The 72,089-nt window shown below is 39.7% G+C and overlaps 1 protein-coding gene across 3 annotated transcripts; it reads right to left on the bottom strand.

The window, feature by feature from the left end:
• Nucleotides 1-38,779: 38,779 nt before the first annotated feature.
• Nucleotides 38,780-71,712, bottom strand: TRAM1 (translocation associated membrane protein 1). 3 transcript variants are annotated; one of them, XM_030795055.1, is made up of 11 exons: nt 71,392-71,712; nt 63,339-63,402; nt 61,458-61,579; nt 61,219-61,335; nt 59,586-59,644; nt 57,820-57,904; nt 50,400-50,470; nt 50,189-50,293; nt 49,036-49,179; nt 48,550-48,710; nt 38,780-40,340 (listed from the first exon to the last, which is right to left on the bottom strand). In XM_030795055.1, the coding sequence occupies exons 1-11, from the start codon at nt 71,512-71,514 to the stop codon at nt 40,267-40,269; spliced, it is 1,125 nt and encodes a 374-aa protein (XP_030650915.1). In that variant the 5' UTR covers nt 71,515-71,712; the 3' UTR covers nt 38,780-40,266. The 3 variants fall into 3 exon arrangements, with proteins under 3 accessions (XP_030650915.1, XP_030650916.1, XP_030650917.1); XM_030795056.1 differs by having other exon boundaries at nt 61,458-61,576; nt 71,392-71,709; XM_030795057.1 differs by lacking the exon at nt 71,392-71,712 and adding an exon at nt 70,189-70,982.
• Nucleotides 71,713-72,089: the final 377 nt, after the last annotated feature.

The raw sequence follows: 72,089 nt of genomic DNA, 5'->3' as shown, positions 1-72,089 counted from the left end.
ATGTCCCTACAAAGGACATGAACTCATCATTTTTTATGGCTGCATAGTATTCCATGGTGTATATGTGCCACATTTTCTTAATCCAGTCTATCGTTGTTGGACATTTGGGTTGGTTCCAACTCTTTGCTATTGTGAATAGTGCCGCAATAAACACACGTGTGCATGTGTCTTTATAGCAGCATGATTTATAGTCCTTTGGGTATATACCCAGTAATGTGATGGCTGGGTCAAATGGTATTTCTAGTTCTAGATCCCTGAGGAATCGCCACACTGACTTCCACAATGTCTGTCTTTATTGATTAATACAAGTTCTTTATATGATAAATATATTGCAAATAATTTCCTTTATTCTGTCACTTGCCCTCTTATTCTCGTCATTTTGATGAAAAGAAGTTCGCAATTTTGATGAAATCCAGTTTATCAATCTTTTCCTCTGTGGTTAACGTTGTTGTTAAAATCTCACATTTATTTAAGAAAATATATTTAAATATAAATTTGTATGTTACAATATATGTTTTATATTTTATATAAATATATTACATTTAAAAATATATTTCTATATATATTTAAGAAATCTTTTCCTACTTTGAGGTTCTGAGGATAGTCAAAATTATCTTCTCGGTTTATTTTGTGGACTTTCACATTTATATCTATACATATTTTGGAATCTGTTTTTCTTTTTGGTGTGAGGTACTAATCAAGTTTGTTAATTTTTATTGTATTTGGAAATTTCCCCAGCTCTATTTATTGAAGAGATCATCCTTTTCCCATTTCTCTGTGTGTCACCTTTGTCATAAATCAAGAGTCCTTTATTGTCTGTTTCTGTGCTCGATTTTATAAAATTTATTGTTATAAGAATTTGTCCATTCCATCCAAATGTTCAAATGCATTGGCATAAAATAGTCCATAATATCCTTCTCTTGTCTTTTCAATGTCTGAATGATCTGTAGTGATGTTCTCTTTCTCATTCTTAACACTGGTAATCTGTGCCTCTTCTCTCTTTCAAAAATTATTCTCACTAGGGAGATACAAGTATTTTCAGAGAACCAGTTTTTGGCCTTTTCCATCTTTTTACTTTATGTTTTTGTATTTTTATGTTGTAAACACAGAAAGTTGAGCATGGGCTTATGTGCGTGTATCTATCTTTACCTAATAATGTAGCATCAAATTATACAGAGAAAAAATATGCTTGTCTATCCAGTCTGACAATCTTTGCCTTTAATTATAGCATTTTGCCCATTTACGTTTCATTAATTAGTGATATTTGGGGGTGTAAATATACCTTCTTATTAAATGCACTGTCTTTTTTCTGCCTGCTCCATGTTATATTCTTTTCTTGCCCTTTTTCGGATTGATAAGATTTTTTACTATTTCATTTCCCCCTGTCCATTCGCTTGGAAATTGTATGCCTTTTAATTATTCTTTAGGTGGTACCCTAGGTCTCTAGGTAATTACCCTAATGAGTATAGACTGCCTTTTTGACGTTACAAAGTCTAATAAGAATTGGTGTCTTTGCCTCTTTCCAGGGAGTGCAAACACCTTAGAATATTTCTATTAATCTTCACTAACATTTATGCCATTGTTGTCAGGTATTTTCTCCCTGTATTTTAAATACCAACGTTACTATCTTTGTTTGCACAAATGCAGAAGATGCTAGCAACTGGAACTTTTTTTTTTTCCCCAGATGGAGTCTTGCTCTGTTACCCAGACTGGAGTGCAGTGGTGCTATCGCAGCTCACTGCAACCTCCACCTCCCAGGTTCAAGCAATTTTAAAAAGGCCTTTGTTTCACCTTTATTCTTGAAGGATATTTTTGCTGGATATGAAATTCTAGGTTGAGGGCCGGGCGCGGTGGCTCACGCTTGTAATCCCAGCACTTTGGCAGGCTGAGGCGGGCGGATCACCAGGTCAGGAGATCAAGACCACGGTGAAACCCCGTCTCTACTAAAAATACAAAAGATTAGCCGGGCATGGTGGCGGGCGCCTGTAGTCCCAGCTACTCGGAGAGGCTGAGGCAGGAGAATGGCATGAACCCGGGAGGCGGAGCTTGCAGTGATCTGAGATTGCACCACTGCACTCCAGCCTGGGCGACAGAGCGAGACTCCGTCTCAAAAAAAAAAAAAAAAAAAATTCTAGGTTGAAATGGTTAGTTTGTTGATTGGTGTTTTTAGAATCTTAAAGATGTTATTCCAGTATATTTTGACTTCCATGACTTCTGCTAGAAATCAACTGTCAGTTTAATGTAGCTCCTTTGAATTTAAATTGTCTTTCTGGGGGGTTTATTTTAAGACAATCTCTCTTTTCTTCTAAGTTTTATTTATCTTGTTTTTCACTGTGATATGCCTAAACATAGATCTCATTCTGTCTGTCTTCTTTCCTCCCTCCCTCCCTCCCTTCCTTCCTTCCTTCCTTCTTTTCTTTTTTTCTATTCTGTTTGGAACTTTTAGAGGTCCTTAAATGTGTAATTCATGTGTATTAAATGATTTCTAACGAAATTATATATAGAAATATTGTTTGTCTCCCTTCTCCCTATTCTCTCCTTTTGGGACTCTACACTTAAGCTAGTCCTTACTGAATTCTCTATGTCTCTTACCTTCTTATCTGTGTTTTCCATCTTCTTGTCTCTTTGTACCTCATTCCAGAAATTTCTTGTAGTCTATCTTCCAGGACACTAATTTCTCTTCAGTTGTTTTAATCTTCTGTTAAACTCAATCCATTGACTCCTTAATTTCAGTTATTGAGTTTTTCAGTTCTAAATTCTGTTTTTTAAAATCTCTGCCAAAATTCTCAACCTTTTATCTCTCTGAAGAGAGTACACATGGTTATTTTAAAGTCCGTGTCTAGAAACTCTAATATTTAAAGACCTCATGTGTCTGTCTATATTTTTCTTTTTCTTTTTTTTTTTTTTGAGACAGAGTCTCACTCTGTCACTCAGGTTGGAGTGCAGTGGCATGATCTCACTGCAACCTCCACCTCCCAGGTTCAAGCAATTCCTGTGCCTCAGCCTTCTGAGTAGCTGAAATTACAGGTGTGTGCCACCACGCCTGGCTAATTTCTGTTTTTTTAGTAGAGAAGGGGTTTCACCATGTTGGCCAGGCTGTTCTTGAACTCTTGACCTCAAGCCATCCACCCACCATGGCCTCCCAAAGTGCCGGGATTACAGGCGTGAGCTGCTGCACCTGGAGATGTTTGCATTTTCCTTTGTCTGTGCTGTGTTGTATTCCTATTGTCTTACCTCCTCATGTACATGGCTATTTTCTAATATGTGCCATACATACTTGCAAAATTGTTTTAGAAATAATTGAGAGAACTTGGGTAACAATTTCTTCCTTCTGAGAGGATTTACATTTGTAGTGCCTGGGGTCACATGCACCAAACCGAGGAGCTAAGATGATTAGAAATTAAACTGTAGTTCCCACCTATGCCCCACGTATTTCAGTTTATTAATTCTCCTTGAGTTCAGACACAATGGCTCACACTTGTAATCCTAGCACTAAAGGAGGCTGAGGTGGGAGGATCACTTGAGGATAGGAGTTCAAGTCTGCAGTGAGCTGCAGTGAGCTATGGTTGTGCCACTGAACTCCAGCCTCAACAACAGAGCAAGACCCTGTCTCTCTCTAAAAAAAAAAAAAAAAAAAAACCTTAGAAGAAGCTCTTTAGAATCTCAACCCAAAGTGAGTGGCTTTACTGGAGTTCCCTTTAGTGCACCTTAAATTCCTTTCCCTGTTTTCTCTGCCCCAAGAGACTGTGAAAGCACAGATCAGCCTCCTAGTCCCTCAACAGTCCCTTTGGAATGACCAACACCATCCTGGTTTACCTCCCTGGGCCACTGTACTTCCCTGGATCGTGGCCCAATAATTCTTCACTTTCTTGTTAGCTGTCCTCTACCTTAGAGCAGAGGATCATTATATTTTGTTTAGTTTGTCTAGTTGCCTTCAGGAGAGTGTTTATCTGAGACACTTACTCTGCATTATCCTCTCTTACCGGAAGTAGAAGTCTCTGATATGTTTAGTTGCTGGTTGTCTCTTTCCTCATTACTCCTAGTTTTCTAATTTTTTAAAAAATAGTCTTCATTATTTATACTTCAAGATAAATGTTTAGTTACTTTATCAATTTAAAAATTTTAATTAGCAATGTGACTAGACTTATATGAAATCCAGAAATTAACTTGGGACAAACTGATCATTTTACAGCTTTTACATTCAGAAGCATGATGCATCTCTCGATGTATTCACATTTTTTAAACAATCCTATTAACTGAGTATTCACATTTTTAATGTCCTCATATAATTTTATAATTCCTTTGTATTGTTCCTGCACATTTTTAAGTATGTATGGTTCTATTTTTATTGTCTTACTACTATAAATGGGATCTTTTCTCCATTTTACTTTTAACAGTTTAATAGTGATTTAAAGGAAAATTATTAATGTTTACATCTTACTTATTTAAATAGTGACTTTATTAGTTTATCTTCTCTTCTTGATCATAAAAGCATTTAAGGCCAGAAGTTCACCTCTAAGTATAGCTTTATGGAATTTTATTTTTAGGATAAGAAAGGATTACTTTTTTTTCCAAATGTGAATTTTTATTAGTGTTTAATACAGTTTGGATTTGTGTCCCCGCCCATCTCATGTCAAATTGTAATCACTAATGTTGGAGGATTGGATCATGGGGGCAGACTTCTCCCTTGCTGTTCTCATGATAGTGAGTGAGTTGTCATGAGGTCTGGTTATTTAAAAGTGTGTAGCACTTCCCCCTTCACTCTAGTCCTCCTTCTCTGACCATGTAAGATGTGCCTGCTTCCCCTTAGCCTTCTGCCATGATTGTAAGTTTCCTGAGGCCTCCCTAGCCATGCTTCCTGTGCAGCTTATGGAACTGTGAGTCAATTAAACCTCTTTTCTTTATAAATTACCCAGTCCTAGGTAGTTCTTTATAGCAATGTGAGAGATGACAGAAACAGAAAATTGGTATAGGGAAGTGGGGCATTGCTATAAAGATACCTGAAAATGTGGAAGCAGCTTTGGAACTGGGTAATGGACAGAGGTTGAAAAGGTTTGGAGAGCTCAGAAGAATATAGGAAAATAAGGGAAAATTTGGAGCTTCTTAGAGACTTGTTTGTTACATTGTTGTGACCAAAATGCTGGTAGTGATATAGACAGTGAAGTCCAGCCTGAGGAGGTCTCAGATGGAGATGAGAAACTTATTGAGAACTGGAACCAAGCTCACTTTTGTTATGTGTGAACAAAGAGATAATCTGAAACTGAAACTTATATTTAAAAAGGAAGCAGAGCATAACAGTTTGGAAAATTTGCAGCCTGACCACGTGGTAGCAAAACAAAAACCCATTTTCTGTGGAGGAATTCAAGCTGCCTGCAGAAATTTGCATACGTAAAGAAGAGTGGAATGTTAGTAGCCAAGACATTGGGGAAAATGCCTTGAAGACACTTCAGAAAACTTCATGGCATCTCCTTTCATCACAGGCCTAGAAGCCTAGGAGGGAACAATGGTTTTGTAGGCCAGGCCCAGGGCCCTGCTGCCCTGCGCAACCTGAGGACACTGCTCCCTGTGTCCCAGCTGCTCCTGCTCCAGCTCCAGCTGTGGCTAACAGGGCTCCAGGTATGTCTCAGGCAGCTGCTCCAGAGGGTACAAGCCATAAGCCTTGGTGGCTTCCATGTGATGTTAAGCCTGAGGGTGTGCAGAGTGCAGGAGTTGAGGCTTGGGAGCCTCCACCTAGATTTCAGAGGATGTATGGAGATACATGGATATCCAGGCAGAAGTCTGCTGCAGAAGCAGAGCCCTCATGGAGACCCTCTACTAGGGCAGTTCAGAGGGGAAATGTGGGGTTGGAGCCCCCACACAGAGTCCCCACTGAAGCACTGCCTAGTGGAGCTGTGAGAAGGGGGGAAACCATCCTCCAGACCCCAGAATGGTAGATCCACCGACAGCTTGCACCATGCGCTAGGAAAAGCTGCAGGCACTCAATGCCAGCCCATGAAAGCAGGCAAGGGGACTGTGCATTGCAGAGACACAGGGATGGAGAAGCTCAAGGTCTTGGGAGCTCACCCCTTGCATCAGTGTTGCCTGGGTATGAGACATGGAGTCAAAGGAGATTATTTTGGAGCTTTAAGATTTAATGATTGCCGTGCTGGGTTTTGGACTTGCATGGGGCCTGTAGTCTCTTTGTTTAGGCTGATTTCTCCATTTTGGAGTGGTCATATTTAGCCAGTGCCTGTATCCCCACTATATCTTGGAAGTAACTAACTGGTTTTGATTTTACGGGCTCATGGGTGGAAGAGGCATACCTTATCTCAGATGATACATTTCAGTTAATGCTGAGATGAGTTAAGTCTTGGGGAACTGTTAGGAAGGGATGATTGTATTTTGAAAAAATGTGAGAAGGACATGAAATTTGGGAGGTCCCAGGGGTGAAATAATATGTTTTGGATATGTGTCCTCAGCCAAATCTCTTGTTGAATTGTAATACCCAGTGTTGGAGGAGGGGCCTGGTGGGAGGTGATTGGATCATGGGGGCAGACTTTTCCCTTGCTGTTCTTGTGATAGTGAATGAATTCTCATGAAGTCTGGTTGTTTAAAAGTGTGTAGCACTTCCCCCTTCACTCTAGTCCCCCTTCTCTGGCCATGTAAGATGTGCCTGCTTTTCCTTGGCCTTCTGCCATGATTGTAAGTTTCCTGAGGCCTCCCCAGCCATGCTTCCTGTAGAGCCTATGGAACTGTGAGTCAAATAAACCTTTTTCTTTTTTAAATAAATTACCCACCCTCCAGTAGTGCTGTATAGCAATGTGAGAATGAAAACAGGCTAGAACAGTTGTTGTAAATTAAATGTGTTTTATGAATTTTTAATTTTATTCTCTTTAATCAGATAATGTGGCCTTTTCAATTACTGCTGTTTTGATTTATTTCTTTTAGATTTTCTTTGCTCTAATAACTGATTATTTTTCAAAAAGATGTTCTTTGGACACATGTAAAGAAAGTATATGGTTCAAATTTCCTTACCTTCCTTATTTTTGTCTAGTTGATTTTGTACAGAGCTTGTGAAGGGGCTGTTACTATGTTACATGTCAATTGCATTTCTACAAATCCTTATTTTTATCTCCAAAGTTATTGCTTTATATATCTTTGGTACTGTATCATTTGATGAATAAATGCTTAATACTATTATAAATTCTCTATTGATTATTAGAAATATAAATAATTTGTACCTCATTGTATAAAGCAAATTATTGGAAAAGTAAACAAAATAATATAAGAAAAACACCTGGGGCTGGGTGTGGTGGCTCATGCCTATAATGCCAGCACTTTGGGAGGCTGAGGTGGGCAGGATGCTTGAGCCCAGGAGTTCGAGACCAGTGTGCGCAATGTGGTGAAGCCCCATCTCTACAAAAAATACAAAAATTATCCAGGCGTGGTCATGCACACCTGTTGTCTCAGCTACTTGGGAGGCTGAGGTAGGAGGATCACCTGCGCCCAGGAGGTCAAGGTTACAGTAAGCCATGATTTTGCCACTGCACTCCAGCCTGAGTGACAAAGTGAGACTTTGTCTCAAAAAATAAAAAAGCCAATATATTTTCTAATTCTTTTAGTTTTTTTCATTTTGTGCAAGTTGTGTTCTCTTGTACACAGAAAGCCACTGAATGTTGTTTTTAAAATGTATTTTTATTAAAAAAATATACATCCAGGAAAGTACAGACGTAAGTGTACAGTTGAATGATTTTTCACAAAGTTAACAAAGCTGTGAGCCAGCATTCGAATCAAGAATATCCTGGAAACTCTTCTCTTACTTCCTTCTAGTCACTAGCCTTTACAAGGGTAGCCACTTGTAAGAGCACAGATTAATTGTAAATGATTTTTAATTTTAGATGGATGGATTCATTCTTGTACCTTGGTGTCTATGTTCTTTCATGCAACATTATTTTTGGGAGATTCATCCACATAGGTGGATGTAGCTGTAGTTTGCTCATTCTTATTGCTGAATAATATTCTACTCATTATTGATGCTCTTTTGGGTATTGTCTAATTTGGGGCTATCTCAAATGGGGCTGCCATGAACACTCATTGCATGCATTTTGGCTAGCTTATATATGCATTTTTGTTCAGAACATACCTTGGGATGGAATTGCTAGGTCACAGAATATGCATATTTTTAGTTTTAGAAGACACTGTTAAACAACTTTACGAAGTGATTGTACCAATTTGCATTCCCACAAATCTTGCCTTTTAATAAGAGTTTTAAACTGTCATAATTGTTTTGACCACTGTCATGTGATTTTGTGGTTTTTGTTTTGGTTCCTTTGCTGTTTTTAAAATTCAGTTCTCTTTTCAGTATAAACAGAACTTTGTTTTCACTTGCCTTTTGCAATAATTTGGAGGGTAGAAAATCTGGCTTTAGTTTTGCTAATGGTTACTGTAAAGTAATTTGCAACCATTTTCATAAGTCTGTTTAATTATCAAAATCACAGTAAAAACAATTACTTTAACTAACTTTTCATGAAAGGCAAAGATTGCAGTACTTTTACTTTTGCACCCTTCCCTGATTCCTGTCTTCATAAAATTAATGTTGTGTTATAAATCCATCACTCAAAATTTAGCCTATCAGAGAGGGGGTAACATGTAGGTGTTGACACTGACTCATACTAAATTGATTAAATGGGATGATGCCATTGACTTTCAATGTTATTGTAAGAAAAGCTAAATGAAATATTGGTTGTGATTACTATGAGGATCTTGTTCATTGCATTACCAAGTCCTCCCAATAAGACATTGTTCGCAGATCTCAGAATTAGAAATCATGCTTTTCATGAGCATGTGGTTTGTTTTTATCTCATGAGCATGGATCACTTCCCCTTTTATCACATTAACTCCTAGGAAATTTACAATATATTTTTTCTATGTTGTTAATATCTTTGAAAACAGTTTTAGGCTGGGCGCAGTGGCTCACGCCTGTAATCCCAGCACTTTGGGAGGCCAAAGCAGGCAGATCACGAGGTCAGGAGATCGAGACCATCCTGGCTAACACGGAGATACCCCATCTTTACTAAAAATACAAAAAATTAGCTGGGTGTGGTGGTGTGCACCTGTAGTCCCAGCTACTCGGGAGGCTGAGGCAGGAGAATGGCAATGGCATGAACCCGGGAGGCAGAGCTTGCAGTGAGGCAAGATGGTGCCACTGCACTCCTGCCTGGGTGGCAGAGCAAGACTCCATCTCAAAAAAAAAAAAAAAAAAAAAAAAGAAAAAGGAAAAAAAAAAAGTCTTAAACCCTTTTGGAAAATAAGATAAAGTATGAATCCATGTGATAAGGCAAAAATGTCTTCCATACCAATAGAGGTTATCTCCTGGGAAAAAAGAGAAATAGACTAGGAAGAGTAAACAGTGAAAATAAAACACATTAAGTGTATATTTAAAAGAAAGAAAATAAAGAACAACATAGTCAGGAGGCAAGATAGATCTTCCTAAGACACACATAAGACCTGGGAACTATAAAGAAATGATTGACAGATCTGACTCACAAATTTAAAACCTTTTCCTCAACAAAAGAAAAATGTACGGAACATATTTTATACGAAGCACAAAAACCAGCAACAGACTGGGAGACATTATTTATTACAAATATTATAGACAAAAATGAATAACTCTAAAATATAACTAGCTCTAACAGATTAATAAGAAAAATACAATAAAAATGAGCAAGGGATATAAATGAACAATTCACTAAGAAGAAATTCAAGGGACCTTGTCTTAGTTCAGTTTGCTATAACAAATTACCGTAGACTTGGAAGCTTAAACAATATTTATTTCTCACAGTTCTAGAGGCTGGGAAGTCCAAGATTGAGGACCCAGCAAATCTGGTGTCTGGTGCAGGTCTACTGCTTGGTTTGCAGATGGCACCTTCTCATTACATCCTTAGATGGTGGAGAGCAGAGAAAGAAATAGCAAGCTCGTTTGTGTCTTTTTATAAGGTCACTAATCCCATTCATGAGAGCTCCACCCTCATTACCTAATTATCTTCCAAAGACCCCACCTCCAAATACCATCACATTGGGGTTTAGGATTTCAGTATATGAATTGGTGGTGGAAGTGGGAGGTGGGAGGAATACAAAATTCAGTTCGTAACAGATCTATAAACATATATTACTTAAGCTAGTAATTTAATAAATGCAAATGAAAAAGAGTTAAATTTTTCATCTGTTGGCATACATTCAAAAGATACATATGTCTGACTGATGCAGGTGAGGGAGAAAAGGGCAAGTATTTGTTATTAAAATAATACAGCAATTTGGAAAGATAAATGCATACTATATGAACCAGCAGTCCCATTTCTTGGGCTCTCTTCAAATATATAAAAATGTATGAATATATACATATATAGACACACATACCTATTGCAGCATTATTTGTAAGAATACAAATAATAGAAATGATTTAAATGATGATTTTGGTGGAATATCCATTAATGGAAAACCAAGCATCTAATAAGAAAAAATGGTAGCTCTCTCTATACTGACCTGAAAAGATGTCCACAATTTATTATTAAGTGAAAAAAGCAAGTTGTAGATATGATCGAAGTTTTGGTAACAACCCCAACCCCCTGCGCACACTCCCACTCCCCCCCCCAGCAAAAAAAATCTGCGTATAGTATGGATGTGTCTCTACAAGCAGAGAATAGCTTTGGGAAGGAAACAGAATGGGGAACAGTGGTTTTCCATGTGAGGGGGACTGGAGGGGCAGAGTGGGAATGTTCTCTTTTCATTCCTTTATCATTCCATATCATTTCTTTGTCAAATGTGAGCATCTGCTCAGTCAGCTGTTACTTTCTTCGATGTGTTTTTCAGTAACCCTCAACCCTCACTGGCCTCACAATCATTAAAGTAGACAGAGGATTACTTTTTAGTGTTGGCAACCTCTTCCATTTTGGATCTGCTTCCAAGTCTCCAACTGTGAGTGAGGTGGAGCACAAGTCCTTGGCCAGGAAGACGTTAGAGAGCTGTGGCCTTTTCCTAGAAAGAAGACAGATGTTTGCTCTTGAAATTAAGGGCAAGGTTTAATGCTAGGGTGCAATCTAGACCAATCATGATCTATATTGTTGGGCAGCCTTCATTCTTCACTTCTTGCTGCAAATGGTCAGATAGCTAAGAGGGAGGGGTTGTTCTGGGAGGCGAATTAAGAAAGTTTCTGAAAGACTTGGGAAAGCATCATGTATGTCGCCTAGACATTCACTGCACCCTCACATACACCTATTAATGAGAAGCGTGATATTGTGCAAGCAACTGGGCCCCACCTTAGCAGAAATTAGAGTTGGGTGTTCATTTTTTTCTAGCTTTCTTTCTCTTGGTCTTTCTATCACTTTCTGTTTCTTGGTTAAAAAAAAAATCATAATCCTTTCTCTGATTACTAAGAGAAAATCCTATATAACCTATGTCATTCCACAACAGGTAATTAAGTTCTGATTTCAAGATGAATTGTTGAATCAAATTCTGTGCACTAATGAAGGACGTATTCTACAAGCTTCTGCTGATAGCAAATATACTATAATTGTGCTACAAAACACATTTCTCAGAAAACCAAACAAAGGCAATAGGAAGGAATAGGCAAAGTTCATTTCTTCTTCATTTTTTTTTCCCTATTGCCCAGTTCTCAGTTGTCATAAGGCCATTTGAGAAAGGGCACAATTCTGGAGATTTGTGCTCTGCTTATTTGGACTCTCTTTTATGGTTCCCTTTCCTCACTTTACCTTTTCTGTTATGGCTTGTGCTCACTCATGATACGAACAGTAATGCTGCCAACCAGCATTGCGAGAGCGTCACCAAATATGTAAGTTACCCTTTCTGGAACAAGTTATAACAAGATTCTAAAACACAACTGTAATTCTCAAAGGATTTAGTTAGTGCAGGTTCAATCTTACCAGGTGAGATACTTTGGATATTTGTCCCCTCCAAATCTCATGTTGAAATTTGATCCCCAGTGTTGAGGAGGGGCCTGGAGGGAGGTGTTTGGGTCATAGGGGAACAATCCCTCATGAAAGCCTTGGTGCCTTTCTCGTGGGACTGAGTGACTTCTCACTCTTAGTTTCCGAAAGGGCTGGTTGTTAAGAAGAACGTGGCACCTCCTCGTTTTTCTCTCTCGCCCCCTCTCATGCCATGTGACATACCGGTTCCCCTTGCCTTCTGACAGGAGTAAAAGCTTCTGGAGGCCCTCACCAGAAGCTGAGCATATACCAGCACCATGCTTCCTGTACAGCCTGCAGAAAATTTTAAGTTTTCTTTAAAAATTTCCCCATCTCAGGTGTTTTTTTATGGCAACACAAAACAGACTAATACACCTGGGAAGACTGAGACGCTGCATTTGAAGAGTTCTGGGTCTTTCTCCAAGGAACTGTTGGACTCCACTTGCTAAGTTTGTAGGGATACTAACAGCAGCAATGGGGTAAAATTGCCGCTGTTAGTATTGCTAAAAATGGGACCCTAAATTCAGAACCTAACCTAACAAACCCTCAATAGAACAAGTTTCCTTCTTTTCTCTATGAGAAAGGAAGTGAGTTTGGCTAAGCAAAGATCAGGGTGGGATGGGTGGAGGCAGGAGAGAAGGAGACAAAGGGATGATGAGTGGATGGAATGAAATTTCTATGCCCTCAGAACTGCGAGGTCTCCGTGAAATGGAGCTGTGTCTGCAGTGGTGGTTGCAGTTTGCTCCCACAGTTTGTGCTTTTCTCTCTTCTACTCTCTCTCCCTTGGCCTGGTCATCCCCCTCTTTTTCCCTCCAGATTCATAGCTGGGGAGAAGGGGTTGCTCATGAAATATTGTGGCTGAGTTTTGCTGCTACAAGTAAGAACACATTTAGTTTCCAACTGAGACTTTCTGGATATTTTTCAAGAAATTCAAGGAAAAAAGGAAAGAAAGAAAAGAGAATGTAAAAGAACAAGTGCTTCAGGTCTTAGTTTCTTAATTCCCCATAAAGAAATCTAGTCAGCTGAGGCTTCCTCAAGTGGCTGGGTAGCTTGGATTTTGCCTGAGCTAATTACGTATTGACATGTATGTGCCAAGATCTATGGGTGGGCATAATACCAGAACACAGGAGATTCAAATTAACTATATTTTGTATTATTTTTCTGTGCTTTTTAATATCTAAAAGTTTAAATCAAATTCATGGATCCTTGAACAAAAGAGTAAACCAGCAAGGAAAATAAATGTACTTCTAAAGTGCAAAATAAAAAGGAACATGCTGTTTGCTTTACATCATTTTATTAATTTGAGTTAGTTAACATTTACTGAAAACCCACTGGGTACAGGATGTAATAGACATGTAGAAAAATAAGAAAAGATACAGGAAGTATTTTTTTCTGACTGCAAAAATCCAACTAATTTAGTCTAAGGAAGACACCAACTAAAGACATGAGAACAGCTGAGAATACAAATAATGGAAACATGACAATGTCCACTAAGGACACGTTAGTTTCTATTTATTTATTTATTTATTTATTTATTTTTGAGACAGAGTCTTGCTCTATCACCCAGGCTGGAGTGCAGTGGCGCGATCTCGGCTCACTGCAAACTCCGCCTCCTGGGTTCACGCCATTCTCCTGCCTCAGCCTCCCAAGTAGCTGGGACTACAGGCGTCTGCCACTACGCCCGGCTAATTTTTTGTATTTTTAGTAGAGACGGAGTTTCACCATGTTAGCCAGGATGGTCTCGATCTTCTGACCTCGGGACATGTTAGTTTCAATCACCTGTGAGTGTGGAAGGGCGGGCTCACTGAGTGTGCCCTCGGACCTTGGGAAGCCTGTGTGTTGCAATGAAGCATTCTACCTGGGGATCAGGAAAAATCAGGCCAACAGCAGACCTCCCATCTCTTAGTCACTGTAGGAATATCCAAGCAGGTCAATGTGGTGACTTTGGAGGGTTGGTTCCTTACCAAAAAATACCTGCTTTTATGTTATTTTATTTTTGAAACAGGGTCTCACTCTGTTGCCAGGCTGGAGTGCAGTGGTATAATCACAGCTCATGGCAGCCTGGACCTCCCAGGCTCAAGTGATCCTGCTGCCTCAGCCTCGAGTAGCTGGGATACAGGGGTGTCCCACTATGCCTGGCTGATTTTTAAATTTTTCTGTAGGATGGGGTCTCGCTGTGTGCCCAGGCTTGTCTTAAACTCCTGGGCTCAAGTAATCCTCCTGCCCTGGCCTCCCAAAATGCTGGGATTACAGGTGTGAGCCACTGCACCCGCCCCTGATTTTATTTAATCAGAGATGGCCATTTGGGGATTTATGCCACATGATTTGTATCTATATAAGCTCAGGATTCTTGATCTGCCTGAAAGTTAGAAGAAGCAGGCATGGCACATGGCTATGAAGACATCATAGGTAGCACTCAGGCCGTCTGTTTGGCCAGCTTACCACTTTGTGGATTTCATGTGAAAGCAAGTCTCCACTCTGGAACAAGGATTTGTTGCCTGACTTTCCAGGGGAGTGTACTCTACTTTCCACAGCCTACTTTTCTGTGCTTCCTGCTCACAGAAATTGAGAGCACTGCTCAGGAATCTGCTCAAGAACTCTGTGTCTCTGGCCAGGCACAGCGGCTCACGCCTGTAATCCCAGCACTTTGGGAGACCGAGATGGGCTGATCACTTGAGCTCATGAGTTCAAAACCATCCAGGGCAACATGGTAAAACCTCGTCTCTACCGAAAAAAAAAATTAGCCAGGTGGGGTGGCATGTTCCTGTAGTCCCAGCTACTTGGGAGGCTGAGGTGGGAGGTTGGCTTGAGCCCAGGAGGCGAGGTTGCAGTGCCACTGCACTTCAGCCTGGGCGACAGAGACAGAGAACTCTGTGTTTTGCACGAGCAACGCTGCTGGGTGGCGCCAAGCTCCCTTCTGTCTTGTTGCGAGTATTCCTAGGCTCCTCAGGAAACTGTCGGGTTTACCCACTGTGTTTGTGAGTGATGTGCCTTCAAAGCCCACTTATGGCTCAGAACAGTGCATCCCAGACCACCTGTGGGGAGGGACTATTTTGTCTTCAATCCATCATGGATCAATATTTTTAAAAATACAATAAAATAACTAAAAAATGAAATAAAAAGTAATGGCATATACATCACAAGCTCAATTCTTTTTACTAGATTCAAGAGACAAAAACTTACTCTGTCCAATTGCCATAAAAGTTGTAATTGCTTATTTTGTTCTGTACTTATCTCATTGCAGAATTTCTACAGTTCATAGAATGGAGCAGGAACTGGTCCCCTGACTATAGTTTAAGCACTAGCCTAAAAGATGATGGGCTTTGCATTAGTTTCAAAGTGGAAGCCCATCACCCAGATTGTTGGAAGTTCGAGGAGCAGAAACCCTTTCATTGATTCCATGTCGTCATTTGTTCTGACTCAAGTCAGAGCTAGAAAACTTGCAGTCAGTATTTGTCCCTGGAAGCCAGTTGCCATTCCTTTTTGCCTCCCAGCTGAGATACGAGTTCCTCCTGCCCACTCCTATAGAACTATTTATGTATCCTCTTATCTCTTTTGCCAAGCTTCAAGGTCTCAATACTGCTCAATACACGTGGGGAGGAGGAATGAAGGAACACTAGTTACGTGTGCTGAAAAATAAGCAGACACTTTACCCACTAGACTTATAAGCATTGCTGGGAATGTCTGAAGGAATTTTGGTTTCACCATTGTCTTCCCAGGAGAAAGACCTGCTGAAAAAATAAGAGAGAGGAAAATATAAATATACTTGTATTAGTTCGTTTTCACACTGCTGATAAAGACATACCTGAGATTGGGTAATTTGTAAAGAAAAAGAGGGTTAATGGACTCACAGTTCCACGTGGCTGGGGAGGCCTCACTATCATGGCAGAAGGCGAGGAGAAGCAATGGCACGTCTTACATGGCAGCAGGTAAGAGGTGTGTGCAGGGAAACTGCCCTTTATAAAACCATCAGATCTCGTGAGACTTATTCACCACCATGAGAACAGTATGGAGGAAACATCCCCCATGATTCAATTTTCTCCCACTTCGTCCCTCCCACAACATGTGGGAACTGTGGGAGCTACAATTCAAGATGAGATTTGGGTTGGGATTCAGCCAAACCATCTCAATACTTTTTCACTAGATCCAGCACAGTAAAAGCCTGTAGGGCATGCTCATGATGGAAAGAAACTGTGAGATGAGGAGGATCTGGAGATGCCCTTCCATCAGGGAAAGGGCGCCAACTGGAGTCCCAGGCCTGGCTCTGAGCTTTGTCCTGCAGATCTGGTCTGCCTGCTTACCCTGCCTAATCACACTTTTATCATGGGTGGATGCCTCCCTTCTTCACCTGTCCAAGTTCTGCCTACCCAGGCCTTCTCTGTTTACATGCCACTTTCCCAGAGTGGCCTGCCGTCCCGTTCATCCTGCTCTCTCTTAAGCACTCTGCCTTTTCCTGCGATGGCACTTATAAGTTGTCATAATATTTTTATGCATAGCCACTTTTCTTTTATGCCATAGTTTAAGCTTCGTGAGAGCAGGGATTGTGCCTGTCTTATTCATTCCTATATATTCCATGCCCTGGCACAGTGTCTGGAATAAAGGCATTACATAGCTGTATTGGTGACAGTACTTGCCGTCATCTTTTGTTTTGCTTTTTTCTTCTTCCAATTCTTGCTTGTAACTTTTGTATTGAGTGAATTGGGTTTGACAGTGTGGGATCAAAGCCACTTTAGTTTCATTGTCCCTCCCAACCTACTCTATGGGCTACATCTTTTCCTTCCTGAGGATATAATCTCAGGCAGGTCCTATAGCTTGCAAGGACAGTTGTAGGCCATAAAAGGTCACTTTCAATGGCAAGAACTGACTTACATTAGTAACTAAGGCATGGCCAGTGAAATGATCAAAACTCCTGGGTCGGGGGCACAGGCTGTGGCAGTCTCCAGATGCAGCAGCTGCTGCACTCTGCATGGGTCTGCCCTTCCAGGCAGTAGGAGGGAAGGGCACCCTCTCTGGGGTCCTCTTTTCTCAGGTGCCCTGCTGCGGGCATTCCCAAGCTGTAGGCCTTTGTGAGCTCATCTGGCCATTGGGGATTCATCACCCCCTCTCCTGTGCGGCAGATTTGCGTGAAACTCTGTCCTCAAAACTCACGCCTGCAGCGATGCCTGAAAGGTCCTGGCTCAGCTCCCAGTGAGGAGGAAGCAGTCCCTCCCCATCCCAGTGAGGGAAGGGCTGGGCATGTCCCAGTACCCCAGCGACCCTCCCCACACTTTTCCCATCCAGGTCTTCTACAGGCCAGAGTTGGTGTTTGTCAGTGCCAGGAAAACACTCACAGTCTCTTCCCATGTGCTCGGAGGAGTCCAGCATCTGCTGCCCACGGGGGACCAGACCAAAGATCCACCCCAGCCCCCAATCCTCTTGACCTTAGGTGCATGAGAAAAATGCGTGAAAGTGAGGCAGAGGGAACCCCTTGGTGACACCTGTTGCTCTTTTTTACTGAGGGCACCCACGGCTTTCTAGGAAACAGATTTGATGAACTTTTCTTAGGCGTTGTATTTTTTCTTCTTTGCAACTTTTGGCACTGCCAACCATTCATTCCCTGAAGTCCTCTTGCTTAGTTTCTGTGACTTCTATCTTTTTTTTTTAATGATTTGAGATGGAGTCTCACTCTTGTTGCCCAGGCTGGAGTGCAGTGGCGTGATCCCAGCTCACTGCAACCTCCACCTCCCGGGTTCAAGCGTTTCTCCTGCCTCAGCCTCCTAAGTAGCTGAGATTACAGGCACCTGCCATCACACCTGGCTAATTTTTGTAGTTTTAGTGGAGACGGGGTTTCGCCATGTGGGCCAGGCTGGTCTCAAACTCCTGACCTCAGGTGATCCTCCCGCCTCGGCCTCCCAAAGTGCTAAGATTACAGGTGCGAGCCACCATGCCCAGCCACTTCTATCATTTCTTCACTGTCCTCACCCCCATCTCTTCCCACTCCCCTGTCAGGCCCCTCAAAGCCCTGTCTTCTAACTGCTCCTTATGTCAGCATCCTAACTTGTGGGCTCAGTCTCTTTCACTCCGTAATTAATAATTTCTTTCATGCATTGACTGATTCACTCATTTGTTCATCATCTCGCTGTGTACATGAAGCCCTGAAGCAAATTCTTTGAATTCAAACCTCAGCTTCGAGGTCATTTCCTAACGGGAGCCTTCTCTCAGCTCCAGAGTCTGGCTCAGTTTAGCCTTATCCCTGCGGTCACTAATACTCGGCGATCCTGGGACTTATCACCACCCTGGAACTTTCCCCACTGTTGTGGTTATTTTCTGAGACTCCTATACTAGACTCTGAGCCCTGGGAGACAGGGACTCTGTTCTAGCAATTTTTGTAGCCCCATAATACGCAGAAACATAGTCTATTGGTATTTATTGGATAAATTAAAATACTTTGGCCAGGCATGGTGGCTCACGCCTGTAATCCCAGCACTTTGGGAGGCTGAGCTAGGAGGATCACTTGATGCCAGGAGTTCAAGACCAGCCTGGGCAACATAGTAAGACTCTGGCTCTACAAAAGAAAAAAGAAAAAGAAAATGAAATACTTTGTAAGCTATTTTACTGAGCATGATTAATATTCTATAATTATATATAACCTTATCTCTAAATTGCAAAACTGCTTGGAAGAAAAAACACCGAAGATCAAATAACTGCTCCTCTCCTAAGGACAGGCTTGCATGGATGGAGAGGAGGGTCCCTTTCCTTTGTGCATCTTCTTTTTTTTTTCTTTTGAGATGGAGTCTCGCTTTGTCGCCCAGGCAGGAGTGGAGTGGCACGATCTCAGCTCACTGCAACTTCTATCTCCCAGGTTCAAGAGAGTCTCCTGTCTCCCGAGTAGCTGGGATTACAGATGCCCACCACAATGCCTGGCTAAATTTGCATTTTTTTAGTAGAGACAGGGTTTCGCCATGTTGGCCAGGCTGGTCTCAAATTCCTCATCTCAGGTTATCCATCTTGGGATTACAGGCATGAGCCACCATGTTCGGCCTCTTTGTGCATCTTCTTTTTTTTTTGAGATGGAGTCTCGCTTTGTCACCCAGGCTGGAGTGCAGTGGCACAATCTCGGCTCACTGCAAGTTCCACTGCCCAGGATCAAGTGATTCTCCTGTCTCAGCCTCCCGAGTAGCTGGGATTACAGTCACCCACTACCATGCCTGGCTAATTTTTGTATGTTTAGTAGAGATAGGGTTTCACCATGTTGGCCAGACTGGTCTTGAACTTCTGACCTCAGGTGATCTGCCCACTTTGGCCTCCCAGAGTGCTGGGATTACAGGCGTGAGCCACCAGGCCTGGCTTTTTTTTTTTTTTTTTTTTGAGACAGAGTCTTGCTCTGTTGCCCAGGCTGGAGTGCAGTGGCATAATCTTGGCTCACTGCAACTTCTGCCTCCCGGGTTCAAGCAATTCTCCTGTCTCAGCCTCCTGAGTAGCTGGGATTACAGGCACCCACTACCACACCTGGCTAATTTTTGTATTTTTAGTAGAGACAGGGTTTCACCATGTTGGCCAGGCTGTTCTTGAACTCTGGACCTAGTGATCCACCTGCCGTGACCTCCCAAAGTGCTGAGATTACAGGTGTGAGCCACAACGCCTGGCCTTTGTATATCTTCTAAGCAGCCTTGTCCTTGTTTTGCCAGACTGTGTGGTAGGACACAGTGAAGAACAGAGGCTCCACCACAGACGTGTGCAAAACTTGGCTTTGCCACTTACTAAGTCACTTGACCCCTCTGAGATTCAATTTCTATAAAAGTGTTAATAGAATGATCCCCAACTATTCAAGGTATCCTTGTGGAGTTTATAAATGATGGGGGTAAAGCACATAAAATACCAACTGGGACTCATCCATCGATAAATATTAGCAGTTTATACTGAATTTCATACAATCTAAGAATTCATCAGTGTCTTAGTCAACTTTGTGAAGCTATAACAATACCATAGGCTGGATAATTTATAATAGACAGAAATGTATTGGCTTATGGTTCTGGAGGCTGTAAAGTCCAAAATTGAAGGTCCAGCATCTGGCAGGGGCATTCTTGCTGTATAACTCCATGGCGTAAAGGCAAAGAGAGGGAGAGAGAGAGAGACAGAGAGAGGGAGAGAAAAATAGAGGTGTTCAATTTGTCTATTTATTATTTATTTATTTATTTATTTATTTATTTATTTATTTTGAGACAGGGTCTCACTCTGTCACCCAGGCTGGAGTGCAGTGGCACAACCGTGGCTCACCGAAGCCTCAACTTCCTGGGCTCAAGTCATCCTCCTGCCTCAGCCTCCTGAGTAGCTGGGACCACAAGCATGTGCCACCATGCCCTATTAATGTTTTTAATCTGTTGTAGAGATGGGCTTTCACCATGTTGCCCAGGCTAGTCTTGAACTCTGGGGCTCAAGCAGTCCTCCCACCTTGGCCTCCCAAAGTGCTGGGATTACAGGCATGAGCCACCATGCCTGACCTAACTTGTCCTTTCATCAGAAACCCACTCCCATATTAACATTAATCTATTTATATGGGCAGAGTCTTCATGGCCTAATCACCTCTTAAAGATCCCATCTCTTAATACTACTACAAAGGAAATTAAATTCCTACATGAGTTTAGGAAGAGACAAACATTTAAACCCTAACAATCAGGTTAAAAAAAAAAAGTCTTTATGCTGTAGGCCACTGAGAGAAATTTGCTACTGAAAGACCCATTTTTATTTCAGAAATGCTAAAGTATGAAGAGAGCACATTAAGAAAAAAGAAAATACAGTATCCTTGTAGCGATGGTCTGAATGTTTGTATCACCATGCCCCCCAAATATATATGTTGAAATCCTACCCCCACAAGGTGATGATGGTGTTAGGAGTGGGACCTTTGAGAGGTGATTAGGTCATGAAGGCTCTGATCTCATGATTGGGATTAGTGTTTTTATAAGAGAGGTCCAGAGAGCTGCCTTGTCCTTTCTGCCATGTCCTCGCTGTCACAGCAAGAAAGCACCATTTATAGCCAGGCGTAGTGATGTGTGCCTGTAGGTCCAGCTCCTCAGGAGGCTGAGGTGGGAGGATCGCTTGAACCCGGGAGGTGGAGGTTGCAGTAAGCCTTGATCACACCACTGCACCCCTGCCTGGGGACAGAGTGAGATCCTGCCTCAAAATAAATAAATAAGATTGTGGAGGATAAAGACTGGGCTGTGGGAGGCTATTGTGGGGACTCTGAGGTAGGAGAGGTCCTGTGCTATATATAATACTAGGATGTATGAAAGGCAAGCATCCTTTCCCCATTTCGTTCATTTCAGAAGCAAGGTGCTGAACCCTGCTGCATGCAGGGGAAGATGAAGAGACACTGTAATTAATGTGAACCATCCTCTCAGGAACAGACATTTGCAGAACTAAAGGGGAGTCAGAGCATTTCTGGGTAGGAACTCATTAAAACTAAGCTTCTCTGAAATGAGAATCACTAAGTACAAAACATCCTATGCAACTGATAACTTGTTTTTTAGACAATTAAAAATATCAAGAAGAAATTAATTTCTAATACTTTTATTAATCCAATACTTTTAAGATCAAACTTTCATATAAATAAGCAAAGTTCTGGACCCACTTTTAACTTGTTCCCCCACTTTGGCCATTCCATCAGAGCAAACCATAGCAGTGTGCAGGTCTCCTCTTTGGAACTGGAAATTGTGATATGTAAGAACACAGTTTTAGATGGAAGGGCAAATCCTGCATAAGGATCAGCTGACATAAAGATCAGCTGAAGTAACCAACTGAAAAAAAAAATCACAGGGCAAAAGTGTTTCTTTTAGTAGAGAAATGGGGACATTAGGCAAAAAAAAAAAAAAAAAAAAAAAAAAGGAACAAATAAGGGCAGCTGGGTTGATGAGTATAGCGAATACAGCTGCTTTTACCTTTGGAGACTAAAGTGCTGACGTGGATGGAGCGTGAGTGGAAAATTAGGCTGGTGATTGCAGTAGCCCCTACTGAGTATTTACTCCACAGCAATATATAATGGGGTATGATTGGCATTGCCTGTTAAGAGATGCTGGACTGTAATCATAATGTTGATACTCATCAAAATACAGTAAAACAAGGACAGCAGTGATTGCTTAAACCTGAAGTTACATTCTACAAGATGGCATTGCTTTTTAAAGTTATTTATTCTGGCCTGGCGCAGGGGCTCAAATCTGTTATCCCAGCACTTTGGGAGGCAGAGGCAGGAGGATCACTTGAGTCCAGAAGTTCGAGACTAGCCTGGGCAACATAGGGACATCTACAAATTATTTGTATCTCTACAAATAGTTAAAAAATCAGCCAGGTGTGGTGGTGTGCACCTGTGGTCACAGCTACTTGGGAGGCTAAGGCAAGAGGATCACCTAAGCCCAGGAGGTTGAGACTGCAGTAAGCTGTGATCACACCACTGCACTCCAGCCTGGGAAACAAAGCGAGACCTGGTCTCACAACAAACAAACAAACAAACAAAAATTCCTTATTCTGTTTGATCCTTCATAAAAACAAAAAAAAAAACCCACCACCACAGGTCATGCAAAATTAAGTTGCTATATAATAGCAGAAAAAGGTGAGCTTACTCTATAAAGGCCAATATTTAGAGATGTTTCGTAAATTTCAATGAAAATCACTGCAGAATATTATCTCTTCAGAAAGAGATTTCTTTTTGCTAACAATTATCTGCCCTTCTCCATCTCATTCCTTCGAACCAGTGTTTCTGCACTGAGACAGAGTTGACTCACCATATCAACAAAGAAATGACTTCTAGGTTTCAACTAGGGCTTTCTGTTCCCAGAGAATGATTGATGATTCTGCACTTATGGAATTTCTCTTTGAAGATGAAGTTGAACCCAGCCTCACATCTCTTTTGAATTTTTCAAAGCTTCCTACATGTATTAGGGTGTAGGAAAGCCACTGATACAGTTTCGGTATATGTCCCTTCCAAATCTTATGTTGAAATGTGATCTCCAATGTTGAAGATGGGGCCTACTGGGAGGTGTTTGAGTCAAGGGGGTGGATCCCTTGTGAATGACTTTGTGCCCTTCCCAAAGTAATGAGTTCGTGTCAGATGTGGTTGTTACAGAGACTGGAAGTTTCCTCCTTTTTCTCTTGTTCCCCTTCTCACCATGTGACACATCTGCTTCCCCTTCACCTTCAACCAGGAGTAAAAGCTTCCTGAGGCCTTATGAGAAGCTGAGCAAATGATGATGCTATGCTTCTTGTAGAGCCTGCAGAACCATTAGCCAAATAAACCTGTTCTCTTTATAAATTACCCAGCCCCAGGTGTTCCTTTATAGCAATGCAAAACAAATGGATACAACCACCAATCATTGTAACATATTCCTGGTAGTCTTCAAGGCCTTAATTCTACAGAATTGAATTTACTTTTTAAAAACCATACTTAACTTTTCATTTACTTAGTATATACAGTATAGATATTTTCCCTTCAGACCTAAGTGACAAATAACCTGTGTCACATTGTTTGTATGTTGTCATTCCTTTGAAATGGAAAAGGACCACTATAGGTGATCCTGAGGTCACTAGTGACTTAGATGAAGTTGATTAAATTGCATTGATAATTAAATTATAGGCCAGGTGCTGTGACTCACACCTGTAATTCCAGCACTTTGGGAGGCTGAGGCAGGTGTATTGCTTGAGCGCAGGAGTTTGAGACCAGCCTGGGCAACGTGGTGAAACCCCATCTTTATAAAAAATACAAAAATTAGCTGGGTGTGGTGGTGTGCACCTGTAGTCCCAGCTACTCTGGAGGCCGACGTGAAAGGGTTGCTTGAGCCCAGGAGGTGGAGGTTGCAGTGTGCTGAGATGGCGCCACTGCACTCCAGCCTGAGCGACAGAGCTAGGTAAATTATAATTGTTCTCATAAGTAACTTTACTGTGTTTTCTTTCTTTTTTTTTTTTGAGATAGAGTTTCGTTCTTGTTGCCCAGGCTGGAGTGTAATGGCACAATCTCAGCTCACCACAACCTCTCCTCCCGGATTCAAGTGATTCTCCTGCCTCAGCCTCCTGAGTAGCTGGGATTATAGGCATGCACTACCATGCCCAGCTAATATAGTATTTTTGGTAGATACAGGGTTTCTCCATGTTGGTCAGGCTGGTCTCAAACTCCTGAACCCAGGTGATCCACCTGCCTTGGCCTCCCAAAGTGCTGAGATTACAGGCGTGAGCCACCGCGCCTGGCCGTGTTTTCTTATATTTGATATAAGAAGAAAAAAGGATTAGTTCAGAAGACAATCAGCAAGGACACAACAGAGTATGGACCTTAGTCTTCAGATTTCACTCTGTTTCACACATGACCCACACTTACATGTAGATGCCCCATGTACTGTCACATCCAGGCCTTCCAGCCCACTTGGAGAAATGTGAATTCTAGGACATTTTATGATATCAGTTCAAACTTCATGATAAACATTGTGTTGTAACGTTCTCATTTACCCAATGAAGTTTGATTCTTTACACTGAAAGGTTAGGCAACTCCAAGCAGCCAAAAATTCTCTAGAAGTTATTATACATAAGCTAAATGGAAATATGGCCTCATAAACCATAGATATCTGACTTTAAAAAGTCATTCCTTAGAAACCATACCTACAACTTGCTTTTATAATTCTTATATAACAGGTATAAATGATTCAGTACAGACTTGGATGTTTGATTTATGAATGTTTGTGTTGGTGAAGCATGCCTGCACAGTCATCCAATGATTCAGTGTAACTTTGCTGGCTGTAATGTTAGCTTGAACATTTCATGCAACTTTACTGGCCCATCTGCTCCAGAGTCATGGAACACTGTGCTTGCATTGCATGGCATGAATGCTGAACAGTGTTGTGAAACTTCAACATAAAACAGAAAAGTGGTAACAGCAGTGACAATTACTGCTGTGTTTCTCACAACCTTATGAGCTAGCAACTAGCATTTAATAAACATCAGGCATAGGGCTATGCATAGTTCATGTACATATCTTGTGGAATAGGTGTTATTACCACAGAAAACTGTGGTACAGACATTTAATCACACAGAGCTGGTCAGTGGAGGAGTCACAATTTGAACTCTGTTAGCCAGTCTTACCACTGTGTAACTATTCATAATAACTGAAATCAAGAAGGCTATTTATCACTTGAGTTGATTGAAGTTTGGATCTTCAAAATATGACTGTTTTCTTCAGTAAACTTAAATTAGGTCAAAGTTAAGTTACTGATAGTCACAAAAGAGACTATAACATGGAACTAAGCTTCTTAAATTTTTTATTTGCTTGTTTTCAGGATACCCAAAATGTTTGATTTCAGCCTTGAACAACTACATTAATAATCTTTTCACTAAAGGTAATTAATCTAGATTAATTGAATAAATCAGCTTGAATTAAAGCTCATCAATGTGCAACATTTAGATACCTAGTACAATTTTTTTATAAAGCAAATCATGCTTAGATAAACACAGACCTGATTTGTCTTTGTAAATACTGGGTTCTCTGCTATTGGCACAATATGAAACTGAGCCGTGGAGGTGTGTTGCCTGCTGTAAATGGCTAATAGTTTTTAAAAGTGTTCAGTAACGAGATTAACAAAGCACTGTTATTATGAGTTTGTCCTTTTGCCTCTCATTTTATTCTAGTGGATTGGGCTGTGCAATGAGGGCTTTTCTAAAGCACCTAGAAGTTACAACCACATTCACTCTCCCCAGACCCTGGGTTTCTAATCTTAATTATTCCTCCCAACACTTGCTGATATCTATGTTGAAATTTTCTTTCTTTTTTTTTTTTTTTTTGAGACGGAGTCTGGCTCTGTCGCCCAGGCTGGAGTGCAGTGGCGCAATCTCGGCTCACTGCAAGCTCCGCCTCCCTGGTTCACGCCATTCTCCTGGCTCAGCCTCTCCAAGTAGCTGGACTTCAAACCTGTCTTGTGTTGAGGTTTTATAATAAATAATGCTTAACTGAATCACCTTCAACATCTAGGATGATCTTTTGGGGAAAACATCTGTTTCGGCATGATCCCCTAAGATCTTCTCCAGGGTTACTTTTAGAGCCACGTGTTTAAAGATTCAAACACGTGATCAGTGTCACTATTCATATTTGTTAAAAAGAACTTTTATTATTGTTCATATTTAGACAAATAGCAGAACCAATTTTCAATAAAAACATTTGTCAACACCATGGAGACACAGGATGTCACTGAACGATTTTGCTAAACGTATCTATGCAAAAAATTTCTCTCTCCTATTTCCTCACCAACACAAGCTTGGCTTCAGGATTAGTTTTGAACTCAAGGACTTTGCAAGATTGCTTAAGTATAGAAGATTGTCATTAATACCTTTGCTTCAGAATAGTCCACCTAGACCACTCACAATCATATTCTAAAATGCAAGCATCCTGGTAATGATAAAGCAAAAATCATTAGTAGAAATACAAAATGAAAATAGAAAAGGATTCAAAGCATATGACTACAGAAAATGATCAAACCATGAAGGAAGACAGCATGAGAGGAAGAAAGAAATGAAGTATTTCCAAAACAACTAACAAAATGGCAGGAGCAAGTATTTACCTATCAGTAAGTACCGTGAATATAAATTTAAATTCTCCAATAAAAAGACACAGTGACTGAATGGATAAAACAAAATAGAAAAACAAAAACAAAACAAGACCCAACTATATCCTACCTACAAGACACTAACTTTTAAGGAAACAAATAGACTGAAAGTGATGGAATGGGAAGAGATAGTTCATGCAAAGGAAACCCAGTGAGAGTAGGGATACTTTTGTTTTCCAAAAAAAACAAAGAGGAGAAATTAAAAAAAAATTTTTTTTTGGACAGGGTCTCATTGTTGCCTAGGTTGGACTGCAGTGGCAGATCATGACTCACTGCAGCCTGAAACTTTTGGGTTCAAGCAATCCTGCCATCTCAGCCTCAATCAGCCTCCCAAGTAGCTGGGACTTCAGGTGCATGCCACCATGCCTGGCTAAGTTTTTACTGTTTTAGAGACTGGGGTCTTGCTATGTTTCCCAGGCTGGTTTCCATTCCTTGGCCTCAAGTGATCCTTCAGCCTTGGCCTCCCTAAGTGCTGGGATTACAGGCATAAGCCACTGCATGCAGCTGAGGAAGGCTATTTCAAAATAGACCTTAACTCAAAAACTATAAAAATAGACAAGGACATTATCCAATGATAAAAGGTCAATTCATCAAGAGGATATAACAATTGTAGATATATAAGCACCCAACATTAGAGCACCTAAACATATGATACAAATACTAAGGGACCGGAAAGGAGAGTAGATCACAATATAATAATAATAGGGGACTTCCATACCTCATTTCACAATGGATAGATCATCCAGATGGAAAGTTAATAAGGAAATACTGGACTTGAACAAGACTTTAGACCAAATAGATCTAACAGACATATGCAGAACATTCCATATAACAGCAACAGATATACATTCTTCTCAAGTACATGAAACATTCTTCAAGATAAATTGTATTAGGGCACAAATCAAACCTTAGCAAATTTTGAAAGACTGAAATTATATCAAGTATTTTTTCTAACCATAATGGTATGAAACTAGAAATCAATGCCAGGAGTAATTTCAGAAAATTCACAAATGCGTGGAAATTAAATAACATGCTCCAAAATAATCATTAAGTCAATGAAGAAATTAAAAGAGAAATTTATTTTCTTAATCCAGTCTATTGTTGTTGGACATTTGGGTTGATTCCAACTCTTTGCTATTGTGAATAGTGCCGCAATAAACATACGTGTGCATGTGTCTTTATAGCAGCATGATTTATAGTCCTTTGGGTATATACCCAGTAATGGGATGGCTGGGTCAAATGGTATTTCTAGTTCTAGATCCCTGAGGAATCGCCACACCGACTTCCACAATGGTTGAACTAGTTTACAGTCCCACCAACAGTGTAAAAGTGTTCCTATTTCTCCACATCCTCTCCAGCACCTGTTGTTTCCTGATTTTTTAATGATGGCCATTCTAACTGGTGTGAGATGGTATCTCACTGTGGTTTTGATTTGCATTTCTCTGATGGCCAGTGATGATGAGCATTTCTTCATGTGTTTTTTGGCTGCATAAATGTCTTCTTTTGAGAAGTGTCTGTTCATGTCCTTTGCCCACTTTTTGATGGGGTTGTTTGTTTTTTTCTTGTAAATTTGTTTGAGTTCATTGTAGATTCTGGATATTAGCCCTTTGTCAGATGAGTAGGTTGCAAAAATTTTCTCCCATTCTGTAGGGAAAATGTGGCACATATACACCATGCAATACTATGCAGCCATAAAAAATGATGAGTTCATGTCCTTTGTAGGGACATGGATGAAATTGGAAAACATCATTCTCAGTAAACTCTCGCAAGGACAAAAAACCAAACACCACATGTTCTCACTCATAGGTGGGAATTGAACAGTGAGAACACATGGACACAGGAAGGGGAACATCACACTCCGGGGACTGTTGTGGGGTTGGGGGAGGGGGGAGGGATAGCACTGGGAGATATGCCTAGTGCTAAATGACGAGTTAATGGGTGCAGGAAATCAACATGGCACATGGATGCATGTGTGGCAAACCTGCACATTGTGTGCATGTACCCTAAAACCCTAAAGTATAATAATAAAAAATAAATAAATAAAAGAGAAATTAAAAAAAAATCTTGATCTTGAGACAATCAAAAATGGAAACAACATACAGAAACTTCTGTGATACAGCAAAAGCAGGTCTAAGAGTAAAGTTTACAGCAATAAATGCCTACATCAAAAAAGAAGATGGCTGTACACAGTGACTCATGCCTATAATCCCAGCACTTTGAGATGTTGAGGCGGGAGGATCACTTGGGCCTGGGAGTTTAAGATCAGCCTGGGCAACACAGGGAGACCCCATCTCTATAAAAATTTTTAAAAAGTTAGCTGAGTATGATGGCAAACACCTGTGGTCCCGGCTACTCAGGAGGTTGAGGTGGGATATTCACTTGAGCCCAGGAGGTAGAGGCTGCAGTGAGCCATGATTGCACCACTGTACTTCAGCCTGGGTGATAGAGCAAGACCCTGTCTCCTAACAACAACAACAAATGCAAACAACCTAACATTACGCCTGAATGAACTACCTAGAACAGGAAAAAACTGAGCCCAAAGTTAGCAGAAGGAGTGAAATAATAAAGAACAGAAAAAAATAAAATAGATACTAAAAAATACAAAAGATCAATGAAGCAGAGGTGGTTTATTGAAAGGATAAAATTCACAAACCTTTAGGTAGACTAAGAGAAAAGAGAGAATACCCAAATAAATAATATCAGAAATGAAAGAGGAGACATTACAACTGATACCACAGAAATAAAAGATCATAGGAGACTACTGTGAACAATTAGATACCAATAAGTTAGGTAACTTAAAAGAAATGGATAAATTACTAGACATGTACATCCTAAAAAGACTAAATCATACAGAAATAGAAAATGTGGACAGACCAACAATCAGTATGGAGATCGAATCAGTAACAAAAAGTCTCCTACAAAGAAAAGGCCAGGACCTGATGCCTTCACTGCTAAATTCTACAAAACATTTGAAGAACTAATACTAACTCTTGTCAAAGTTTTCCAAAAACAACAAAGAGGAGAAATTAAAAAAAAATTTTTTTTGGACAGGGTCTCATTGTTGCCTAGATTGGACTGCAGTAGCAGATTATGACTCACTGCAGCCTGAAACTTTTGGGTTCAAGCAATCCTGCCACCTCAGCCTCAATCAGCCTCCCAAGTAGCTGGGACTTCAGGTGCATGCCACCATGCCTGGCTAAGTTTTTACTGTTTTAGAGACTGGGGTCTTGCTATGTTTCCCAGGCTGGTCTCCATTTCTTGGCCTCAAGTGATCCTTCAGCCTTGGCCTCCCTAAGTGCTGGGATTACAGGCATAAGCCACTGCATCCAGCTGAGGAAGGCTATTTCTAAAATATTTTTATGAGGCCAGAATTAACCTGATACCAAAGCCAGACAAGCACATTACAAGAGGGAATATTTCAAAACTAGTTTTATGAGGCCAGAATTACTTTGATACCAAAGCCAGACAAAGCACATTACAAAAAGAAAAAAAGAAAAGAAAATTGCAGGCCAATATCCTTGATGAACACAGAGGCAATAGCCCTAAACAAAAGACTCGCAAACCAAATTCAACAACACATTAAAAAGATCATCATCATGATCATGTGGAATTTATCTCTGGCATGAAAGCATGGTTCAAGGTATGCTAATCAATAAATGTGATACATCATATTAACAGAATGAAGAGCAAAAACCATACCATCACCTCATTACACACAGAAAAAGCATTTGCCAAAACTCAACATCTTTTCATAATAAAAACTGTCACCAAATTAGGTATAGAAGGAATGTGCCTCAACACAGTAAAGGCCATATATGAGGAGCCTACAGCTAATATTATACTCAATGGTGAAAAAATCAAAAGTTTCTCCTCTAAGATCTGGAACAAGACAAGAATGCCCATTCTCACCACTTCTATTCAATGTCGTATTGGAAGTCCTTGCCAGAGCAATTAGGCAAGAGAAAGAAAGAAACGGCATCCAAATAGGAAAGAAAGAAGTAAAATTGTCATTGTTTTTTGGCAACATGATCTTCAACAAACTATCCAAAAAGGAAATCAACAGAATAATCTTTTGATAGCTACAAAAAATAAAATAAAACATTTAGGACTAAATTTAATCAAGAAAGTGAAAAACCTGTACACTAAATGTTATAAAACACTAATGGAAAAATATTGAAGAAGACAAATAAATGGAAAGATTTCCCATATTCATGGATTAGAATATGGTTTTTTTTTTTTTTTTTTTTTTTTTTTTTTTTTTTTTTGAGATGGAGTCTCACTCTGTTGCCCAGGCTAGAGTGCAGTGGGGTGATCTCACCTCACTGCAAGCTCTGTCTCCCGGGTTCCCGCCATTCTCCTGCCTCAGCCTCCCAAGTAGCTGGGACTACAGGTGCCCGCCGCCACGTCCAGCTAATTTTTTGTATTTTTAGTAGAGATGGGGTTTCACCGTGTTAGCCAGGATGGTCTTGATCTCCTGACCTCATGATCTGCCTGCCTTGGCTTCCCAACGTGCTGGAATTACAGGCGTGAGCCACTGCGCCTGGCCAGATTAGAATATTGTTAAAATGTCCATACTGCCTGAAGCAATCTGCAGATTCAATGCAATCCCTATCAAACTTCCAATGTTGTCTTTCTTAGAAACATAAAAAACGATCCTCAAATACAAATGGAAACACAAAACACCCTGAATAACCAGGGCAGTTATGAGCAGAAAGAACAAAGCTGGAGGCATCACACTACCTGATTTCAACCCAGTATTTCGAACTATACTAAAAACTGATGTACAGTCTGAGGAAGATGGCAGATAGGAGACAGAGCTAATATGCAGCTACCACTTAAATGAACAGAACAGTGTGTGGCGACTCACGCCGTGAACTTTTGCTCCAAGAACCACCCCTAAAATGTAGCAGGAAAACCAAAAGAAATCATAGATCCTTTGAAAGAAGTGGCACACCACTGCAAATTCCACGAGAGAGGCAAAAAACTGTGAGTTTCCAAAGCATGAGAGGGAGAAAACCTGCCTCTGGACACACATCCCCCACTGGGGAATCTGAAAATCCAGATCATGGGAGAAGAATTTCACCTTATCCAGAGCTGATTTAGGGAGCCACGTGAAATGTAAAAGTAGAAGCAGCAGTGTGAAGAGTCTTGTAGGCACTCCCAGTCTCCAGCCGGAGCCCAGGGAAGCCATCCCTGACTATATCTCACAGGGACCGTCAGGGAAGGCAGCCAGTGGAATTACAGAGGGGTCACAGGGTCAAAGAAGCTTCCAACTGAAATTTGTAATAATTTTGACTGGACATGAATTTTCTTGAGCAGAATCCAAGGAGTGAATGGGAACTGCTACAGATACGAGTGAAGGAGCTGCCTCTGATTTTGGGGCAGATGGGGAGGGGCAAGACCTGAAAGCTGCACTTCCTTTATCAGCAGGGAGGTTTACAGCATGGGACAAGGTCTGACAGGGGTAATGTGGGAGCGAGACTGGCCTAGCCAACTGCCTGGGAGTTAGGTGGGGCCTTTTGCTACCTGCTATCCCCAACTTTCTTGGTGAGCTATATGGCACAGCAGAGGCAGCCATAATGCCCTCTGGAATGTAACCCCATTGGCCTGAGAACTACTACCCATCCCCAACAGTGGCCATGGGAAGCTCCTCCCAAGGACAGTCTGAGCTCAGACTCACCTATCCTTGCCCCCATCTGATGGTATTTCTCTACCTGCCCTGGTAGCCAAACACAAAAGATATAAAGTCTTGGGAGCTTTTTATGGCCCCGCACATCACCTGAGAAACCAGAATACTTACCCTGGCCAACTTAAGGCAAGATTATATCTCCCTACTACTACTGAAGCTGGTGCTCCCTAGAAAGTGCCATCTACTGGCTGGAGGCCAACAAACTCAGGCCATTACAGCAACTCATGACAGAATAACCCTCCTCCCAGGGAGCAGGGAGAAAACAACAGCTAATTGTACCGCCTGCAACATCCTGGCTAACCAGGTGTCCTGAGTCTGTCCATGTGACAACTTCACTGCTAGCATAACCAGCATTTGAGAAAGCCAGCATACTAAACATATCTACAACCAAAGACTCTCAGAGCCTACTTCACTCCCCTGCCACCTCCATCAGAGCAAGTGCTGGTATTCACAGCTGAAAGACCCAAAGATGAATCATATCACAGGACTCTTTGCAGACATTCCCCGGCACCGGCCTGGAGCCTGGTAGCCCTGCTGGGTGGCTAGACCCAGAAAAGCAATAACAATTACTGCAGTCAGGCTCTCAGGGAGCCCCATTCCTAGGGGATGGGGGAGAGCATCACATCATGGGGATAACCCTATTGGACAAAATAATCTGAAGTAGGCCTTGAGTTCCAGAGCTTTCCACTAAAATAGTCTACCCAAGTGAGAAGGAACCAGAAAAGTAATTCTGGTAATATGAAAAAACAGGGTTCTATAACATCCCCAGAAGATCACACTAGCTCATCAGCAATGGATCCAAACCAGGACGAAATCTCAGAATTGCCAGATAAAGAATTCAGAAGATTGATTATTAAGCTACTCAAGGTGATACCAGAGAAAAGTGAAAACTAAAAGAAATATAAAAAACAATACAGGATATGGATGAAAAAGTCTCCAGAGAAATAGATTTCATAAAGAAAATACAATCACAGCTTCAGGACATGAAAGCCACATTTCATTATATGAGAAATATAAAATGCACTGGAAAGTTTCAACAATAGACTAGAACAAGTAGAAGAAAGAATTTCAGAGCTTGAAGACAAGGCTTTCAAATTAACCCAGTCAGACAAAAAGAAAAAAGAATTTTAAAAAAATGAATCAAGCCTCCAAGATATTTGGGATTATGTTAAATGGCCAAACCTAAGAATAATTGGTGTTCCTGAGGAAGAAGAGAAATCTAAAAGTTTGGAAAGCTTATTTGAGGCAATAATTGTGGAAAACTTTCCTGACCTTGTTAGAGATCTAGGCATCCAAATACCAGAAGTTCAAAGAACACCTGAGAAGTTCATCACAAAAGTTCATCACCTAGGCACATAGTCATCAGGTTATCTAAAGACAAGACGAAGGCAATTCAACAAGAAGAACTAACTATCCTAAATATATATGCACCCAATACAGGAGCACCCAGATTCATAAAGCAAGTCCTCAGTGACCTACAAAGAGACTTAAACTCCCACACAATAATAATGGGAGATTTTAACACCCCACTGTCAACATTAGACAGATCAATGAGACAGAAAGTTAACAAGGATACCCAGGAATTGAACTCAGCTCTGCACCAAGCAGACCTAATAGACATCTACAGAACTCTCCACCACAAATCAACAGAATATACATTTTTTTTCAGCACCACACCACACCTATTCCAAAATTGACCACATAGTTGGAAGTAAAGCACTCCTCAGCAAATGTAAAAGAACAGAAATTATAACAAACTGTCTCTCAGACCACAGTGCAATCAAACTAGAACTCAGGATTAAGAAACTCACTCAGAACCGCTCAACTACATGGAAACTGAACAACCTGCTCCTGAATGACTACTGGGTACATAACGAAACGAAGACAGAAATAAAGATGTTCGTTGAAACCAACGAGAACAAAGACACAACATACCAGAATCTCTGGGACACATTCAAAGCAGTGTGTAGAGGGAAATTTATAGCACTAAATGCCCACTAGAGAAAGCAGGAAAGATCCAAAATTGACACCCTAACATTACAATTAAAAGAACTAGAAAAGCAAGAGCAAACACATTCAAAAGCTAGCAGAAGGCAAGAAATAACTAAAATCAGAGCAGAACTGAAGGAAATAGAGACACAAAAAACCCTTCAAAAAATTAATGAATCCAGGAGCTGGTTTTTTGAAAAGATCAACAAAATTGATAGACCACTAGCAAGACTAATAAAGAAGAAAAGAGAGAAGAATCAAATAGATGCAATAAAAAATGAAAAAGGGGATATCACCACCGATCCCACAGAAATACAATCTACCATCAGAGAATACTACAAACACCTCTATGCAAATGAACTAGAAAATCTAGAAGAAATGGATAAATTCCTCGACAAATACACCCTCCCAAGAGTAAACCAGGAAGAAGTTGAATCTCTGAATAGACCAATAACAGGCTCTGAAATTGTGGCAATAATCAATAGCTCACCAACGAAAAAGAGTCCAGGACCTGATGGATTCACAGCTGAATTCTACCAGAGGTACAAGGAGGAACTGGTACCATTCCTTCTGAAACTATTCCAATCGATAGAAAAAGAGGGAATCCTCCCTAACATATTTTATGAGGCCAGCATCATCCTGATACCAAAGCCTGGCAGAGACACAACCAAAAAAGAGAATTTTGGACCAATATCCTTGATGAACATTGATGCAAAAATCCTCAATAAAATACTGGCAAACTGAATCCAGCAGCACATCAAAAAGCTTATACACCATGATCAAGTGGGCTTCATCCCTGGGATGCAAGGCTGGTTCAACATACACAAATCAATAAATGTAATCCAGCATATAAACAGAACCAAAGACAAAAACCACAATTATCTCAATAGATGCAGAAAAGGCCTTTGACAAAATTCAACAACCTTCATGCTAAAAACTCTCAATAAATTAGGTATTGATGAGACGTATCTCAAAATAATAAGAGCTATCTATGACAAACCCACAGCCAATATCATACTGAATGGGCAAAAACTGGAAGCATTCCATTTGAAAACTGGCACAAGACAGGGATGCCCTCTCTCACCACTCCTATTCAACATAATGCTGGAAGTTCTGGCCAGGGCAATCAGGCAAGAGAAGGAAATAAAGGGTATTCAATTAGGAAAAGAGGAAGTCAAATTGTCCCTGTTTGCAGATGACGTGATTGTATATCTAGAAAACCCCATTGTCTCAGCCCAAAATCTCCTTAAGCTGATAAGCAACTTCATCAAAGTCTCAGGATACAAAATCAATGTACAAAAATCCAAGCATTCTTGTACACCAATCACAGACAAACAGAGAGCCAAATCATGAGTGAACTCCCATTCACAATTGCTTCAAAGAGAATCAAATACCTAGGAATCCAACTTACAAGGGATATGAAGGAACTCTTCAAGGAGAACTACAAACCACTGCTCAATGAAATAAAAGAGGATACAAACAAATGGAAGAACATTCCATGCTTATGGGTTGGAAGAATCAATATCGTGAAAATGGCCGTACTGCCCAAGGTAATTTATAGATTCAATGCCATCCCCATCAAGCTACCAATGACTTTCTTCACAGAATTGGAAAAAACTACTTTAAAGTTCATATAGAACCAAAAAAGAGCCCGCATCGCCAAGTCAATCCTAAGCCAAAAGAACAAATCTGGAGGCATCACACTACCTGACTTCAAACTATACTACAAGGCTATAGTAACCAAAACAGCATGGTACTGGTACCACAACAGAGACAGATCAATGGATCAGAACAGAGCCCTCAGAAATAATGCCGCATATCTACAACTATCTGATCTTTGACAAACCTGACAAAAACAAGCAATGGGAAAAGGATTCCCTATTTAATAAATGGTGCTGGGAAAACTGGCTAGCCATATGTAGAAAGCTGAAACTGGATCCCTTCCTTACACCTTATACAAAAATTAATTCAAGATGGATTAAAGACTGACATGTTAGACCTAAAACCATAAAAACCCTAGAAGAAAACCTAGGCAATACCATTCAGGACATAGGCATGGGCAAGGACTTCATTTCTAAAACACCAAAAGCAATGGCAACAAAAGCCAAAATTGACAAATGGGATCTAATTAAACTAAAGAGCTTCTGCACAGCAAAAGAAACAACCATCAGAGTGAACAGGCAACCTACAAAATGGGAGAAAATTTTCACAACTTACTCATCTGACAAAGGGCTAATATCCAGAATCTACAATGAACTCAAACAAATTTACAAGAAAAAAACAACCCCATCAAAAAGTGGGCGAAGAACATGAACAAACACTTCTCAAAAGAAGACATTTATGCAGCCAAAAAACACATGAAAAAATGCTCATCATCACTGGCCACCAGAGAAATACAAATCAAAACCACAATGAGATACCATCTCACACCAATTAGAATGGTGGTCATTAAAAAGTCAGGAAACAGGTGCTGGAGAGGATGTGGAGAAATAGGAACACTTTTACACTGTTGGTGGGACTGTAAACTAGTTCAACCATTGTGGAAGTCAGTGTGGTGATTCTTCAGGGATCTAGAACTAGAAATACCATTTGACCCAGCCATCCCATTACTGGGTATATACCCAAAGGACTATAAATCATGCTGCTATAAAGACACATGCACACGTATGTTTATTGCGGCACTATTCACAATAGCAAAGAGTTGGAAGCAACCCAAATGTCCAACGATAGACTGGATTAAGAAAATGTGGCACATATACACCATGGAATACTATGCAGCCATAAAAAATGATGAGTTCATGTCCTTTGTAGGGACATGGATGAAACTGGAAACCATCATTCTCAGTAAACTGTCACAAGGACAAAAAACCAAACACCACATGTTCTCACTCATAGGTGGGAATTCAACAATGAGAACACATGGACACAGGAAGGGGAACATCACACTCCAGGGACTGTTGTGGGGTGGGGGGAGGGGGGAGAGACAGCATTAGGAGATATACCTAATGCTAAATGACGAGTTAATGGGTGCAGCAAACCAACACGGCACATGGATACATATGTAACAAACCTGCACATTGTGCACATGTACCCTAAAACTTAAAGTATAATAAAAAAAATGTAAATTAGTACAGACATTAAGGAAAACTGAAGTTCTTCAAAAAACTAAAAATAGAATAATTACCATAGGATCCAGCAATCCCACTTCTGGGAATTCAACCCAAAGATTTGAAATCAGTGTGTCAAAGAGATGTTTGTAGCCCTGTGTTCACTGTAGCACTATATTTACAATAGCCAAGTTATGGAATCAACCTAATGTCTATCAGCAGATGAATGGCTAAAGAAAATGTGGAAAATGGGGTATATATACACAATGGAATACTATTCAGCCTTTAAAAAAGACATTCTGTCATTTGTGACAACATGGATGAAACTGAAGAACATTATGCTAAGTGAAGTAAATCAGACACAGACAAATATGGCACATACTTATATATGGAATCTAAAACAATCTTACAGAATCAGAGTGTAGAATGATGGTTACAAAGGCTCGGGGCTGAGAGGAATGGGGAGATGATGGTCAAAGGGTGTAAAATATGGCAGAAGAAATTTTAGTTCTACTGCACAGCATGATAAATATAGTTAATAATAGCATTATACATTTCAAAACTAAATTTACATGTTCTCATCACAAAAAATGTTAAGTATTTGAGGTGATGGATGTTAACTAGCTTAATTATTCCATATTATACTCATAAATCATAACACCATTTTGTACCCCCACATACAATTATAAATTGTCAATTTACAGTTAAAAAAAAATGCAGGAGGCATTTTGTGGAGGGAAAGACTAAACCCCAGTGTAGCAAAGCAACTTTCATGGTCTCCCAGGGTTTCAGACAGAACCATGAGCCTTGTCCAGGTGTGGGTCCCTACAGCATTCCCATCATGCTTTGAAGCTCGACTTGAGTCCAGGTGATAATGACAGGCTCTGCAGGATCTGGAAGCCAGTACAGACTTTCCTCAGCACATTTGAGAGCAGGATGTAGGGCTCATAATTTATAATCATACTTGTGTGTATATGTAAGCCCTTGGTAACTACATGTCAAGGGTTTTTTTTTTTTCTTTCTTTGCCTAAACCCAGTGTATGCTGTAAAAACAAAGTGCGTAGTAATTCGATGAACAGAAAATTCTACAGGCAAATAAGGTGGGAAACACTGCATATTATATCCAACATTCTTGGTGCACCAGGAAACACGTTTGCATATTAAGGACTGAATGGTCCCATAATAAAGAGACACCTTTAGGTTAGTTTAATCCAGTGATTCCCAGATTTATTTGGTTATGACCATCTATCCCCCCAGTAGTCCTCACCAATATTCTGTGGAACAAACCTGTTTATTTGCAGAACACAATTTTGAAAAGGGTTATTCTGAATGTCTATGAAGTGTTTTAAATATGGTACATTTTAATGAGGTTATATACCAAAATAGCCTAAACACCAACAATGACAGAAACATCCAGGATGCAACTTGTGAAAGTAAAAATTTTTATTTTGATTGATTTCTCAATGTATAGTTCAGTATAATGCCAGTTTTTAATGGCAAAAATTTGGTTCCACTGAAAATCCATAATGCTACAGAGAGCTACTACTTTTTCCAGGAAGTAGGTAAACAGCTGGAAAGAAAAAGGACAATTTCCTAGCAGCATGGCAACTTAAACTGCAGATCTAATAGGTCTGCAACTTTTATACTAAAAATGGCACAAACAGCTGGTGACACAAGTGAGAAATGGGGAACAAGATGTGAACACTGAAAAGAACAATATATATACTGTAAATACAATGAATAAACCAAATATAGCTATAAGGATCTTAAAGGATGATTATAGAAAAGGGAACCAAATATTTTCCTCAAATGCTTTTTAGAGCCTTTCTGTAGAGATACAAATATATATATATATATATATTTATCCAAAAATATGTTTTATACAGATAAATGTTTCTCAATTAAAGATGGGACCAAAGCTATAGGTATAACATAAAGCACATTGTCTTTTGTAAGACTATTCATCCACCTGAATTTTCAATTTCTTTAAAGTTAGTGCATTAAATGTTTCCCAAATATAATTACCTGACAGTCTTTTTATAGATATAAATCAAGTAGGCATTGTTTTAAAAGGGTTTGCAGGTTAAACTTTTCTAAGATGCTGTGCATATTAAACTTATTATGAGCCCCATTAAGAATCATTATTAATAAACATATCAAAAAGGGCTATATAAGTCAGATTTTCCTGTTCATAGTAAATATTTTCTTATTTCCAGTTTACAAGTATTGAAAATGCACAAGAAAGATTTTACTTCACAAGTACTTTTAAGAATATACTTTGATTTAATATGTATGTCAATAAAACTCCACGTTGTAACATTATGTTTTTGTTTTTAAAATAGGGATGTAATACTAATAACCACTACCTATAAAATAAAGCACACAATTGTTCTGGTGATTTTACAAATCTTTTTTTCCAGGTGTAAAGGCTACAAAAATTCCAAAAAATTAGAGCACACTGAAAACATATTAAAGTTTGACATCCAACTTTATAGTATTTCCATTTTACCCTGAAAGATAACTTAAAAAATATGGCCTTCTTAGAACAGGCCACTCTGCTATTATAAAAAATTGGTGACAACAAGAAATTGTATCACTGATATGTGGAATTTTTGTAAATAGTTTTCTCTCCAAATCATTAGAAAAATGTTCAAAAATAAAAACAAAATAAAATATGGTGGTGGTCCCTAAACTATTTTGAAGGCAGGTAGCTTAGTCTAAGCTAAAATATTTTTTTCACTCATAGCAATAATCCTCCCCTCAAATGTCCTTTAAAAAATGCATGAAACCGTACAACAGCAAAAATCAAAGAGCACAGACTGTATTTTCAAGAACAGAAAAATCTCTAATGCTGAAAGATATAGTAGAAAGCAGATTTCTTTGGGGACATTAATCAATTAGTTTATAATTCATTATGAAGATTTCTCTTTTCTATTCCGGGGAGAGTCTGCTACATTTGAAGTTAATGTTCCATTCACACCATTTTCTGCAAAAAGAAAAGAATCCATGTTACTCTCTTTTATAAATAAATGCAAGTTATAATCTTTATATGTAAAGATACCTTCAGAAAAGAAAATGTAAAATCCAATATACACTCAGGTGAAATTTATTTACCAGTGTTTAACCAATCACAAAACCTGGTAACATTTTTAACACAATGAACTGAAAGTAGCAAATTAAAAGAAAACTATTAAAAGCAGAAAAAAGTGACAGGACGGAAAACTGTAAAGTTACAAGAATTTAAAAATAGTATTCAAGAGAAATACCTTCTGTAGAAATAAAGAAACTTTTCACATTTGACAGCAAAGTCCTTGGGGATATTTGTTGACAATATACTAAAGTTGGTGTTCAGGATAATTCCTATGTGGAGGCGTGTATTATGGCCTTCTTTTTATTTATTTATGTTACTGTTGTTTTTTGAGACAGGGTCTCACTCTGTCATCAAGGCTGTGCAGTGGCACGGTCATGGCTCAATGCAGTCTTGATCTCCCGGGGACCTCAGCCTCCCAAATAGCTGGGACTACAGGCATGTGCCACCACATCTGGCTAATGTAATGGCCTTCTTCAAGCTATGATGGAGTAACAAATGTGTGACTGACTCTCTCTCCAAAAATATAAAAGTTGCATACAGAAATGGATGTTTGAGGCGGGGGTAATGGCTTGCACCTATAATCACAGCACAAGTGGAATCCCAGCACAGATAATTCGCACATATTGAAACCTGTGAAATACAGACTGAGCATGGTGGCTCATGCCTGTAATCCCAGCACTTTGGGAGGTTGAGGTGGGTGGATCACCTGAGGTCAGGAGTTCAAGACCAGCCTGGCCAATGTGGTGAAACGCCATCTCTACTAAAAATACAAAAATTAGCTGGTAGTGGTGGTGGGTGCCTGTAATCCTGGCTACTTGGGAGGCAGGAGAATCACATGAGCCCGGGAGGCGAAGGTTGCAGTGAGCCGAGATCGCGCCACTGCAGTCCAGCGTGGGCGACAGAGGTAGATTCCATCTAAAAAAAAAAAAAAAAAAAAAAACACCCCACACAAAAACCCCAAAACAAAAAAAAAAACCTTGTGAAATACAGTCAAAGCAGTGTTGAAAGGAAAAGTTTACCCTTAACTGAATGTAATTCACAAGAGATGCAAATCAATGCTCCAAAGATCCATCTCAAGAAGGTAAATCACAAACAAAACTGCAAATTAAACCCAATGAAAAGGAAAGAAGAATAGAAATCAATGATCCAGAAAAGAGACAACTAGGAAAATCAACACAAAAAGACAAATGTTGGTTTTGACTGATGGAAGGAAAGATAAAAGGCTTACATTACTAACACACGAAATGAAAAACAGGAGTCACTCCTCATTTACAGGCGTTAACAGGATAACGAAAGTCATATGAATAATTTTATGCCAATGTATTTGCAAATTTATATGAACTAGAAAAATTCCTTGAAAAACACTATTTACCAAAAGAGAAACGACTAAGAAACAGAAAATGTGAACAATAGTATTATCTTTTTTTTTCTTCTGAGACAGGGTCTCACTCTGTTATCCCGACTGGAGTCCAGCGACATGATCTCCACTCACTGCAACCTCCACTTCTCAGTGATGGCAGCAGCAGTCCGTATGGAGTGGCTACTGCCATGACATTGGCTGTAGTGTGGGAGGTGCAGCCAGGGCTGCATGCTCCACATAGCTAGCAGGAGCCCCATCCCTTTCAGAGTTGGAGTGGTGGGAGCCCCGCACTCCTGGGCACAGCGGCAGCCGCCCAGCCATAGCTCTTGGGGGTCCGGGAAGCCCCACTACCTCTGCAGGCTTGGAAGTGCCTGCTCCCGCTGCCTGGCCACTCTGCCGCTCCTGGCGTCTGCTAGTTTTGGAGTGAAGGTGAGATGACCCTGGGATTAGAGCAGCGCTGATATACCTGCTCAGGGAGCCCCTAGATCTGGGGCCTTTTCTCTCTTTCTTGTCATCCGCAACGTGGCGAGCAGCAGGGCATGTTTCAGCCTTGTTTGTGCTATAGCCCTTTTAGTCCCGCCATTCAGCAGGTCCAAAGTTCCCAAGGCAGCTCCCTGCTCCCTTGGCCCTGTCAGGACTTTGGGTGCTGATGAGCACGAGACGGAGGCCGAGGGGGGCTGAGGGTAGCTTGGCGTGGGCCTGTAGGCACCCCTTGGCATGACCAGCCTAGGCACCATGGATGGCAGGTTGATGGCAGCAGGAGGCAGACGGGTTCCTGGGCAGAAAGGGGTGGGCCCCTGGTGAAGCCCCTGTCTTCAAGCCAGGGACGGCCTGAAACCTGGGGGCCAGGCCACCAGTTCCATGGACTGGAGTGAGAACTTATAGTGCCTTTTCTGGGCCCGCCCATGGACCAATCAGCGTGCACTTCCTCCCCGCTGAAGCTCATAAAAATCCTGGACTCAGCCAGACTTGGGCAGATGATGAGACTGTGGATAGGAGCTAACCCACTCTAGGTCTCTTGTCTGCTGAGGGCTGCACAGATAACGAGATGACCTGCCTGAGGAAAGGAGCTAACCACTTCAGGTCTCCTGAGAACTGTTCTGCCTCTCAATGAACCTCCTCTCTGCCTTGCCCACCCTCCAGTTGTCTGCATACCTCATTCTTCCTGGATGCAGGACAAGAACTTGGGACCTGCTGAATGGTGGGACTGAAAGGGCTATAGCACAAACAAGGTTGAAATATGCCCTCCTGCTCACCACGTTGTGGATGACAAGAAAGAGAGGAGCTGTGGTCCTTTGGGAAGCCCAGATCTAGGCGCTCCCTGAGCCAGGGCTGTGACACCCTCTTTGGGGTTCGGTGGTTCTGGCCATCTCCAAGCTCTGGAGATGCCACCACATTCCCCTTGTCCAGTCATGGGTGCCTGCAGCAGAAGCCGCATGCAGTACATCTGGTCCAGCTGCAGCCTCACACAGAGCCAGCACCCGTGCTGGTGCCTAGAGCTGCCTGCCCTGCGGCAGCAGCCTGTGTGTCTGGCTGTGCGCAGTGGCTAGACCTTGCGTGTGTTGCCCACACACCCCCTGCTGCTCCGCATCTGGCTCATGCTTGACAGGTGTGGGATCTGGGCCGGTAGCGTAAGCCAAGCACAGCCTGTCAGGCCAAGTGGGTGGAATGAGCCCAGCGGGTGCAAGCAATACTCAGGCAGAAGGCGCTGCCAGCCACAAAGGTTTCCAGCTGGTGAAGTGACACCCCAAGGGTGACATCAGGATCTTGGGATCCTCCCACCTCAGCCTCCCAAGTACTGGGACTACAGGCATGCACCACCATGCCTGGCTCATTTTTGTATTTTTTGTAAAGACGGAGTTTCGTCATGTTGCCCAGGCTGGTCTTGAACTCCTGGGCTCAAGTGATCCACCCATTTCAGCCTCCCAAAGTGCTGGGTGCCCAGCCAATTGGTTGAGACTGGTGGGCAGATCACTTGGGTACAGGAGTTCAAGACTATCCTGGGTGACATGGTGAAATCCCATCTCTACAAAAAACAAAAAAAGTAGTGGCATGGTGACATGTGCTTATAGCCCCAGCTACTCAGGAGGCTGAGGTGGGAGGATTGCTTGAGCCCACAAGGTTGAGGCTGCAGTGAGCCAAGATCGTGCCACTGCACTCCGGCCTGGGCAACAGACCGAGACCCTGTTTCAAAATAAAAGAAGACTCTAGGTCAGAGGGCTTAGTTGGTGAACACTTCCAAACACTTAAATAAGAAATAATGCTGATCTTACACAAAGGACAAATCTGCCCAACACTTTCTTTAAAGCCAGCACAACCTTGAGGTCAAAATCTGACATATTACAAAAAAGGGCTAATACAGGCTGATCTATTATTACATGAACAAAGATGCAAAAATCCTAATGAAATATTGAAAAAGGGAATTCAGTGAAAGTGATGTACAATGGTCTCCCCTTATTTGCAGTGTTGCTTTCCACGGTTTCAGTTACCCACAGTCAACCATGGTCTTAAAATAGGTGAGTACTGTATAATATTTTGAGAGAGAAAAATACCACATTCAATTAACCTTTGCCACAATATGCTGCTATATGTGACTAATTTATAAATAAAACTTTATCATAGCTATACGAGGAGAGAACATAGTATATAGAGTCATGCATCACTGAACAGCCTATGTTTTAAGAAAGTGTTAGGCGATTTCATCATGGTGTGAGCATCATAGAATGTACTTCCACAAATCTAGATGGTAGAGCCTACCACACACCCAGGCTAGATGGTATAGCCTATTGCTCCTAGGCTAAAAATCTGCACGGCATGTTGCTGTTTGGAATACTGTAGGCAACTGTAATACAGTGGTAACTATGTATCTAAACATATCTAAACATAGAAATGGTATTGGAGAAATACAGCATTATCTTATAGGACCAGTGTCATAAATGAGTCATGTATGCACATATGTTGTACAGCTGTTGACTGAAATGTCATTATTTAGCATGTAACTATATAGTTTGAAACTACCCCTGGTTTCAGGCATCCATTGGGGGTTTTGGAATGTATTCCCCCAGGGAGACTACTATATTATCACCAACTTGGATGCATCTTAGAAATGCAAAATTATTTTAACATTGATAGTCGATGTAGTCAATGCAATTCACAACATTAATAAAGAAAAACTCTATGACTAAATGTTGCAGAAAAAGCATTTCTTAACATTTCACAAGTCATGGACAAAAACTCTTAGTAAATGATGTATAGAAGAGAACTGAATAAAGGGCATCTACAAACCATTCTTAATAATGAAATACCGAAAGGTCTCCCTCTTATATGAGGAACAAGAGTATTCATTTCTTATATCAATATTATGGTATAGTCCTAGCTAGTGTAATACAGGAAGAAAATGAAAAGGTATAATATGTATAGATGATATAACTATATTTTAGTGTAAACTTTAGAATAAGTGAATTAGGAAGATTTTTTTCAGTACATGGATAGTATCTTAAAGAAAACAAATGGCATTACTACGTAACAAATAGTTAAAATTGTTTTATAAAAAGAGAACGTACATTAGCTTAAAAAAGAAAATATCTGAGAATAAATTTAACGAAAAATGTATGAGATCCCTATACAGAAACCTATAAAATATCTCCTTCAACAACTCTTCCGTTGCTTCTTGGCATTTTGGCTAAGACCAAGTGAAGAACTCTTCCAAAAAACAGAAAAGGAAACAACACTCCCAGTTCATTCTGTGAAGCCAGTATTATCTTGATACTAAAACCAGACAACGATGTTGCAGGAAAAATATACACCAATTATCCTTTATGAACACAGACACAAAAAACCTCAACAAAATGCGTGCATACCAAATCCATCAAGAGATAAAAAGGATCATACACCATAACCAGGTGAAATTTATCCCAGGAATGCAACATTGGTTTAACATCTGAAAATCAATCTAATCTATAATACCAACAGAAAAAAATAACAAAACCCCACAAGGTTATCTCAAATAGATTCAGGAAAAAAAGCAATTGACAAAATCTAACAACTTTCCATGATAAAAACAAACTAGGAATCAAAGGGGAACTTCCTCAAACTGATAAAGGTCATTTATGAAAAACCTATAGCTAACACCATACTTAATGGTAAAAGACTAGATGGATGCCTACCCCTAAGATCAAAAACAAGACAAGGATGTCTGCTCTCACCATTTCTATTCAACACTTGTTGTGGAGGTTCTGGGCAGGGCAATTTGGCAAGAAAATGCAATAGAAAGCATCCAGATTGCCCACCAAAGACAAAAAACAAAAAACAAAAAACCTATTTGAATAAATAAATTCAGCAAGGTTGCAGGAGACAAGATCAATATACAAAAGTGAATTGTATTTCATATACACTGGCAATGAAGAATCTGAAAATGGAATTAAGAAGATGGTTCTATTTTACAACAGCATCAAAAAGAATAAAATAGGATTAAATTTAACGAACTGCAAGATGTATACACTGATAAATATAATTGAAAGATATTAAAGATCTAAATAAGCAGACATTCATGTTCATACTCTGCAAAGCAACCTACAAATTGAAGGTAATCCATACCAAAACCCCAGCTGGCTTTTTTGCAGAAACTGACAAGCTCATTATAGAATTCATATTAAAATGGCTGGGGAAGGCGGCATGTGCCTGTAGTCCCAGCTACCTGGGAGGCTGAGATGGGAGAATCCCTTGAGCCTACAAGTTGAAGTCTAGCCTGGGCAACATAGCAAGATCCCGTCACTTAAATAAAAACTCATATGGAAATGTAAGAAACCCAGAATAACCAAAACATAAAAAAGAACAACAACATTGGGGACTCACATTACCTGCTTTCAAAACTTACTACAAAGCTACAGTAATCAAGATAGTGTGGTTCTGGCATAAGAATTGACATACATCAATAAATGCAATAGAATTCATGATTCAGAAATAAACTTTTCTTAAAAATGATTTTTGAAAAGGGTATCAAGACAGTTCATAGTGAAGGAGTCTTTTTAACAAATGGCACAGGGACAACTGAATATCAAGATGCTAAACTGAGTGTAAAATAGTATAACCACTTCAAAGAACAGTTTGGCAGTTCCCTCAAAATGTTAAACATAGTTACTGCATGACTCGTAAATCCCACTCCTATGTATGTACCCTAGAGAATGAAAACACACGTTCGAACAAAAACTTGCACCTAAATGTTCACAGCATCACTATTCGTAATAGCCAAAAAGTAAAAGGCACTCAATATCCATCAAATGATGAATGGATAAACAAAATATGGTATATATCCATACAATAAGTTTCCATAAAATGGAATATTATTTGGCTGTAAAAATAAATGAAATCTTTATATATGCTATGACATGGATGAACCTCAAAACATTATCCATTTGCAAAAGACCACATATCACATGGTTCTGTTTACATGAAATGTCCAGAAAAGGCCAATCCTTAGAGACAGAAAATAGATTAGAGGGTGCCAGAGCAGAATGAAGGGGGAAATGTGAAGTGATGCTAATGGGCATGGGGTTTCTTTTTGCAGTGATAAAAATATTCTGGAATTAGATAGTGGTTTGCACAATTTTGTGAACATACATTAAAAATGACTGAAATGTATACTTTAAAGGGTAAACTTTATGTGAATTACATCCCATTAAAGCTATTAAAAATATTACTTGGAGAAATTAAAGACAACCTAAATAAACAGAGGTATATATCATGTTAATGGGTTGAAATAGTCAATTATCCCTAAATCGATCTACAGATTTGATGTTATTTCAACTTAATATCCCAGCAATTTTTGTGGAAATCGACCAGGTTGTACAATTTTTTTTTTCTTTCTAAAGAGGCGTATGTTGCTCAGGCTGGAGTGTAGTAGCTCTTCATAGGCATGATCATTGTGCACTGCAACCTTGAACTCCTGGATTCAAGTGATCCTCCTGCCTCAGCCTCCTGAATAGCTGGACTACAGGCACCCCCCACTGCACCCAGATAAAGTTGTACTAAAATGTATTAAGAAAATGCAAAGGGCCAAGACTTGCTGGGAAAAACTTGAAAAAAAAAAAAACAAAACAACAAAAAGCAGGGCTGGAGGATGTAAATTATCAGCTATTAATACTTACAAAGGAGTAAACCAGAGTGGACATATTCTAAAAACTTCCTGTGTTACAGTTCTAGGCATAATACCACATACACACTGAAAAAATTAACTGTAATATCAATGCATTTTCAATTTTTGCAAAAACCATAAGGAAAGAAGAGGTTAAATGAAGGCTTTAAAGACAAAGAATCATGCAATCAGAAGTTATAAAAAAAAAAAAAAAAGCTATTCCACTTGGGACAAATGGGCAGATGGGAAGAGGCTGTGAAGAGCTTTTTAAAATGTGAATAAGACGCTTGAAAACAAACTACCATCCTCTAGTTTAGTTATTCACTAAACCTGCCCATAAAGTTTGGTCTCAAATAGCTCGAGTTAACCAAGCATGGAAAACTTGTTAAAGAGAAATTTGGTGGACAGCTTCTGAGGGGAGTAACTGAGTTTCCTCACCCAAGGGATCACCCAATTGTGGAATGCAGTAAGATTACTTTGCCTTTAATTTTGTTGAAAAACAGAATAGTATTTTCTTTATAAGACCTTAAAACTAATAAATAAGATCCCACAACAAATTTTTTAAAAGTTTTCTACTTCCATGAGTTTTTCATTGCTTACTGAATACAAACCTGTTCCTTTTTTAGAAGATCTGCCTTTAGTTACTGTTGGTTTCTTCTTCACAGCTGGTGCCTGAAAAGCAGAATGTTCCCTCCACCTCCGAAGCTGAAAGTTAATGAACTTCCACATCATGAATGCTTGAGTAATGCAAATGGAAGCCAGAACAGCGATTCTAAGAAATATTAAGCAATAAAAAGTTAGTGTATAAAAAACAATGCCACTGAATACATTCTCTCTTCTTTCATAGTATTTAGTAGTAATTCCCACTCGGTTGAGAAAATTGTATTAATAATCATTGCATTAATAATTTATCCTAAAAGTTAAATGCTTTAGTACTGCACTTTAGATATGTAAAATAGCAACAGGTATGAAATAAAATCAAATAAGTATTTTCCCCAACCTCATATTCATCCTTTTATAGATGATTCAATGTAGAGAAACTGATAATATATATTATCTAGCTGTATAAAGTGAAAAAAATCTTAAATTGATTGTACCTAACAGCCAACACATTGAAGTTTCCAGTACTGAAATCCAGCTTCTGATTCTCTGCTCTTGCAAGGCCAAAACCAACAGTCAGTACTGAAAGAATTAAAGTCAGAAGTCTTCCCAAAACAAAAAGAACTGCCCACAGAGAAAATCTGCAAGAAAAAGGCCGTAAGTCAAATTCCTGAAATCTCAAAAACAAGATTCTATTAGAAATTAGATTCCTAAGTTGGGCGTGGTGGCAGATGCCTGTAATCCCAGCTACTTGGGAGGCTGAGGCAGGAGAATTGCTTGAAACCAGAAGGTGGAGGTCACAGTGAGCAGAGATCGCGCCACTGCCCTCCAGCCCGGGCAACAAGAGCGAAACTCCATCTCAAAAAAATAAATAAATAAATAAAAAAGAAACTAGATTCCTATTAAGTAAAGGCATATTAAAATAGCATTTCTTATTCTGCAAAAAAGAATTTTGTGTCAAATATCTGGGAAAGCCTATATACCACACTCAGAGATATATAACACATATTAGCCTATTTAAATTTCTAAAAAAATCCAGTAAATAAATGTTTAATTTTCTGTTTAGCTTATCTCTCTTCTTGTATAAGAACTATTAATGTTCCTCAGAACTACTAGTATTCAGAATAATTTTGGAAAATGCTGGACAAAACAAACCAAAAAAGCTGTGTTATAAAGAACAGGATGCCCAATTCTCATTTAAGAGTCCCAGTTTTACTTTTTTTAAGACAACTTTGCACTCTTTACAAGTTATACCTCTCCAATTCTGTTTTCAGTTCAATTTCACCATCAATATATTTTAGTTATCTATAAGGCTAATTATCTATTGTTTCATTTTCTTCTGAGAGTTCACTTCTCTCACTCCTCCAAAAGAAAAACCATGCAATAAACAAAGTAGAAGTTATAACAGAAAAGTAAACCCAAGAAGCCTTCAAAATTGCAAGATACAATACAGTATCTCTCTAGCTGAGAAAGCCTCCATTTTAGAGAGTAAAATACAAAGTCTGAATTGCTAAATAATTTCGTTTTATTTAAAGCGGCTACTAATTGCTTAAAAAGTTAATATAATGGCCAAAAGCATGGATCTTGGCAATGTTAGGCACTGACTTTAAATACCTACTACACGAGAAATAGAATGGCTAAACAACTTACCCTTTCTGATACTTTTCATTGCTAAAATAAAACAGGCGGGAAATGTGGAAAAGAAATTCAACAAAATAATGTAGCACCAGAAGAACAAGTCCTAGATGATTCAAGCTGTTAAAAGAGCAAATTAAAAATGGGAATATTAATTATCGATTAAGACAGGTCAGCATACTATCTACCCAGCCTACTTACACACCCATGAAATATCCCAACTCACTTCAAAAGGTAAGCTCCAGCAATGTGGAAGAGGTAAAGACCAATGTAGACAAGCTGACGAGGAATATCTTCCTGCAAAAAAATACATTATAGATTAAAACATGCTAAAACATTTCCTTTCCTTTTTTTAAGAGGTGGGGTCTTGCTATGTTGCCCAGGCTGGTCTCAAACCCTTGGACTCAAGAGATCCCTCAACCTTGGCCTTCCAAAGGGTTAGGATTTCAGGCGTGACCCACTGTGTTTGGCTCATTACTGTTCTTTAAGAGTAAGTGAAAAATGTAGAAGTAGGAGATCTGAAAGCTGTTCTGTCCCCACCCCATCCCAATCTCTCATACTTAATAAGGTATATAGCATTAGCAAGTCACTTAACCTCTGCTGGCTTCAGTTATTTCATCCATAAAATGTGAATACTTAGATTTGCTTCAATCAGATAAACTCAAAATCGCTTTTAGAGCTAAGATCTATGGCTCTTTTTTCTAATGAACATGTATTAAATGACACAATATTAATCATGGTTACATGCTGACAATTTGATGTTCCTCTAATATTAAAATTGTTATGTTTATAGTAGTAGAGACACTTTTATTTACCTAAAATAGCATTCACATTTTCAGCTCATGCTTTAGTCCCTTGTCAGTCATTACAAGTTTAACATTTTTTATTCTCATTTATACTATTCCTTAATTGTGTATTGTTTTTCCTCAATTACTTTGCAAGCCCAAGTACCTAGATTTTATTTTTACTTCTTTTTTTCTCCCACAGTTACCTAGTTGAGCTGGTTATCTCAGCAACAGTATTTTTAGAAAACACAAGTCAAGACCCACTAGTGGGGCCAGGTGTGATGGTTCATGCCCCTAATCCCAGCACTCTGGGAGGCCGAGGTGGGAGGATCATTTGAGGCCAGGAGTTTGAGATCAACCTGGGCAACACAGCAAGACCCCGTCTCTACAAAAACTACAATTAGCTAGGCGTGGTGGTATGCAACTGTAGTCCCAGCTACTCAGGAGGCAAGACACGGGAGGAGCATCACTTGAACACAAGAGTTCGGGGCTACAGTAAGCTATGATCATGCCACTGTACTCCAGCTTGGGTGACAGAGCAAGACTCTGTCTCTTAAAAAAAGACCTACTAGTGGATCATAAAATCAATTTAGGGGTCACATCAGCATCTTTTAAAACGTGAAATAAAACAGAAAATGTGGCCAGGCACCATGACTCACACTTGTCATCCCAGCACTTTGGGAGGCTGAGACAGGAGGATTGCTTGAAGCCAGGAGTTTGAGTCTAGCCTGGGCAACATAGACCCCATCTCTACAAAAACATGTTTTAAAAATTAGCCAGGCATGGTGGCATGTGCCTGTAGTCCTAGCTATTTGGGGAGCTGAGGTAGAAAGATTGCTTGAGCCCAGGAGTTCAAGGATGCAGTGAGCTAGGACTGTGACTGCACTCCAGCCTGGGCAGCGGAGCGAGACTCTATCTCAAAAAGAAAAAAAAAGAAAAAGAAAATGCTAGAGTATACAGCACATCGTATTATGAAAATTCTATTCCACATTTTACACACACACACACCACACACACACACACACACACACACACAATGAATTATGATGTAAAAAGTTTTTCATCTTTGGTTGCAGTAAAAATGTTTACAAAACACTGACAGTGATAAGCTCAACAGGCCAGCCTACTGACTGATAAAACGCCTATACATCATTTCTAATTTCCTTTGTTGTAGCAGTTTTCTTCATATGTATATTTACAAGGATTGTATTAGTCTAGTTAGTACTATTCATGTTCTACAGCTACGAATTAGAACGATGGAAATGGTGGGTTGCTGCTGGCAGGCTGAACTGTGTTCCTTTGCAGCCTCACTAAACTTATCTCTTGCATTTAGCACAGTTGAGTGCAGGTCTATTGGTCCTCCATTTCTCTGTTTCAGTACAGAGAGCTACTTCACCAAATATTTTGAGGAGTAGAGATTTTTTGAAGTCTAGTTTTGAAATGGAAAACCCTTCTCTAGTAAGAATGGCACAAAGATCAAGTGTTAGGTAGAACATAAGACAGTCTGAATATTACTATTTACAGTACTGTATTTTGGGACTCTTAGGAAAACTGATACCAAGTTTACAGTCATTCTTCCAACGGATGAGAGAAGTATCTCTGAAAATAGACAGTCTTAAGATCCTCTCTACATAATTTGTAAATTTCCAATGAAATATTTCAGCTTACAAAAGGAAGGAGAAAGGGTGTTGAGATAACATGCAACCACAAGGGAACCTCTCCTCTCCCGTTACAATAATCTCAGAAAAGCTCACTTGCAGTATTATCAATGCAATCTGATGTACAATGCATGTAGAAGTGCCACTATATATATGCCAGTGTTTCCCAGTGTGGTGTGTACATTGGTACTGAACAAAATAACTGCAGACAGTACACAATGAAATACTTTAACTAAAATTTTAAATAAAGTGGTGGATCATGCCTGTAATAACAGCCCTTTGGGAGGCTGATGCAGGTGGATTTCTTGAGACCAGGAGTTCGAAACCAGCCTTGGCAACATGGCGAAACCCCATCTCTAAGAAAATACAAAAAATTAGCCAAGCATAGTGGTGCATGCCTGTACTTCCAGCCACTTGGGAGGCTGAAGTAGTAGGATTGCTTAAGTCTGGCAGGTTGAGGCTGCAGCTGCAGTGAGCCGTGATTGTGGCCACTGCACTCCAGCGTGGGTGATAGAGCAAGACCTTGTCTCAAAACAAAACAAAACAAAAACCCAAAATATTTTGTTATTTAATATACCTTAATAATTAATGTCAAAAGTATGAATTAGTAGTATGTGAATATGGTAAAGCAGGAAGGTGGCACATAAATGACTAGGTATAAAAAATATTGCCATATTCTTTCATATGTGTTACTCAATGCTCCAAATTTCAGAGGAGAAAACAGACCAAGAAAACCCTGAAAACTTATGAGGGAAGTGTTTCAGTTTTTAACTGCTGATTGAACTCATTTCGTTGTATAAAAACTTGGGTAAGGCAATGTAAAAAAAAAACTAATTTGCTGGAAAAACTATAATGTAATGTTCACTACTTAAGAGGATTTTTTTTTTAATTTAAAAGAAATCCAAGCAAGTTTTTAAAATTCGCAGTGGTCAATTAGCAGAGAACCTAAGCTGCCTACTCTTTTCTTCTCTGACAAGACTGAAAATACTACTATAAATTACAAACAAACTACATTTCAAAAAGCCATTCCATTTCTGATCTTTTGTCTTTAAATTTCAACCCAATTAGGTGGAGTGCAGTTGTGCTTGACATTAGCTAAGGAAAAATCCATAGAGTTTCTTTCCTAAGTTCAGATTCAACTTTGCATCTTAGCCCCATACCTCCTTTTTAAAAAAGAGAAACATGGTCTCACTATGCTACTCAGGCTGCAGTGCAGTGGCTATTCACAGGTGCAATTACAGTGCACTGTAGCCTCCAACTCCAGGGCTCAAGTGATCCTGCTATCTCAGCCTCCTGAGTAACTGGGACCACAGGCACGCACCACTGTGCCCAGTAGCCTTACCTTTCGGATAGTCAACCGAGTCAATAATAATAGAGGGTAAAATGCCATTGCTAGGTTCTATCTTCACAACCATCAAATGCCTATGCAAAAGTTTTAAAAATAGTATCTACTGCTTTCAAAAAGATAGGATTATCAAGAAACCTTTTTCTAAGTAATGGTCCATTCAGCTTTGCACAAATTGACTAGTGTCTCTAAAGCAGTGTTTGTACACTCAAAGCTTACCACAGAAAAAGTAAATTAGTAAGAGAATGGGTAAATACTTGTGTCACTTACTAGCTGAGGGGTCTTAGGCAAGCTAATTAATCTTTCTGTGTAATGGGGATAACAACAACAATAATACCAAAAAAAAAAAAAATACAGAGATGAGTGGAATACCACAAGGGGTGGTAGCAACTGTGGCTAACTTAACAAACAGCCTAGATAAAGGTATTCCCAAATGGTTACAAAAAATACATGGAAGTAGGGGTAGTGTACCATGAGTTTTATTTTATTTTTTAGAGATGAGTCTCATTACATGGCCCAGGCTGGTCTCAAACTCCTGGAATCAAGCCATCCCCTTGCCTCAGCCTCCCCAGTAGCCAGGACTACAGGTGTGTTGCCACCATGCCTGGCTTACCATGATTTTTAAAATGATAAATTTTATCTAGAAAATGGCTACTTTTTAGTATCCCTGTGGTAGGCCAGCCTCCCTCAATGTTCTCCATTTCCTCTGGGGTTACAGCCCCGATGGCACGGTGTTCCCATGTCTGAGGCCGACAACAAAGCCTTGCCTCGCAGCAGCACAATGGTCTCTGGATGTACACATTTACATGGGTTGTGGGGGAAGGGAGAGAACAGAGAAGGCTGGGTGAAATCATAACAAATTCTAAAATTGTAAATAACTTCAAGTGCCATTTTCAGTTGTTATTCCAACATCTTTTTATTAAAAAATATAACATACTTCAACAAATGTATTTTTATAAAAAACACATTTCTTGACTACACTATACTGAAAAATAAACAAAGCTGAATATCACATATATGCCCCAAATATAAGGCAAAGATTTCCCCCCAAACCCCAGATGGTACATCTTATAATTAAATCTTTACAAAGCTCTGCATTATAGAGCTCTGTATTAATTATCTTGAACAAATAAATGTTTGCGTAAGACACATACACCCAAAAACTTCAATCAATGTCATTTTTAAAGGTTTATAAGGTCTAATGAAGGAACCAGTGAGACAGACGTAAAGATGACGTCATGATGTGGAAAAAATGTTATCAGATTAAAAAAAGTGCTTCTAGTGATGATGAATGACAGATACTAACATCAAAGTTGCATATGAAAAGTGTAATGTAACTTTCATGAAGTAGGAAGGGGGAAAATACTATTGTTAATACTTTATATGATATGCAATTATAGGTATGTATAATTATATGTATGTATAATTAAACTAAAATTGAATATTAGAAATAAAACATTTGGCTATTTCATGACTTCCCTAAAAGCTCATATATTCAAGCTGTCTAAGAAATATTTTGAATCTTCTCATGGGCAAAATGGAGAACTGTTTATATACACAGTATATGTAATTTAACTTTTCTCCTTGAAAGAAACTAAGTTATTTGTGACTAACACACCTCTTGAACTACTAACAGCGCTCCTTTCTTTCCTATTTGTCTGTACGATTGGTTCAAAACAATCACTGTACTAGTTTCTTCCAGTAAAGAGTTCCAAAAATAATTTTCAGAGAGTAAATTTTAAGAAACTGTTTAACACATATGCAGCTGCTACTTTCAAATTATGTTAATTACTTGAAACAGTTACTTTCAACTGTCACATGCAGGTGTTAAAAATAGTTTCAGTTAAGTTCTAAGTTATGCAAATTATTCCATAAAAATTAGATTGCATTTCTGGAGAAGTGCCATCTGGCAGGAACTGATAAGAAAAGAGCTTCAGGAACTAAAATGAACAATTACTTGGAAATGTCCCTTCTTACTTACCATAGACAGTGAAGAAGATATAGACATGGATTAATAATGAAATCCAGAGGTATTTGTTCATGAGTATACAAACACCTTAAGAAGGCTTTAAATATCTGAGCCATGCTACTAAGACATCAAGAAACTATGATACTCTCAGTAGTGCTGTCCAATAGAACTTTCTGCAGTCATGGAAATGTTCCATATCTCCTCTGTTCAAAATGGTACATACTAGCCACAGTAGCTAATAAGCACTTGAAATGTGGCTACTGGGGCCAAAAAGGTCAATTTCGTTTTTGTTTTTGTTTTTTTAAGTTCATGTAGATGTGACTAGTAGTTAGCATTTTGGACAGTACAGCTCCACAATATCTATGATTCACATTAGGAGCTTACTAAACACGGAAGGGCTACTGGAATCTGGGCCTAACAATTTTATCTGAAGACAGTTCTAAGTCAAGGGTTTAAAAATAAAAGGTCTTCATCCTATTCCTTACAATCAATATCGCTGGAGAAACAATCTACTTTATAAAAGAAATCAGCATAAAAAGAACTTAAGTGCCATAGCATATGGCCTTTAATTTGGTGCTGTTTTCTAATCCTAGCAGACAACATGAATGACGACAGATACACAGAATACAGACAAAAAACAGTAGCAAATCAAGTGCCTAGTACATGAATTATTTGTAGCACACATAAAAATAGTGTTTTATGGCTTTTGAGTAGGCAAAGATAAACTAATCACCAGACTGGCTGTCACACTTTTACTCCAGAAGGTTTCTCAAAGGGGATTTAAAAAAAAAAAAAAGAAATTTTAAATGCAGAAAAATGTAAACACATACACAACAGACAGAAAAGATTCTGACATACCCGTAACTCAATCATTATTAATAAATGATTGAACTTGTTTCATCTATATCCCTCTTCACTTTCCTTCACCTGGTATTATTTTGAAGTAAAATCCCACACAGGATTTCATATATGAGAATTAAAAAAAAAAAAACCTTCCAGAAAAAAGGGAAATGAAAGTACTTGATTAATTTATCTGAGGGAAGAGGTGTTCCAGGAAAAAGAAGTGATGTGCTGGGATTACGAAACTAGAGACTATCAGTGTGCATGAAGCGTAAGGAGTAAGCAGAGGAAGGGGTCCCCGGGAAAAGATGGTGGCGATGGGAGAAACTCTCAGGGCACAATTGAGCAGCATTACTCTAGTTTAAAGTAATAGGGAGCCAATACAGCTTTCAGAGGAGAGAGGGTAATGAAAATGACTTTTGTGATAGCATGGAAGCCTGCCTTCAGAAGCACTGAGGGTAAAAGTAGGAAGGAGGATTTTGCAGTGCTCCAGCAGTTTATTTATTTGTTCAAATAAAACAAACAAATATCCTTTCTACACACTAAAAAGGGAATGCTCTACCCATTTCAAGAGAGGCTTTGCTGGTGAATATTTATTTTACTTTTTTTTTCCAATACTGAATTTTGCTTTAGGACTTACACACAGAACTGTTAGCTGTAATGTGACTAATCCTTTTTGGCTCACTTGTGAAATAATTTGCTAAGAATATCAGTAAGATACAACAAATATTACATTCAAAAATGTGTTTAAATTTTAATTTACATTACCACTAATATAATTTTAAGACAAGCCATTAACATATCAAATGTAAAAAATGGTAAGCTAAAATACTGACTGAAGGTTTTTTTTTTTTTTTTTTTCCAACAAATGCTTAAGGATTTTAGGCTTTGTGGAAAGGGGGTTGGTGGGAGAATGATGGGGTAAGAGTTGAGGTAAGAAGAATGGAGGAAGGGCAAACGTAAGAAAATACTTAATTTTATAAAAATTTTTCAAAAAAAAAAAAGAAAAAAAAACAAGACATTTTTAACACTACAAAATCCCAGCTTACTTTTTTGGTTTTCTGGAAGTAGAGTTCAGGAAAAGCATGAAGCCAGTAAGCCAGCTGTGATATGTAGAAAAACTTCATTTGAAATCTGTACAACACAAGAAAATGAAGAGTATCTTTTAAAGTATAATTTTTTTAAAAAACAGTAAACAAATACTGGAAATCAGTATATACTAAGTAACTACCTTTGTGTTATCATTCCATACAAAATCTGTGCACCTTTAAAACAACTCTTCAACAACCGCTTTCCCCATCTCCCTGTGACAGTCCCACCATTGGACAAGACCCCTGGATTAAACAGCAGGCAAAGATATTATCTGCAGAAAGCTATTGACATGTAAGCCAGTTGGGAGGAGTCAGAGCCCCTATTAGTTCATTAATACTGACTAGTATGTCATGTTAGCTACTGAAAACATAACCCACACGTCTATACAGTTTCATCAAGACAAAAAGTGGAAAAAGACTGACACAAAAGCAAAGGCTCATAGATTAATAATCACCTGAAACTGGAATAATCCCAATTTCAAATATCCTCTGTTTTTTTTTTTTTTCTTAGGCAAATATGGTAACTGTACCTGGTTGGAACATGGAGAAAGCCCCAAATAAATGGAGGCAGAGCTAGGATTAAAGAGAGTCAGAATAAGGCACACAAGGGCTCTCCAGGAGCTGTATCATAATCAGTCTAGAACCAATACTCTCCTCTTGACATTATATCCCTCTAGCCCTTCTGCTTCCTCTTTATTCTCCCTTCTCCTTCTCCTCCAGAAGTCTAAAATAGAAAACACAAAGCCAACCTAATTTCTTGGTGGTGGGGGTGGAGAGAATACGGTCCCACATAAATACAATATTTACAAAGTTCGTTGAACTTTGTAAACTAATAAAACTTTAGAAATCAGAGTATGATTCAGTAGAGTGGGTATTACTGCTGGACTTAAAATACCCACAGTCAGGTTATTCCCTTTCCTTCATATCTTCTCTCTTCTCCAATTCTCACATCACAATGTATTTACTAAATACTGTCTAGGTGACAAGCACCTGCAATGTACCTGGCACAATGAAGGATATAAAATAGTTTTTACTGCTACCAAGACACATATAGTCTTAGTGGGTATGGGCACAATACAAGACTTACAAAAATGAGACAATTATAGAACAATCAAAACAATATATAGACACTACATCAAATATCTACCAAAATGACAAATTTGGGGATACAAAAAACCAATACAGGCTAAAGTAGTAAGGAAAATTAATATAGAATAGTTGTACTAAAGCTGAGCTCGAATAATGAATTATTCAGACGTCTTTGTAACCACTGAGCGCTTTAACCTGGCAGCACTGTACAGACTAGAGAAATAAAAAAGAAATAATCCCTAACCTCAAGAAGTTTATAATAGGAGAAAAAAAGGAAGATGTGAAAAGAGACAGGCGGTGGGGACAAAGAAAAGGAGCAAAAATATAGAGAAGATGGAGTCATAAAAAGGAGAAAGGATGAGTGAAAAGAAGGGAAAAGAAGCGAGTACCAAATTAAGATTATGTTAAAATCAGTTGTCTCAAGCTTACAAAGATGTTGAAAAGATTAGAATAGAAACATTAAAAAAAGGTACACAGCGTTTTTTTTTCTTACGGCAGTGGGACTGTCAAAGACATATTTTCATCTATTTTATGCATTTGCCTAAGGTCCTAAAGAGAATAACAAGAATGAATTCTGATTAATAGTGACATGACCATGGTCCTTAACAAAGAAAAGGCTGCTAAAAATGACTTACGTCATCAGGTTATGGGGATAAGCCCTCCATAAGATAGTTGGGTCTGAGATGTAGCTTTCCTAAGAAAGAAGATATAAAAATTAACCTGTGAGCATAATGCAAACTTCTTGGAAATAAGACATTACTTTCATTTCTCAAACATTTACAGGTCCCCATACCAGGTTGCAAAGAGCCCACTAACGTCAAACTCCTTAGTTGTTTTAGTTATTTTCAATCTAATTTGAGTTGGTTACTTGAGCAAAATGAAAATCAAAGATATGAGATATGGAATCAGGTAAGAAATAATTCCTGGCCCTAAAAAATCTTTCAATCCCATAGAATAAAAATACACGTACACAAACAAACATAAAACCAACAATAAGAGGCACAACAGTGACCAGGAGAGAAGAATTTTGTCTTAGGTAATCAGAAGATTTCAGGAAAAGTTTGTAGCATCCGACAGGAGACAAAGGATCAGGGCGCTACCGAGTTTTATGGAATTACGTCAGTAAAATACTGCCCCAATTTTTTTCTTAGATAATCAGATCTACTCAGTGAGAATTATTGCATATGTAAAAAAAAAAAAAAAGATTAAAAAATAAATAAAATCTAAAGTGACTTTTGTAAGAATATTTTCCCACAGAATTATAACTTATGTTTTTTAAAAAAAATTTGTAATAGTTTTTAAACTAAAATTTACATATTACCTATAAAGTATTATTAAAGCAGCAGAGTAAAATGGCATGAGCAATGGAATAAAAAGCTGAGTTTTAGTCTACTTCCAACATGAAGTGCTTTACCCTGGAATACTCACTGTTATTCATCTCTAATATAGTGATTAGAAAGAATTATGTGTCTGACAAACTCAAAAGTATGTAAACTATGGAACACCATATAAATTTAAGGGATTGTTATCACTAATATTAAAGCAAATACTGCCTTTCTTTTTCTCATTAGTTAGAGTGATACAACTAAAGGTTTTGATTGCCGTAACTGAAAAGTTATACAACATTTAAGAAGCTTGGAAAACGCTGGGGCTGTTTTTAAAGGAGGAAATGACTGTGAACATTACAACTCATGTAACCTAGCAGGAGTATCACTCACATCTTACGCTTTTTGCTGATACAGAGGTATCTGTAAACCACTATAAGATATAAAAGTAAGGCTGGGCTTGGTGGCTCAAGCCTGTAATCCCAGCACTTTGGGAGGCCGAGGCGGGTGGATCACGAGGTCAGGAGTTCGAGACCATCCTGGCCAACATGGTGAAACCTTGTCTCTATTAAAAATACAAAAATTAGCTGGGCGTGGTGGCGTGCGTCTGTAGTCCCAGCTATTTGGGAAGCTGAGGCAGGAGAATCACTTGAACCCGGGAGGTGGAGGCTGCAGTGAGCCGAGATCACGCCACTGCACTCCAGCCTGGCAACAGAGCGACTCTGTCTCAAAAAAAAAAAAAAAAAGACATAAAAGTAACATTCAGAGTGATTAAAAATGAATAAACCTTTCTGAAACAGTAAACATAGTTTGGAATTTTTGCTGTATAAAAAAATACCTAAAACAGATTTATCACTGAAACTCTTAACTTATACTATTTCATTAGCAGAGTTACTGATCTTAGATAAGGAAGGAGAACAACAACCTAAGAGGACACACTTACAGAGATGAGAATGAATGTGCCCCAAACACAGGCAAAAAGGTAGAACGCACTAAGCTGACCAGATTCATTAAACTTGCTGTGTTTCGTTTTGGAGAAGTGCATTCGCCTGTTAATTTTCTAAAAATAAAAACAGCCATTAGTAATTAAGAATAAATTATAAATTATATTTAATATATGACTATCAGATTATGAAGAGCTAGTACTTTATAAAGTATAGATTTCTAAGGCTGCATACTTACATCCAACATATACTCTTGAATTACGGCATGAATAATTATCGCCACTAGCATGTAGAAGAAAACTGTAGCCAAATCTTTGATACCATAGTAATAAAGGGACGCTGATTCAGTAGCTTGTTCTTCTGAAGACCAAAAAGGACATAAATACACAAAAATATACACGAGGTTATAAAAACAGCATTAAGTACAACATAGTTATGGAAACAAAGAATAATAACCTAATAAAAAAGTTCTATATAAACATCATAAATAACGTGGTCTTGGACATCTTGAGTCTTAGAGGCGCAATGAAAATCAAGACTATCTAGAAATCTAAAGCTTTAGAAATTACTTACAAAGACTTGACACATGTTAGTCCCAGCCACCAAAGACCAAAAAACAGGGAAGAGGAGGCCACACTCAATAAACTGGTATTATCCCAGGGGTATAAATTAGGTTGATAAAGCTATACTTAGCCTATTGACCTATTTTTTTCAAAGGGCTTTTGAAACTTTCTACTTTTACTTTCTAACTACACACTAAATTATGATTCTGATGGAAAACCTGATTTGATCTGTATTTGATTTAATTTTCATCTATAAGCAGCAGAGATAAAGGCAACTACTAAAGTTGTTTTTAATCCTTGCAATTGCTATAATTTTTCAAAACAAATCTTTATCAAATACTTGTGAATTGCTGACACTTATTCTCAAACTTTATGTTTATGGGGAACATATACACAAAAGAGCTTTATTCTTCTCTGGCATATTGAAATTTCAAAACAGTATTGTAGTTTTGAGTAACCTGATAACTAAATCACTAAATTAAATATTTACAAAACTATACATAACTGAACAAAAACCCAACTCAGAGGCTAGGTGCAGTGGCTCACCCCTATAATCCCAACACTTAGGGAGGCAAGAATTGCTTGGGGCCCAAATTCAAGACTGACCTAGGTAGTATAGTGAGACTCCATCTCTACAGTAAATTGAAAAATTAGCTGGGCGTGGTGGTGTGCCCTTGTAGTCTCAGCTACTTGGGAGGCTGACCCGGGAGGATCATTTGAGCCCAGAAGCTGGAGGCTGTAGTCAGCTATGATCATGCCACAGCACTCCTGCCTAGGCAACACATTTGGCAAGACCCTGTCGTCTCTTAAAAACACATATATAAATAACAGCAACAACAACAAAAAACCCCAACTAAATGTGGTATACTACATTATCTTACATTCTAAATAAAAAACTGTGCAGGTTTACTGCCTCAACCAAAAAATACCCCATCCCTCACCCATGCTAGTTAATTATATCACTGTATTAAATTACAATCAACTTCCAAGAAACACCTAATTTTTACATAGATTAAGAAATAACATTTTTGAAATAAAACCTAATAGTGTGGATGCTATTACCAGATAATTCCTAGAGCTTACTAACACATTTTCTGGAATCAAAATAATTGTTAAAAGTAGAGCACAGGAAAAAGTGTAAATAATCTTAGAAGGATTGCTATTACAGGTCCAAAATATAACTTACAGAAAAACGAAATCTGCCGTTGTGCTTTTAGAAGTCTTAAATGAACAATGACATTTAAACAATTTAAAAAATATCTTTTCTTATAATTTTCTTAGGAAAAAATCAGAAGGCAGAGAAAGCAAAACAAAACTATTTTATGGAATTTCAACTCCATTCGCAAAAATACATAGTAAACAGAAAACATATATAGGGTAAAGTCAATCAAAAACATCAGATCTTGTATCACAAAATCATCAAAATAACATTCAGTCACATCATGGATGAGATCTCTGATGATTAATTAATGCAGGACCTAGCATTCATGAAAATTTCCAAGTTCGTTCAACTGAACTTCTATTTACGTAGAAAATTCTTAGCGTAAATCACCTACCTGTTGCGGGCAGGGTGACATTGTACTGAAGAGTAACAAAAATGATAGAAGCTTTTGCCGTTATCTACAAAGAAGGAAAAACAAAGATCAAGTCAATTTGTGACCCTCTCCCAAGTAACAGATCGGGGCAAAAACATTATAAAATCTGTACCTAAATCGAAGCACCAAGGGCCTCCTTGTTCCTGTGGAATCCTGACAGACACAATGGAAATTACTGATTGCCAAGGAGCTAATGTAATTCACCAGAGAACTCTTCTGTGGTTTAGGTAAGATTGTATAATTCATCCTTAACTTTAAGATTTCCAAAGACCTTTTCTGCAGTTCCAGAAAACAGTTATTTGACAAATAATGATTCTCTACCCTAGCCCTACACAATGAATAAAAAGTTCCTATTAAGACAAATTTTAAGTGTAAATTAATAAAATAAAGAGAAGCACAGTTAGCATGAGAAAAGCAGATCAAATATAGGGTCTGTAGTGTGGGTGTGTTAGTATCCCACACACCTAGCCGAGTTAAGTGGTCAATAATTGTTTAACTGACCTGACTACTGGTAAAAGTAAACTGGTCAGAGCAGAAAAATGGAATGCTTACCCAATCTTTACAGGCGCCAGGCAAAGTGCTAGGCAAAAAAGGACAAGATGAAGATGGATAAAATAATCCCTAATGACAAGGAGCTCTGTGGTGTGAAGAGTACAGGTAAATAAACTGTTATAATACTGTAGAATAAGTGCCAATAGCTTGCACTGTGGGTACTTGGGATAAACAATGAGCTTTGTTGGTTTTTTTTCTGGGGTAGAATGAAATGAAAGAGCTGTGTTTTGCTGGAAAATAGGTGTTCCCTAGATTCACAAAGGGGGATGAAGAGGACAGTACAGATAGAAGAAACAGGGCATGGCAAGATCAAGTAGCAGTGAACACAAGGCCAGGCACAGGACGCACATCAGGAAGTGTTAGAAAAGACTAGAAACGTTATTGAGTGCTAGAAAGGACCCTGTTTTTTGAGCTAAGTAGTTTAGATTTCATTTTTGCACAACTGGAGAATTTTGAGGATGGGAAATTTCATGTATGCCTTTTAGAAGGATTGCTGTCTGTGACCTGCTAAGTGGTATCCCAGGCCCCTTCAGATCCATTCTCCACATTGCAACTAGAATGATTTTCTGATCATGTTACCACATCCCCCTCCCTACCTGCTAAAAATCCTTCACTAGATTCCCATCTTTCTAGGAGAATGTGACCATAGGACTCTATGGTCTGACTCCTCTCTCTGCCTCTGCAGCACCTTCTACCACAGGGTCTCTGCACATGCTGTTCTATCTAAAATACGGTTGGAAAATATTTCCCATCAGATCTCAGTTGCATTACACCTTTTCAAGGAAGTCTCCCTGTCTTCCTAGAGTAGGTCATTTCCTTTGTTAGATTATCTCAGAGAACTGTGTTCCTTTCCTTCAAAAGCATACTCTGGTTGATTATATTAATAATTTCTGTCTCGCCCATTAGAAAGTAAGCTCTATTAGAACTGGGACCATGCCTGTTTCCACTCATCACTATACTTCAGAGCCCATCATGGGGCCTGGTACATATTAGGTAATTAATCAATATTGCTGAATAAATATCAGTTAAAGTACAAACCGGAGTGAGCATGCAGCCGAGAATGAAACTTCTGCAAGAGACCACATGAAAGATAATGAGACCTGAACTAAGACAGTGACTGTGGGATAGAAGAGGCACTCATAAGGCAAAATAAGGTCTGGTAAGCTAGAAGAAAGAGTACAAGGTTATTTATTGAGGCTTACAGCTGAGATTTCTGGGAGATGTGCAGTAAGGCAGCTAAAACCTAAGTCTAGAACTCAGTAGGGGGAACCTAGCTTAAATAAAGATTTGAGAGTCTCTTTCTACAGATAATGGCTGAAGCTGTGAAAATACATAAATCATATATGGAGAGTGCACCGTATTTGTAGAGAAGTAGGACAACATCAGACCCATGGAGAGAACAGGGAAAAAAGCAAAACTTCAAGTCACTGAAACTAAGAAAAAATGGTTAGAGAGACAGAAAAAGACATAAAGAGAGCTTGCAGTCCCAAAAGCCAAAGGGGAAACATTTCTAAAAGGTGTGGTTAATAAAGTCAGAGTTTCAAAAGAGATGTGGGAGGAAAGAGCACAATAGACTGGACAATTTAAGAAGTCATCAGTGGTCACAGCTTAAGTGATTCCAACTAGGTAGTGAGAGCAGGAGCTGCATCCCAGTGGATCGAAGAACACAGAGGCACAAAGTGGTATCCAGTAGATGCCAGGTCAAATTTTATGTTGTTTTTAGGAGAGATTGAGCTTGTGTGGGGGCAACAGTGAAGGTAACAGGGAAAAGGGAGAAGTTAAACACACAGGATAGAAAGAGAATAACGGATGGAGGCATATGGCAGGGAACAAAATTGTAAGGACTGAGTATTGCACTCTTGAACAACTTTTCCTCTTAGATGGGAAGAAGGCAGTAATGGATGGGGCACATAACTTCAAAAGGCAGGAAAATGAGGAAATCCGTGCTTGATAAATTTTTATTTTCCCTGTGTGAGAAAAAAGCAATGTCACATATTAAGCATAATGGGGATGTGAATGATGACTATTTATATAGTTCCCATAGGGAAAGGAGATGGCCAGTGAAAGTAAAAAGATACTGGATGCGAATGTCTGAGGTTAGAAACCTTTGATTTGCAATATTATCTACCAGCATGAGTATGACTTTCTCTGGGAATTGAGAGGCACCGAAAAGGCCAATAGTGGAGTAAAGACTGCAGGAAGAAAGGCAAAACAATGAGGGGACTAATATACTGGAGAAAGGGAAAGGGGGCCATGGCACCACAAAAACTTGGACTAGGTAGAGAACTGACTTATGAGTACTAGAATGAGGGAGGTGAACAAAACGTAGGTTGTAGCTAAACTCTGTTATCCTGGAATTCAGGAAGTGGAAGAAGTCAGGCTTGCATGACAAACTGCAAGATACGGCCAGTAAACTGAGTGGCTGAACTGGGTTAGATATGAAGGTCTCTTGAGTAGAAAAGGCTACTAAGGCTACTCTATTAAAATTTGGGTCATTAACAAGGACTCAGAGCAGAACGATGACATGAGTCTCCAGGGCAACACTATTTTCATGTGATTATTTTTAGTAAAGGTGAGTGGTCACTACATTTCATTTAGTTTTGCTATCTTTGTTTAGATTTTTAAAATATATACATATAGTCTAAACAATATATATGTATATATACACACACTATATATATGTTTTATATATATATATATACACACACACACATACTCTGTTTTAAACACAAACACTCCACATCCCTGTTTCCAGTTTGTAGTATGAAGTCACCACTGTCACACCTAAGAACACTTTGTTAAAGAGTCCTTTACAGGCCAGGTGTGATGGCTCACGCCTGTAATCCCAGCACTTTGGGAGGCCGAGGTGGCTGGCTCACCTGAGGTCAGGAGTTCAAGACCAGCCTGGCCACCATGGTGAAACCTCATCTCTATTAAAAATACAAAAATTAGCTGGGCATTGTGGCGGGTGCCTGCAATCCCAGCTACTCAGGAGGCTGAGGCAGGAGAATCGCTTGAACCCAGGAGGCAGAGGGTACAGCGAGCCGAGATCACGCCATTGCACTCTAGCCTGGGTGACAGAGCGAGGCTCCGTCTCAGAAAGAGTCCTTTACAAACAACGAATGAGAGTCTTCAAAGATAAATTTAGCATCAAATTCTAAAAGTAGCAAAAATTAGATTATCCTTTTAGCCAGGCTTCCAAATAAAATTAAAATTTGACCCCCAGCTGGTTTAGCATGTGACATTAAGTAAAAGAAGAGGAAAAATGTAAACTACACACTCCAAAAAGTTTCAAGTTTAAGCCAGCGGTCATGCTCCTAGCCATTTCCAGGCCTCCTAAGCCTCACATCCTGCTGCATTGCTGCAGTTAAACTCACACCACAATTAATTAGTAGTAAGATAAGTTAGTTTAGAATATAAATAGGCTACAGAAATATATAATGCACTCAAAAGTAAAAATACCTGAGTTTATGACAGTTTGAACATTTATAGTGCTGCTCTCCATTTACAAAAGTGGAAAAATGAAAAAAAAAAAAAAAAAAAAAAAAGACTTACTCAGATGCATCTTAAATAGGTTACCAGAAACTGTAATGAATTACCTAATTCTATGCTGTATGCAATGTCGTAAATACAATAACATTTCTTTAATTCAGTGTCACTAGTTGGGGCTTGGTATCTTTCTTGTTATATAGACATGTTAACTACTTTGCACTTGTTTTAGAGGAAGATGTGAACAGTCACTACATGGACTGGATCCTTGAAAAGTAAAGACAATTCTGAATATCAAATTCCACTTCCAGTGGGGCTCAGTGGCACGTGCCTGTAGTCCCAGCCACTCAGGTGGCGAGAGGGGAGGATCACTTGAGCCCAGGTCGTCAAGTTCCAGCCAAGGCAACATAGCGAGACCCTGTCTTAAAAAAAAAAGAGAGACCCCTTTGTAGTTCACGCTTATATGTTTCACGCTTGTATGTGGGATGGGTCTCTCCTTCAAACTTTGTTATGACCTGAACACCTTACCTGTCATAAAAAGAAAGAAAAAAAGGAAAGAAAAAGAAAAAAAAAAAAAAAACCCAAACCTTGAAAACTGTTTCAAGATTGTTGAAATTGTAAACATCCCCAAAATCTGTATGGCATAAGGAACTTGCAGATTTTGAATATCTTTCCTTTTGAATATCTTTCCTTTATACACTCCTTAAAAGAAATACTTCTCTTGTGAACCCCTAATTCTTCACCCCTCCTCCACATCCTCACTTTCAGAAAGCTTCCCAAGCATCCCTAACATTTTTTGACCATTCAATTTTTCCTAACTAAAATATGAAGCCATTCATTGTATACTATGATTTGAATTATGTGGACAGATACTTACTGTAATAAAACTATGATTCCAAAATTTACAAGCAATTTTTGATTAACGTGAAGTTCCCTGGAAATTAAACTCTTACATTACTGCCAAACAGACTACTCTGTTAGCCTTTTCAGTATGTATAATCTCCTTAGATGCTAACTAAAGAGATTCCAGGCCCTTCTCTCACATAAAAATGCTTTCTATTTCCCAATTTGGGTGAGTTTTTAAAGAATAATAATAGCTACCACTTATTGCACGCCTCTTGCAAGCCAAGTATTGAACTAGGCATAATACATGTTGGTTAATTTAATTGTCAGAGTAACCCAATAAGCCCCATTTTACAGATGAGGAAACTTCAGTTCTGAGCTGCCCTAGGTCACCCAGTTAGCAAGCTGCAGAGCCCTAACTTGAACATGAATCCCTTCAGCTCCAGAATCCACGCTTTTACAGTGTATCTCCATTGCTTCTTCATTTTGGCTAGTAATACAGTATTTCTTTCTTTCTGAATTTCTTTGTCGATGTCACCATAAATCCTCTGACATTTCCTCAATGTATCTGCACAACAGGCTTAACAGTTCTGCAAAAAAATCAATTTCTCTATTATTCTAGCACAAGTACTGTAATTCTATAATTATGTTAACTTTGAGATTCAGCAGCAATTGTTTTAAAAGTCGAATAGCAAAACTAACCTAGTCTACACATTCCTATATCTAGATAACATGCTTTGAAATCCTAACACCTTAACATATGGTAAGAAAAAGGAAGAACTCGTACAAACTTCACTTTTGTGTATCACTTTAACGCTCACTTTTGAATTGACTTTAAAAACCTCTATTTAGTATTTTTGTCTATTTAGATTTTCAAATTTTATAAATTTATATAAAGGTGAAAATCCACTGTTAAAAAAAATCACTAACATGTGAGGCAAGGTATAGGTGGTGGACTTCCCTAGAAACACAGTAAGAGAATGTAAAATAGTTTATATAAAATCAAAGTTATACTATGTATCAGAATTTCTGATTTATATTTTATGTCATTCAAAGCACTGCAAATACACCTTGCAGGTCACAGTACCCCTAAAATATGTTTTTAAAGTCAGGAATTCTTACCATATGGAGATGGTTTATGACAAGTTACAGAAAATTGAATATACTACATATATTAAAGTATTACTTTAAGATCAAAGCAGAAAGTATATGCAAGTATCAAATTCAGAAAGTGAATACAAATGTTTAACATTGAGTCTTTTTTTGAGACAGGGTCTTCTTGCTCTGTCCTTCAAGCTGGAGTGCAGTGGTGAAACCTTGGCTCACCGCAGCCTCCACCTCCTGGGCTCAAGTAATTATCCCACCTCAGCCTCCCAGCTGCGACCACAGGTGCGTGCTATCTATCACTCCTCGCTAATTTTTAAAAACTCATTTGTAGAGACAGGGTCTCCCTATGTTGCCTGGGCTGGTCTCGAACTCCTAGGGCTCCAGTGATTCTCCCGCCTTGGCCTCCCAAAGTGTTGGGATGTTTACAGGCGTGAGCCAGCGCACCAGGCCTAGCACTGTATTTACCTTCACACCGTATTATCTGATCCTTGCAAAAAATGGCTGTGAGGAGAATACTACAGGTGATATTATTTCCTTATAGCAGAAAAATTAAGGCTCAGACTTGGGTCACCCAGTAGGTAGGTGGCACAGCCCAGACTTAAAGCTTGAGAATGTTACTTTCCTTCTACCTACCCTTTAACTATACCTGCTACCTCCTTATCAGTGGTTTCAAACATGCATGACATAATCAGGGGTAAATAATATCTGTATCTAGATCCAGAAAAGCCCATTTGATAGAGAGGAAAATAAGGTTAAAATATTATTTAATTTTAAAATTTAAAAAAAAAACAAATAGGCTCCATTAAAAAAATGTATTCACCTTTTGGTCACCCGTAATATCATTCCATTAGGTTTTCTCAAGGATTCTTAACGTCGCTCATATTTTTTTAAGCACTCCTATGTCCCAGGCACTATTCTAGACTCTGGAAATACAGACTCGTAAAAATACTCCAAAATCTCTACTCTCACTTGTTACGTGCAGGAGAGAGGAGACAAAACAAGGCAGGAGCAAAATAATTTGTATATTTACTGAGACATAAGGGCTCCAGAGAAAAATTAAAAAGGGAAAAAAGCAAAGGAATGAGCGTGTGTATTGGGGAGCGAGGGGAAAAACGTAGGACGTTACTCGTTCATCTTGCAAAGTTTATCATCCACATTCAACAGCTGTTAAATAAGTCATCAAAATACTAGATATGTGGGAAGAGAATTTACACACTCCTGACATTCCCATCCTCTCCTACTTCAAGAAACAAAATTACTCGATTCCTTGGCACCGCTGTTCAGAACCTAGATTTATCCATCAGACCTTGTTTCTTTAAAGCATCCGGGCAAAAAGTTCGTTAACTGGTAATAATATCAGTTTAAAAGACAAAAATTAAAACAATCTGGCGCGCCTCCACTGCGCCGGTGCCCGGCGGCCACCGCCCTTCAAGTCGAAAGCAGATGCCCGACTCCGGTTTCTCGCTCACCCCAATCTCGGAGCTCCCCGGGGGCCCCCCTGTCACTCGGGGCCTGTGGCCTCCAGGCCCGCACTCCTCAGACCCGGGGGCCGGGCCTCCGCCTTCCCCGGCCCTCGCGGGGCTGCCGCTCACCGCGGCCGAGGCTGGCAGTACCCCCAAGTCCGCCCACCCGCCCCGAGCCAGCTCGGCAGCTCAGGGGCCGCCCCCACCCGCCGGCCCCTCGCCGGCTGCCACGTAACCCTTCGCGGGAACCAGGAACTGCGCCGCGCAGCCGGCGGGAGGGGGCGGCGGCGGGTCAGGAAGGGGGCGACGCGGCGGTCCCCACCCCACTGCGGGCCGCGATGAGGCCCACCGGGACTTTGCATCCCCGGGCCGGCCGCCGGGGAGCTGCCGCCGGCGTTGGGCAGGGCACGGCAGGCCTGCACCTCAGGGACTGGGGGTCCGCACCTACCCCGGGCCCGAGCCCCCAGCGGTCCTGGGCGGAGAAGCCGGTGCCGGCATCTGGAGCCCGGGCCCGGACAGGGGGTGGCGGGGCAGGCGGTTGAGACTCGGGGCGGGCTCACCTCAAACATGAGCCCCAGCAGGAAGACCATCGCCACACAGGAGACGATGTCCGCGTGATTCTGCAGGACGAATTCATGGCTCAGCACCGGGGGGCTCTTGGTGCTTTTCTTGCGAATCGCCATGGTGGGGCCTCCGCCCGCGCCTGCAGGTGCTCCGCCCCGGTTCTGCTCTTCCCAGCTGCTCACCGACTCACCGCCGCCGCCGCCTCCCCCTGGCTGCTCCTCACGGCCCCGCTGCAGCCGCTCGCTGGGGCTTCACTTCCCATCCCACAGCCAGTACGCAGCCGCCGGGCCACCCGGGGAAAAAAAAAAAAAAAAAAAAAAAAAAAAAAAAAAAAAAAAAAAAAACAGCCAGCCCGCAGCGGGGGCGAGCATGCGCACCACGGAGACGACGCTCCCTCGTGCCGCGGCCGCCTTCGCGAGCCCACAGCGCCACCTGCGGACCGGAGGCCGCTGGCCCTCGGCCGGGCGAGTGTGCAGGAATGTGAGCGGCGCTTCCCTGCTTCGCGCCGGGCTTGGGTTTGGGAGTCGTTTGAGGCGCGAGCTTCCTGCGCCTGCTCGGCAGCCTGAGACCGCGGCCGGGTGCCCTCCCGCCCTCCTGGCCATCCAGGGATTGGGTGTCAGTGGCCTGCTGCACACTGTCACTTCTACAAGTGACTGCCACCGTCAGGATAATCTAAAACTACGAATACTACTTG

This window comes from Nomascus leucogenys, chromosome 16 (assembly GCF_006542625.1).
Source record: "Nomascus leucogenys isolate Asia chromosome 16, Asia_NLE_v1, whole genome shotgun sequence".
Lineage (NCBI taxonomy): Eukaryota > Metazoa > Chordata > Mammalia > Primates > Hylobatidae > Nomascus > Nomascus leucogenys.
Note: the sequence above shows the minus strand (reverse complement) of the source record. Positions and strands in the feature narration are given on the sequence as shown.

Coding starts and splice junctions, on each gene's coding strand:
- TRAM1 (XM_030795055.1), bottom strand. CDS start 71,514: ATGGCGATTCGCAAGAAAAGCACCAAGAGCCCCCCGGTGCTGAGCCAT. Junction 57,905..59,585: donor TATCCCCATAACCTGATGAC/GTAAGTCATTTT, acceptor TGTGTTGTACAG/ATTTCAAATGAAGTTTTTCT. Junction 50,294..50,399: donor GCTGGAGCTTACCTTTTGAA/GTGAGTTGGGAT, acceptor CTCTTTTAACAG/CTTGAATCATCTAGGACTTG.